Source organism: Narcine bancroftii, chromosome 2, assembly GCF_036971445.1.
Source record: "Narcine bancroftii isolate sNarBan1 chromosome 2, sNarBan1.hap1, whole genome shotgun sequence".
Classification (NCBI taxonomy): Eukaryota; Metazoa; Chordata; class Chondrichthyes; order Torpediniformes; family Narcinidae; genus Narcine; species Narcine bancroftii.
Window position 1 is genome coordinate 108,129,422 of NC_091470.1, and position 72,089 is coordinate 108,201,510.

At 47.2% G+C, this 72,089-nt stretch overlaps 1 protein-coding gene across 1 annotated transcript; it reads left to right on the forward strand.

The window, feature by feature from the left end:
• Positions 1-6,582: 6,582 nt before the first annotated feature.
• Positions 6,583-28,792, forward strand: LOC138754120 (matrix metalloproteinase-21-like). The gene is made up of 6 exons (XM_069917960.1): positions 6,583-7,297; positions 10,503-10,642; positions 11,730-11,871; positions 13,114-13,371; positions 21,968-22,140; positions 26,745-28,792. Exons 1-6 carry the CDS (start codon positions 6,649-6,651, stop codon positions 27,024-27,026), a joined length of 1,644 nt encoding a protein of 547 aa, XP_069774061.1. The 5' UTR covers positions 6,583-6,648; the 3' UTR covers positions 27,027-28,792.
• The last annotated feature ends 43,297 nt before the right edge of the window (positions 28,793-72,089 follow it).

Genomic DNA, 72,089 nt, shown 5'->3' on the forward strand with positions numbered 1-72,089 from the left:
TTGAACCTGGTGGAGCTGAAACATGATGGGCAGAGGCAGTGGACTGGCAGATACCAGGCAGAGAGAGAGGAGAGGGAGAGAGAGGAGAGGGAGAGAGAGGAGAGGGAGAGAGAGGAGAGGGAGAGAGAGGAGAGGGAGAGAGAGGAGAGGGAGAGAGAGGAGAGGGAGAGAGAGGAGAGGGAGAGAGAGGAGAGGGAGAGAGAGGAGAGGGAGAGAGAGGAGAGGGAGAGAGAGGAGAGGGAGAGAGAGGAGAGGGAGAGAGAGGAGAGGGAGAGAGAGGAGAGGGAGAGAGAGGAGAGGGAGAGAGAGGAGAGGGAGAGAGAGGAGAGGGAGAGAGAGGAGAGGGAGAGAGAGGAGAGGGAGAGAGAGGAGAGGGAGAGAGAGGAGAGGGAGAGAGAGGAGAGGGAGAGAGAGGAGAGGGAGAGAGAGGAGAGGGAGAGAGAGGAGAGGGAGAGAGAGGAGAGGGAGAGAGAGGAGAGGGAGAGAGAGGAGAGGGAGAGAGAGGAGAGGGAGAGAGAGGAGAGGGAGAGAGAGGAGAGGGAGAGAGAGGAGAGGGAGAGAGAGGAGAGGGAGAGAGAGGAGAGGGAGAGAGAGGAGAGGGAGAGAGAGGAGAGGGAGAGAGAGGAGAGGGAGAGAGAGGAGAGGGAGAGAGAGGAGAGGGAGAGAGAGGAGAGGGAGAGAGAGGAGAGGGAGAGAGAGGAGAGGGAGAGAGAGGAGAGGGAGAGAGAGGAGAGGGAGAGAGAGGAGAGGGAGAGAGAGGAGAGGGAGAGAGAGGAGAGGGAGAGAGAGGAGAGGGAGAGAGAGGAGAGGGAGAGAGAGGAGAGGGAGAGAGAGGAGAGGGAGAGAGAGGAGAGGGAGAGAGAGGAGAGGGAGAGAGAGGAGAGGGAGAGAGAGGAGAGGGAGAGAGAGGAGAGGGAGAGAGAGGAGAGGGAGAGAGAGGAGAGGGAGAGAGAGGAGAGGGAGAGAGAGGAGAGGGAGAGAGAGGAGAGGGAGAGAGAGGAGAGGGAGAGAGAGGAGAGGGAGAGAGAGGAGAGGGAGAGAGAGGAGAGGGAGAGAGAGGAGAGGGAGAGAGAGGAGAGGGAGAGAGAGGAGAGGGAGAGAGAGGAGAGGGAGAGAGAGGAGAGGGAGAGAGAGGAGAGGGAGAGAGAGGAGAGGGAGAGAGAGGAGAGGGAGAGAGAGGAGAGGGAGAGAGAGGAGAGGGAGAGAGAGGAGAGGGAGAGAGAGGAGAGGGAGAGAGAGGAGAGGGAGAGAGAGGAGAGGGAGAGAGAGGGAGAGGGAGAGAGAGGGAGAGGGAGAGAGAGGGAGAGGGAGAGAGAGGGAGAGGGAGAGAGAGGGAGAGGGAGAGGGAGAGGGAGAGGGAGGGAGAGGGAGAGGGAGAGGGAGAGGGAGAGGGAGAGGGAGAGAGAGGAGAGGGAGAGAGAGGAGAGGGAGAGAGAGGAGAGGGAGAGAGAGGAGAGGGAGAGAGAGGAGAGGGAGAGAGAGGAGAGGGAGAGAGAGGAGAGGGAGAGAGAGGAGAGGGAGAGAGAGGAGAGGGAGAGAGAGGAGAGGGAGAGAGAGGAGAGGGAGAGAGAGGAGAGGGAGAGAGAGGAGAGGGAGAGAGAGGAGAGGGAGAGAGAGGAGAGGGAGAGAGAGGAGAGGGAGAGAGAGGAGAGGGAGAGAGAGGAGAGGGAGAGAGAGGAGAGGGAGAGGAGAGGGAGAGAGAGGAGAGGGAGAGAGAGGAGAGGGAGAGAGAGGAGAGGGAGAGAGAGGAGAGGGAGGGAGAGGAGAGGGAGTGAGAGAGGGAGTGAGAGAGGGAGGGAGGGGGAGGAAGGAGGGAGGGAGAGAAGGAGAGGGGAAGAGGGAGATCTTTCAGGTAGCCAGAATACCTTGATGTAAAGCTACATATTCTACCCGAATGTGGCTGTCGGGAGGCCACCTGAAAGAGCCTGATGTGGCTTGGAGGAGTATTCACCAATCCTCCTCTGGGAGGGATAATCTCCGCATCTGAACAGTCCCCCAAGGCACCTGAATGCAGCTGCCTGAAAGTGGCAGATAAGGGGTAGGCTGATAACAATCAGCCAGCGACCCAAATCACTGTGCCTGACAGCCCCCCTCTCTGCCACCCCGACGTCCTGCACTTACAGGAGCTGGAGTATGCTCCGAGGTGCCTCTCCTGCAGCTGTCCCTTTCAGGTGGACAGCACAGCGCATTCAGGGCTGCCATCGAAAAGATCATTCCATAGGGCTGTATTCGCTTCTATAGGCGCATTCTTGGTGGAGCAAGAGAGGGAGAGGGAAGGGGAGCGATGGAGGGAGAGAAAAAGAGGGAAAGAGCAAGAGAGGGATAGGGAGGGAGGGAGGGGGAGGGAGAGAGAGGGGTGGAGGCAGGGAGGGGAAGGAGAAAGAGAGATATTGAAAGAGAGAAAGAGAAGATAAACCAAGGGGTCAGTTGGAGGAAGATGTGTGTGCAGGAGAGAGTTGGTGATAAGAAGACAAAGGGTGAGAAGTAGAGAAGTTGAGACTGGAAGTATAACAAGAGATCAGAAGGAACAAAATGGGGTTTGAGGGAAGAGCAGAAAGAAGTAATGGATAAATGTAGTGGGAACCAATGAGGAGGAGGGTATGAGAAGGGTGGGGGCTGAGTGAGAAAGGACCAAAGGGGTGAGGGGAAGTAATCACTTGATAATGCATGAAATGTTTCAGTTATGGGGAGAGACTGGATAGGCTTGGAGCAGAGGAGGCTGAGGGGGTGAACCAGGTGGAAGAGTACGTATATGAGGGGGGGGGGTGGTGTCATGCATAGATAGTGAGGAACCATTCCCTAGAGCAGAGGTGGCTGTAAGACAAATAGGTGAGGCGGTCAGGTCTGAAGAAGACTGTTTTCACCAAGAGGACCTTTGCCATGAGAAGGTGGCAGAGAATCTCAACATTCAAGAAATACTTTGAAATGAATAAATGAATGAAATTTATTATAGAATTATATCTGTGCATGTACAGATGCAGGGCAAGTCCTACTTACTGTAGGTTTCAAGGGACATAAAATACATTAAAAACAATCTAAAAAGACTTAACACAAAAAAAAATACATGAATAAATAGAAAAATTATGAAATAAATTATTAAAGTGAACAAACATTAAGCTGCCAAGGCATTGCAGGCTATGGACCAAACACTGGCCAATGGCAACTCATGTAAAAGTCAAATTTTGTAGTCAATTTTTTAATGCTAAACTTATGTGGTCAATTATTACATGGGTGCTACTTTTGACCACAGTACGCATCTATGTATCAATAGACCTACAAGGCTAAAACTTGATGCCAATTTACTATTCAAATCTTCTACTGCACTCTGGTTAGAGCTGTAATTATTACCCAATGATAATGATGCTTCAAATCACGTGATTTAATCTGCACACACGACAAGCAAACACTGTTGTTTTTGTTGCTGCTGGGGTTGTTATAGTCACTGCTTTTGTTAATTTTTCTGGTGTTTTAGCTACAATATTGGGGTCATTAGCATTTGTGAACCTTTATCGATAACTATTTTGAGAATGAAGTAGTAATTAAAGGAAAAGGAGAAAAATCAAAAAGGTTTCCGCTCAGTTGTTAATAATGTAATTCAATGTAGAAAGATTTTACAAAACAAATTTGTTGCTAATATTCATATAATCTAAGAAATATTACATTTAAGCAATTTACAATGATATTTATCACATTATTCTATATTTTTATAACATTTTCAAATATTGATAATTTGTCTTTTTTAATTGTGCATGGATATTCCATCAGGCTTCATGGAGTGCATAAATCAATATCAAAGAAACAATGTGAATGTAAAGACATTTAGGCTGTGTATATGATATTGTAATTTAAAGGTGTAATTTTAATGTTGCTAGTTGTTTATCTCACTACTATTGCCGTAACATTCGGTCATCTACGGGAATTATGCTTTACGAGTTACATTTAGTACAAAAAACATTGACTAAGGATTCTGTATGGTCTCATATGGGAGGATGTCCATGAGGGTGGGGTGGGGGTGACACCATGAGTTTCCGCACTGGGTGACACCAACCCTAGTGACGCCACTTGGCGCGGGGAGCTTTGATAGGCCAGCAGCCGGGACCGGGTGGGAAATTGGCATTTGAGGCATCAGGAGCTCCGTTGGGCAGGCGGTCGGGTCTGAGGTGCGAGCTCGCGACTGAGGAATCGGGAGCTCCGAGCGGCCAGGGCTGAGGTGAGAGACTGGCATCAACTTTTGCACGAGATATATGGAAAATTTCAGATTATTGGGCCAAAAATAGGAGGTAGACTTTTACATGGCATTGACTTTTATGAATATACACAGTTGTACAGATAGGTATTTGATGGCCAGCAAGGGAAATGGCCTGTTTATGTGCTGTATGTCAGATGGACTCTCTTAAAATGATGTCCAGTTTCTGAGATCACCTTTTTACTTGGTGGTGTCTTGATCGGTAGGGTTCAAATCCTACTCCAAAGACTTGAAGGCAAAACTTGGCTGAGGCTCTCTCTGAGGTGGTGCTGTCTTACAGATGGGAGATCCAAAAGTTGTCTCTAGTAAAAGAACAAGGACGTTCATCCAGGCTGTTAGCTCTCCCTCACTAAACTCCAACTTTATGGGCGGAAATAGCCTCCTACATCTCAAACACTGTAAGAGAATGCCACTGCTTGCAGAATTCTTTCAAATTCTCTCTATCTTAGACCTCAAGACCACGCAGCAGAAATAGGCTATTCAGTCTAACCCGCCATTTAATCATGATCTGATCCATTTTCCCCACTCAGCCCCACTGCCAAGCCCTCTGCCCATAATCTTTGATGCTTTGGTTAATCAAGAACTGATCAATCTCGGCCTTTAATTCACCCAGTGACTTGGCCTCCACAACCACCTGTGGCAACAAATTCCACAGATTTACCACCCTCTGGCTTAAGAAATTCCTACGCATTTCTGTTACAAGCAGATGTCCTTCAATCCTGAAGTTGAGCCCTCTTGTCCCACCATGGGTAACAACCTTTCTAAATCTTGTAAAACATGAATATTTGCAGTCACCATGATTGAAGTAAAAACACAATGCTGGAGAAATTCAAACAGAGTACTTTTTACAGCAATGATAAAGATAACTGGGCTTGAGCCCCTTCATCAAGCAAAATGTTGGCGGGTGTCTAAACAATATTGCCTACAAAAATTTCTACATCTCCGTCCGTGCCTTTCGATATTCAAAATGTTTCAATGAGATTTCCCTCCCACCCCCCCCCCCCCCCCCCACCATCCCCATTCTTCTAAATTCTAATGAATACAGGCCAAGAGTTGACAAACCCTCCTCATATGATAATCCTTTTATTCCTGGAATCATCCCAGTGAACCTCCTTTGAACCGTCTACTTTTGCTTGGAGCAAACCAATTGTTTGTTGTTTTCTCAATGATTGGATAATAATAGTGTTTTCTACTGAATTAAAGGAGATTGAATCCAAGGGGTTCAAGAAAAGCTATGCATTGAGAGTCAGGTTTTCGTGATTAACTTCCTTCATTTTGAACACTATTGAATCAGTTAATGAAGATGCACAAAATCTGGAATAAAAATAGAAAATGTGGGAAATGTTTAGCCAGTCAGGCAGCATCTGTCGATGATGAAACAGCTGGCATTTCACCCTTTCTCATTTCTGATGAGTTATGTCAAGTCAAATTCATTGTACTCTGATTGCACAAGTGCAACCTAATGAAACCGCGTTCTCCAGTCCTCGGTGCAAAACATGCTGATACACAACCAGACATAACACGCATGCGGACAGACAATACATATGCAGGACAAGTATTCATCTATACAAATAAATATTGTTTTGTGAACATGAGAGTTTTGGATGGTTAGTGAGAGCAATTTCTTTGGTTGTTCAGCATTCTCAATGCCAGTGGGAAGAAGCTGTCCGTCAACCGACTCTGATACTCTGTACCGCTTCCCTGATGGGTGCTGCTGAGTGCAGGGTGGAAGGGGTCCATAATGATTTTGTACACCCTCTTCAGACAACAATCCCAGTAGATCACATTGATGGGGGGGGAGGGAGACTCCAGTGATCCTCTCTGCCCCTCTTATGCTCCTGTGGACTGACCTCTGATCCATTTATCTGCAGCAACTGTACCACACTGTGAAGCAGCCGGCCAGGATGCCCTCGATAGAGCTCCTGCAGAAGGTTGACGTAATGGTGGCCGGTAGCCTTGCCTGCTTCAGTCTTCTCAGGAAGTGCAGTTGCTGTTGTGTCTTCCTGACAAGTGAGAAGATGTTGAGTGTCCACGATAGGTCACTCGTGAAGTGAACTCTCTCCGCTACAGAATTGTTGATGTGTAGTGGAGGGTGGTCACTTGTGGAGACCATGATGATCTCCTTCGTCTTGTCCACATTAAGATGCAGGTTGTGACTATCACACCATTTCACGAGATTTTTCACTCTTTCTCTGTAGAGCGACTCATCGTTATTGTTGATGAGGCCAGCTACTGTTGTGTCAACAAGTAAGCTTTGACCTGAAACATTAACTGCTTCTCTTTCTGCAGATATAGCTCAACCTGCCAGGATTTTACAGCATTTTCTGTCCTGAAACCAATCATCTCTGAACATTAACCAACATTCTCCTCTGAATTAGAAATTCCTTCTCAGGTACGGATGGATGGAACACATCAACTGGGAGGGTCCAGCGCATCAAGATGTACCCACAGTCTCTGATGAAGACCCTGCTCCTCCTGACTTGTTGAGTATTGTTCGGGAAGATATTGAAGACTTACAGCAGATGGAACCAACTCCAATGCAAGGCAGTGAAAGGCCAGGCTTTATCGAGGCATTGAAGAACTTTCAAGCAACCAATGGACTGTCGGTTACTGGCATTTTAGATACACTCACCAGAGAAGTGATGAATAAACCCAGATGTGGGGTACCAGATCACAGACCCTCACCCCACCTTCTAGTGTCCACTCATGCTACAGTCAGCCCTAGGCAGATGGTTAAGAGCACGGGCAACACCACCGGGAGCAGTCTTGTCCGCAAGAAACGATTCCTGCACCGCCTCTTCCACAGCTCGAAGTCCAAAGGGAGACAGATGGAGGTTGCCGATGGCAACGTCTCTGGCCTGGCCTTTGGCAAGCGGAGGTTGAAGTGGCGTCTGCTGAGCGAGGGCTACAGCACTCAGATGTCGGTGGCGGAGCAGAGAGCGGTCATCAGGCTGGCCTTCCGCGTCTGGAGTGAGGTCACCCCGATCAACTTTGAAGAGGATCTGAGGTCTTCGGTCTCAGCTGTGGACATCACTCTGGCATTTGGAACAGGTAATAGATATCAACAAGTTCTCTCTGCTGTGCAGCTGGAAGCAAACATAAATGGGATGATTACTGTACGTGGCTCAAAGGGCTTTTTCCACCCTGTGAGTCTGTATGACTCTCTGGTTTCCATGCTTAGTAAACACATTGAGTAGAAATCAGTGTTGCTGTGGAAATCTTTTGCTTATCCAAATGTGATCTGAGCAGGAACAGTGATAGGTGAGGGGAGGTTCGCTACAATAAAATATTGGGAAGAACAAAGCTACTGGGTTGGAATGATTGTGAGGGATATGGACCCCTTTGGTCGGCATCGACATGTTGGGTCAAAAAACCTGATTCTGTGCTGCGGAACTCCGCCACATTCTTGTTTTCAGCTGCTTCAGGGATTTGTAGTTGGTAAATTCTGGCATCATCTCGTTCCATGGCATCCATTCCAAGTAAAACCAGATCATTCCAACCAGGGTGTCTGGGGAAAAAGAAATGGTAGCGTGCCAGAGATGCTGTAACATCAGCCCAGTCACCGCTGCAGACCCAGGGAGAGCAGGGAGCAGAGACACAGGGCCCCCCCACCCACTCCAACCCAGTCTGACTGACAGGCTTTAAACGACCTGTTAAAGGAGCAGTTTATTTTATAATTCTGCGACCTCAGTGTCTTGGCCTGAGATGACCGTGCCTATATATGGGAGGGGGGGGTTGCGGACTCCTTCCCAAAGGAGAGGAATGGAGCAAGGCACATGAAAATGGAGAGACCACTCCTTGCTTGAAAGAGAGAAGCAGTGGAGACAACCCATGGGGGATGGAGGGGAACCTGTGAGAGGCTGAAGAACACACAGGGTTGTTGGTGATTTGAGGCGAGGAACCCAGGCTGCGGCCAGCTGGCGTCTGGCTCGACTAGCAGCCTGGGGCTTTTTTCTCTGGAGCGTAGAAGATTGAGGGGGGATTTGATGGAGATGTTCAAGATTTTAAAAAGGGACAGAGTCAACGTGGATAGGCTTTTTAAATTAAGAGTGGGGGATATTCAAACCAGAAGCCATGGTTTGAGATTGCAGGGGGAAAATTATAAGGGGAACATGAGGGGAAATTGCTTCACGCAAAGGGTGGTTGGGATGTGGAATAAGCTTCCAGCAGAGGTGGTTGAAGCAGGGACGTTATTTACATTTAAGGAAAGACTGGATAATTACATGGAGGGGAGAGGATTGGAGGGTGGGGATTTGTTCCGGCATGGACTAGTAGGGCTAAACTGGCCTGTTCTGTGCTGTATATGGTGATATGATATGGTGATATTGACTAGCTAAAGTGATACCAGGTCTTGGAACCAGGATACAAGAGGGCACTGATGGCTTCCTGATCCTGTCAGAGGTTCAAATCTGGAGCTTGAGTGGCCAACGGAGGCAGGGGAGCGCTGGAGGCAAATCCATGGACATCAAATGACTCCCGGGGAGTGGGGGGGGAGCTCTCTTTTGCTTCTCTTTCTCTGGCTGTAAGGGGCACCAGGCAACTTCTGCTGATGGTAAATCTTTGACTGCTTTATGGTAGACTAAAGGAAATTTTGTGGAATATCACATTCTCTGTTTTATGGCAAAGAATCTTGATGATCAACGCAGAGATGAATGTTAGAGCATGTACGTACCTGGTTCCATCACCTTTGCCCTTCTTCTGCTCAATACCTTCTGTCTTTTGGTACTTTCATGTTCGAATATTCTGGCACACAACCACCTGCATCTATTCAATTTAAATTCAAAGTCCTGCATCCTGACCAGGACCAAGCCCTGCTGCTCACCACACCCTTGACCTGCTCACCCCCTCCCCATACTCCCTGAACCCCACTTCGGCTTTTGGTTAAGCAACACGTTAGCTTGAAACCTCTTGGCTTTGTCCATCTCTCTCTCTCTCTCTCTCTCTCTCATACCTTCCTGCCCTATTCCCTTCTGAACTCCTCCAGTTCTGGTCACTTGATCATTTCCGATGTTCACCACTGATCAATGGAGGACGTGTCTGCAGCTTTTAAAAACCCAAGCATTTTATAAAAAAATTACCACACTGCAGAAGCCAATCCCGGCCATTGAAACTCATGCCACCAAATTACTCCTGAGGAAACCCTCGCAGAACTACAAACACCTTACAGACAGGGGTTGAATTTGAACCTGGGTCGCTGGCGCTGTAGTTAAGCGTCACGCCAACCGCTACACTAATTATTGTCACAAAAGCTCTGGAATTCACTCAAAGCTCTTCACTTCTTGGTCTTTCTTTCCTCTGATGAAGCACTTGATAAAACCTTCCTGACTAAGCTTTTGGTGTCATACTGAAGCCTCCTGTGTGTTCGTTTGCTTTCACTCCTGTGAAGCACCCAAGGAATGTTCTGTAACATGGGAGACTCCAGTGTCTGATGTGCAGGAACAGGCCCAAATGTATGTCCATCGCTACACCTTGGATCTGTGGGAAACGAGAGGGGCCAAAAGAGTCATTGTGGAGGAGAACATGTCCTGCCGTGTTTACCAGGATATTTCAGCCATTTTTGAAGCTTTCCCTCAAGAGCGATTAAAGATCAGATTTCAGATTTATTGCCAGTGTACAAACATGCCATTACATGCCCTGATGTTCTTTTTCCTGCTGGCAAGGCAGAATTACCACTTATTGGTCGTGAACAATAAACTGCACATGATGTACACCTGTAAATAAACTGTGCAATACAGAGAGCTCTCCACTGGCCATCGTGTCAGAGGTGCACCAAAGAAGAGGTACAAGGAATGCCTAAAGAAATCTCTTGGTGCCTGCCCCATTGACCCCCGCCAGTGGGCTGATCTCGCCTCCAACCGTGCATCTTGGCGGCGGGCAGCAACCTCCTTTGAAGAAGGCCGCAGAGCCCACCTCACTGACAAAAGAGGAAAAACCCAACACCCAACCCCAACCCACCAATTTTCCCCTGCAACCACTGCAACCGTGTCTGCCTGTCCCGCATCGGACTTGTCAGCCACAAACAAGCCTGCAGCTGACGTGGACATTTACCCCTCCATAAATCTTCATCCGCGAAGCCAAGCCAAAGAAGAAGAAGAAGAAGAAACAGAGATTTTGAAAAAAAAACAGTAAAGTGCAAAAGTAAGAGCCCTGGTTAAGTTTGTCTGATGGTGGAGGAAGTAAAACAGTGGAAATATTGGAGAGTGAGAGAAATGGTTAATTTTTCAAGTGGAGTTTAAACAGCCCTTTGTCTCCTCAGGACGCCATTTTGGCTGTTCCCAGGCTTTTGATGGAGCTGGCCAGGAGGTGGCGCACACATGGCAGAATGGAGCCATCCACTTTGATGACGACGAGCACTTCACAGCGCCCAATACCAACCAGGGACTCAACCTGCTGAGGGTAAGAAAAGGGTGGTTCATTTCCTGAGGCAGAGCACCCAGCCGGGGCGGGGAGGGGGTTGGAAAGGAAGGGCCCGAAGATCCAAGAGTCAAGTGTCACAGTTAGCACAATGTTACTACAGCGCCAGCGACCTGGGTTCGAATCTGGTGCTATCTGTAAGGAGTTTGTACTTGTTCCTCGCATCTGGGTGGGTTTTCTCCGGGGGCTCCGCTTTCCTCCCACCATTCAAAACGTAAGGGGGTTGTAGGTTAATTGAGGTATTTGAGCAGCACTGGGAAAGGCCTGTTACTGTGCTGTATGTCTAAATTAAAATTAAAATCAGAATTAATTTACAAAATTCATTGTTTTGTGGCAGCATCACAGCGCAAACAGTTTTAAATAAGTCTCTTCCTTCGATGAGAGTTCCAGATCCCCATTGCAACGTAAGATCAGAAGAATGCAGAGAAGATTTACTAGGATTTTGCCAGGTCTTCAGGAGTTGAGTTCCAGGGAAAGATTAAACAAGTTGGGACTTTATTCCTTCGAAAGTAGAAGGATGAGGGGAGATTTGATAGAGGTTTACAAAATTATGAGGGGAATAGACAAGAATAAATGAGAGTAGGCTCTTTCCACTTAGATTAGGAGAGATAAATACAAGAGGACATGGGTTTAGGGGGAACTTCTTCATTCAGAAAATGAGCTGCCATCTGACGTGATAAATGTGCGCTCTCTCTTAAGAGTAAATTGGATAGATATATGGATAATTGAGGTCTGGATGGTTAAAGAATGGGTGTAGGTCAGTGGGACTAGAGAAACAAAGTTTTGGCACAGACTAGAAGGGCCAAATAGCCTGCTCTCTGTGCTGTAGTTTTCTATGGTTCTATGGGGATTTGGGTGACAGGGTCCTGTTACTGTTCTGTATGTGTATATAAAAAAAGATTGGGTTGGCAGTGGTGTTATCTTCAGTGTGAAAGTGTCATCTCTGTTACAGTGATAAACAGCAATAGTTTTAGTCCAAGAGCACGGACTACTTGAACAGTGTGCACGCACTGGGAGCAGTCTGCATCTAATTCCTCGTGTGACAATGAATATGGATGTGTTATTTCAGGTGGCTGTGCATGAAGTAGGACATGTCTTAGGCCTGCCTCATACGTACAGCAGAGGGTCAATAATGCAGCCCAACTACAGTGCAGATGGCAGAGACACCGAGCTGGATTTGAGCGACAGAAGAGCGATCCAGCAGCTCTATGGTAAGCAACCTATTTCAGAGGTGGGAACCCTGTGCCCACCATGCCTGGTTCAGTAGATTCCAGATCATGGTTCAATCTCAGCATGCCCTTGAGACGGAACTGGGGAATTTGAATACTTTTTTCTCTTGTGTCGTAATTTAATTTATACATCAAAGAGACTGGACGCAGACTGGCAGATCACTTCGCTGAGCACCTTTGCTTTCTCTGCATCAGTGACAGGGATCTCCTATTGGCCAACGATTTCAATTCTGTGCCCCACTCCTGTTCATGGCTTCATGCACCACCAAGGCCACCTGCAAATTGGAGGAGCAACACCTAACATTCCATCTGGCCACTCTCCAACTGGATGTTGACTGCTCTGGTTTCTGCTAGACCACTCCCCGTTCTTCCTCCATACCCCTCAGTCTCCACCCCCCTTCCCTCTCCATTCACAGAGCCATCCCCCTTTCCCCTGCTTGCTGATGTGCCATCCCTCCCTTATCTACCTTATCTGTAAGGAGCTCTTACATTTTCCCTGTGTCTGCATTGGTTTTCTCCCGGTGGGTGGGGGGCTCCAGTATCCTCGCACCATTCAAAAAACGTACCGGGGATGTGGGTGAATGGGGTCTAAATTGGGCAGCATGGACTCGAGGGGTGAAATGGCCTGTTACCCAGCTGTATGTCTAAATTATTTTTTGATGTTTTGTGTATTACACTGGACCCCAGCAACTGCAGATTCTCTTGTTGACCAGAGTAGTGGTTGTTCCTTGCACAGTTAGTGTAATGGTTAGCACCATGCTATTACAGCACTAGTGGCCTGGGTTTAAATCTGGCACCGTCAGTCAGGAGATTGTATCTTCTCATGGGGTGCTCAGATTTCCTCCCACCGTCCTAAAACGAACGGGGGTTGTAGATCCATTGGCGTACTCTGGGGGCACGGACTCATGGGTTGGAAGACTAATTTTACATTTAAAATAGCACATGGCTTGTTTGGGAAATTTCGATGCTGATTCCCACTTTAGGTCAGTACACCAGGAATAAAGGGTTCTCCCCGTGTCTGCGTGGATTTCCTCCCACCGTTCAAAACCATACCGGGGGGGGTGGGGGGTTGTTTGTCAATTGGGTGTAATTTGGCAGCATGGGTTCGTGGGCCACCTGGCCGCATGTCTAAATTAAAATATCCCACTGTGAGCTGAGCACCTACCTTCTCTGACGCTGGTGACAGTCATCGAAGAGCATAACCACTTCCCTTTCTCTGACCAGGGGTGTGCGAGGGCCCATTCGACACAGTCTTTGACTGGGTGCGTAGGGGGAGAGGTCCGGACGGCAGGCAGGTCATTGCCTTCAATACGTACTTCTTCCGAGACAGCTGGTACTGGATGTACGAGAACCACAACAACCGGACGCGGTATGGAGACCCTCTGCCCATCTGCAGTGGTTGGCGTGGCATACCCAGAGCGGGCATCGACGCCTTCGTGCATGTGTGCACCTGGTCAAAGGATGCTGCATATTTCTTCAAAGGTAGTAGATCTAGTAGTTCATGTCATGGAATCATAGAAAGCAACAGCACAGAACATGCCCTTCGGCCCTTCTAGTCTGTGCTGAACTATTATTCTGCCTAAGCCAGTAGTTCTCAACCTTTTTCTTTCCACTCACATACCACTTCAACTAATCCCTATGCCATTGGTGCTTTGTGATTAGTGAGGGATTACTTAAAATGGTATGAGAGTGGAAAGAAAAAAGTTTGAAAAGCAGTTTTAATTGTACTGAATTGACTCGTTAAGTAACTCCAAAGAAAATGGGCCAATCGCAATTTTTCTCCAGCAAAATATTTCAGTAACAATTGGGTCTAGAGCAGTGATTCTCAACCTTCCCTTCCCATTCACATACTGCTTTAAGCAATCCCTTATTAATCACAGAGCACCAACGGCATAGGGATTATTTAAAGTGGTATGCAAGTGGAAAGAAAAAGGTTGAGAACCACTGGCCTAATCCCATTGACCTACACCCAGACCATTGCCTGTCCACATTTTTCTTAAATGTCAAAAATGAGTCTGCATTCACCACTCCAAGAATGCTAATGTGCCAAAAGCTCTCTTTATGACCCTATCTCACTGTGCCTCTTTCAGGGACTTGAGTATGTGTATTCTCAGATTCCTCTGTTCTACCGCTCTCCACCCTTTATCATAGTTAATGCAACACCTCACATTCCACCTCATTAAATTCCATCTGCCATTTTTCAACCCATTTTTCCAGCTGGTCTAGATCCCTCTGCAAGCTTTGAAAGCCTTCCTCACTGTCCACAACACCTCCAATTTTTGTATCATCTGCGAACTTGCTGATCCAATTTACCACATTATCATCCAGATCATTGATATAGATGACAAACAATTAATTAGGAAGCAAAATCTTCCAAGGCCCTTCACAGAAAGATTATCCATATGACATTCAACAGCAAACCTAGTCAGGAGATAGAATTTTAGTTTGAAGAAGTTAAAACACAAAGCTGGAGAAACTCATCAGGTCAAATAGTGTACTTTAGATAGCAAAGATAATTACAGGTACTCCCTGACTTACTGTCGTAATTGGGACCGAAGGATTAGTTGTATTTGGAAATGGATGCGTTGAAAATTTGCCCGTGTGTGGCTTACCCAAGTCTGAAAGCAAACTTTTTAATCAAATATTTTCTTCATCGTAGACAAGAATAATTTAAAGCTTCTTGAATTTGTCGATCAACCTTGGTAAATCTTTCTACATTCTGGTCCACGCTTATCTTGTTAGTCATCCCTGGGTCTGTGGGCTGGGCGCAGCTATCTTGATTGTGTATGTGCACAGGAATCAAGTTGGCCACACCTAGCCTATGGATCCCGGAATGCTGACGAGTAAGGTAAGTATGCACACTTTGGCTCTTACATACCCTGTATCCCTGTTAGAGTTGGTCAAATACAAAATAACGTGTAAATTTTATACTTTTTCTTTAAATATTTATGTTTAAATATTTATGTGCATATGTGCAAATGGACGCAAGTCACATAGGTTGTTAATTGGGGAGTACCTGCATACATATAACCATTTACAACACAGAAACAGGCCAGTTCAGCCCTACTAGTCCATGCCGAACATCTTCTCCCACTGACCCACATTCAGCCCATAATCTTCCACACCTCTCCAGTCTATACATCTTCCAACCTTTCCTTGAATATTAACATCGATCTCGCTTCTACTGCCACTGCTGGGAGTTAATTCCATACCCCCACCACCTCATGTATCAAGAAATTCCCCCTCGTGTTTCCCCTAAACCTTTCCCCTTTACTCTCAATCCATGCTCTCTTGTTTGAATCTCCCCCACTCTCAATGGAAAAAGCCTGTCCACATAGACTCTATCTTTCCCCCTTATAATTTGGAATACCTCTATCAAATCACCCCTCGACCTTCTACGCTCCAGGAAATAAAGTCCCAGCCTGCTCATCCTTTCCCTGTAAATCACACCCTGAAACCCTGGCAACATTCTCATAAATCTCCTCTGCACTCTCTCTATTCTATTTATATCCTTCCTGTAATTTGGCAACCAAAACTGCACACAATATTCCATATTTGGCCTCACCAATGCCTTTACGATTTCAACATAGCATCCCAACTCCTGTGTTCTATACTCTGATCAATATGTTGCTTAATTGTTGATCAGTGCTCTCAGGGGAGCTGGGTGAATGGGGGGGGGGGGGGTCAGTGAAGCTGAAGAAGGACAGGAGAGTTTCAAACAACTTCTTCCCTCTGGTCACATGGGTCAATTTGAGCATATCTGGTGAAAGTGTTTTGAGAAACTTTCTCCCTTCCTGATGTTGAACTCAAGTTCAATTATTTAACTCCAACGATAAAATCTGATGTCAATTTCAGTGTTTAAAAACCAACTTTTTCAAACTAACCCAAGCAATGTCTCAATATTCTTTGTTCTATGAGATCTTGCTCCTGAACAATTATTACTTGAAAATTTTTAATCCATAATAAAATTTTAAATTTGTTGACCCATTACTCATGAATAACCCAGGTTAAAAAATAGTTTAAAATAGCAATCAAGACATAGAACTATTTTTTTTCATAACTTTATTTATTCATTCAACAAAGTTATTACATAAAATAAGAAAACTACATATTATGAATGATAAAAAAATTTCTTTATATACAAAAAAAAGAAAAGAAAAAAGAAACCCCCCCCCCTTCCCCCTCTCAGCCAACTCTCTTTAGGAGAACCAAAGAAAGAGAAAAGAAAACTGAAATATATTTACTAAAATCTAATAACACATCTCCAAACACTGTAGATAAATCATCATAAAATACCTTATAAAATTCAACCAAAAACCCATCATCACCAGGTGATTTTCCATTCGGCATTTCCAACATAGCCGATTTAATTTCGAAATCAGTAAAAGGAGCCTCCAACTCCAATATGTCTTCTTCTCCTAATACCGGAAATTTCAACACCGATAAAAAGGAGTCAATCGAACCGCTCTCCTGTTTTTCCTCAGAAGCATATAATTTCTTATAAAATGAATAAAACTCATCATTAATCTTACGAGGTTTGTAAGTAATAGTCGAATTTCACCTGACTACATTATTAACCCTTGATACCTGTTCTTTTTTTAACTGCCATGCAAGTACCTCATGTGCTTTCTCACCCCATTCATAATACCATCGTTTAGATCTATTAATCAAGTTTTCAAATTGATAACATTGCAACGTATTGTATTTCAATTTCAATCTAGACAACTCTATCTTCTGATTTTCTGTCACATCTCTCTGAAATTCCTTTTCTAATTCATTAATCTGTTCTCTAATTCAAGACTCTCGGTCAAATAATTATTTTTAACCTTAGAGGTATAATTAATTATTTGACCTCTCAAGTAAGCTTTCATAGCATCACACAATATAAATTTACTCTGAACGGAATTAACATTTTCTTCCAAAAAGAGATTAATTTGTTTCTTAACAAATTCAATAAATTCCACTTTTTTTAACAACATCGTATTGAATCTCCAACGAGAAGCTGCACAAACTTTTTCAGAACTCTCATAAGTAAAATGCAACAAAGAATGATCTGAAATTATCCTACTTTTATATTCTGCTTGGAATATTTTCCCCTGTAAATTTGCCGATACTAAAAAAAATCAATTCTAGAAAAAGATTCATGTCTAAATGAATAAAAAGAAAAATCCTTCTCTGTTGGGTTAAGACGTCGCCAGATATCCACTAAATTAAAATCTTTCATCAAAGCTCGAATTTGAATTGCCATTTTAGATTTTTTAACATTTTTTGGAGATTTATCTAATAAAGGTTCCAAACTCAATTAAAATCTCCTCCAACCACAACATTTTCATTAGCTTGTCCCAAAAGCAAAAATACATCCAAAATAAATGCTTCATCATCAGTGCATAAATGTTAAGTAAAGTCCAAAATTCATTAAAAATCTTACAATTCAACTTAAAAATCCTGCATTCATTTCCATTGATTGTAATTCAAAATTGATTGTAATATCAAAATTGCTACTCCCTTAGCTTTGGAATTAAATGAAGAAAAAACATGTCCAACCCAATCCCTCTTCAATTTCATACTTTCTTTTTCATTCAAATATGTCTCCTGTGAAAAAAGCAATATCAATCTTCATCTTTTTAATGTAAGCAAAACTCACTTACACTTGATTGGATTATTTAATCCCCAAACATTAAAGGTAGCAAATTTCAAATTTGACATATCTAATACAATTGCTAGATACCAAAAATAATCATAAAATTAATAATAACAAAGAAATTTTATATATATATATATATATATATATATAGAACTCTCAAATTAAAATATATAGGCCCTCCAAATAAAAATAATATTCGTTAATAAGAGAGAAAAAAAACAACAAAAAAACTACCAAAAGGTAGTAACTCCCTAAAAAAACTGGGTGTGGATTACCCACTGGTGACTAACAAAGAAGTTAGTGCAATCCCCTCCTCCCCAGCCAGCCAGTCAGAAATATTAACATATTACAAAAAAAATCAGCCTTGAGATTCCAGTCCAGATGGTGAACTCATTTCAAGAGTAGATGAACTCTTTCCATTCACGTTCTTTCCATTTCTGCCACTTTTTCCATTTCCAAGTCCATCAGATTTTCTTTTAGGAGATAATGGTGGACTCTGTCCTCTGACATCCGGTAACGAATGTTCACTCTCAAAGAATTGAAACTGATAATTTCCATAAAACACTTTCAGCACAGCAGGATAACGAAAAGCAAATTTGTTACCTTTACAAATCTTTAACTGGATTAAATTCATATCGGCGTCTGATGATATCTTGACTCAAATCAGGATAGAAGAAAACTCTACTATTCTGAACCATCATTGGAGCTTGTCTTTGCCTTGCATTTTGAACTGTAAGTCGAAGAATTGTCTCTCTATCCAAACAATTCAAACAGTGAACTATCACAGCTCTTGGCGACTGACCAGATAAGGATGGTCTTCTTAAAGCTCTATGTGCTCTTTCCAATACCAATCCGTCAGGAAAGGACTCTTCCCCCAATATCTGGGGATTCAATTTTTAAAAAATTTGACAGGGATCTTGACCTTCTATACCTTCTGGCAAACCCACAATTTTCACATTATTTCTTCTGCTTTGATTTTCCAAATAGTCCATTTTTTTTGTTATCTCTTTTTCCCGGGCTCCTAAATCTTTAACTGATTTTTCCACCTTTACTATTGTTTCTGTATTGGATTGTACCTGTTGTTTACATTCAGAAAAAGCTTCAAATTTTTTGAAGTTTTCCCAGTTTTCTTTAACTTCTGCCTTAACCGCAGTTAAGTCTGAAATTATATCAGTATTCATTTGAACCACCTGGTTCAATTGACCAGAAATAACATCCAAATAAGAAGCAACACCTTCAAACATCATGCAAACAGGCTGAAGTGCAGTTTGAATTGCAGGATCCAGTTCCATAATTTGTAACTCACTTTCTTCCAGCTCTTCTTCCATTTCCTGTACGGTGGTAGAGTAAGGTAAGTCCTCTTCTTGTTGCTCTTCAAAAGGTAGCATTCTAGTCGTTTTGCTGTGAGTTTGGACACCCAACGATGACCCATCCGACTTCCTCAGGAGGTCGTCGCTGCTGTCCACCCACAGACCATTTTTAAAATAAAATTACGGAGTTCTCCATAATTAACAGCACAACCCAAGCGCATAATCGCTGCAGACTGCGTGTCTGCCATCGGAATCTTCTTCCTCCGCGCTTCCGTCTCTTCCATCAGGAGAGTTCTTTGTAGTAAGCCTCCAGGCCCGTACCCAACTTCTCGGGAGCGCGCTCCTTCCTCTTTAGAACGGGTCGAACCAGCGCCATCCTGAGACTGGTGAATAACTGTTACCTTAGCTTTTGTCCCCACCGGCAATTGTTGAACCTTGGGGATCGCTGAAAACGGATCCGAGGCTGTTCCAGGTTGTTTAGACCCCAATTCTTCTGCACTTCGAAACTGTTTTTTCTTTTGTAACTGAGACTTAGTTTTTTTTACATTAGTAGCCATTCTTTGGCTTGGCTTCGCGGACGAAGATTTATGGAGGGGGTAAAAAGTCCACGTCAGCTGCAGGCTCGTTTGTGGCTGACCAGTCCGATGCGGGACAGGCAGACACGATTGCAGCGGTTGCAAGGGAAAATTTGTTGGTTGGGGTTGGGTGTTGGGTTTTTCCTCCTTTGCCTTTTGTCAGTGAGGTGGGCTCTGCGGTCTTCTTCAAAGGAGGCTGCTGCCCGCCAAACTGTGAGGCGCCAAGATGCACGGTTTGAGGCGTTATCAGCCCACTGGCGGTGGTCAATGTGGCAGGCACCAAGAGATTTCTTTAGGCAGTCCTTGTACCTTTTCTTTGGTGCACCTCTGTCACGGTGGCCAGTGGAGAGCTCGCCATATAACACGATCTTGGGAAGGCGATGGTCCTCCATTCTGGAGACGTGACCCATCCAGCGCAGCTGTATCTTCAGCAGCGTGGACTCAATGCTGTCAACCTCTGCCATCTCGAGTACCTCGACGTTAGGGGTGTGAGCGCTCCAATGGATGTTGAGGATGGAGCGGAGACAACGCTGGTGGAAGCGTTCTAGGAGCCGTAGGTGGTGCCGGTAGAGGACCCATGATTCGGAGCCGAACAGGAGTGTGGGTATGACAACGGCTCTGTATACGCTTATCTTTGTGAGGTTTTTCAGTTGGTTGTTTTTCCAGACTCTTTTGTGTAGTCTTCCAAAGGCGCTATTTGCCTTGGCGAGTCTGTTGTCTATCTCATTGTCGATCCTTGCATCTGATGAAATGGTGCAGCCGAGATAGGTAAACTGGTTGACCGTTTTGAGTTTTGTGTGCCCGATGGAGATGTGGGGGGGCTGGTAGTCATGGTGGGGAGCTGGCTGATGGAGGACCTCAGTTTTCTTCAGGCTGACTTCCAGGCCAAACATTTTGGCAGTTTCCGCAAAGCAGGACGTCAAGCGCTGAAGAGCTGGCTCTGAATGGGCAACTAAAGCGGCATCATCTGCAAAGAGTAGTTCACGGACAAGTTTCTCTTGTGTCTTGGTGTGAGCTTGCAGGCGCCTCAGATTGAAGAGACTGCCATCCGTGCGGTACCGGATGTAAACAGCGTCTTCATTGTTGGGGTCTTTCATGGCTTGGTTCAGCATCATGCTGAAGAAGATTGAAAAGAGGGTTGGTGCGAGAACACAGCCTTGCTTCACGCCATTGTTAATGGAGAAAGGTTCAGAGAGCTCATTGCTGTAACTGACCCGACCTTGTTGGTTTTCGTGCAGTTGGATAATCATGTTGAGGAACTTTGGGGGACATCCGATGCGCTCTAGTATTTGCCAAAGCCCTTTCCTGCTCACGGTGTCGAAGGCTTTGGTGAGGTCAACAAAGGTGATGTAGAGTCCTTTGTTTTGTTCTCTGCACTTTTCTTCGAGCTGTCTGAGGCCAAAGACCATGTCAGTGGTTCCTCTGTTTGCGCGAAAGCCGCACTGTGATTCTGGGAGAATATTCTCAGCGACACTAGGTATTATTCTATTTAGTAGAATCCTAGCGAAGATTTTGCCTGCAATGGAGAGCAACGTGATTCCCCTGTAGTTTGAGCAGGATGACCCATCCGACTTCCTCAGGAGGTCGTCGCTGCTGTCCACCCACAGACCATTTTTAAAATAAAATTACGGAGTTCTCCATAATTAACAGCACAACCCAAGCGCATAATCGCTGCAGACTGCGTGTCTGCCATCGGAATCTTCTTCCTCCGCGCTTCCGTCTCTTCCATCGGGAGAGTTCTTTGTAGTAAGCCTCCAGGCCCGTACCCAACTTCTCGGGAGCGCGCTCCTTCCTCTTTAGAACGGGTCGAACCAGCGCCATCCTGAGACTGGTGAATAACTGTTACCTTAGCTTTTGTCCCCACCGGCAATTGTTGAACCTTGGGGATCGCTGAAAACGGATCCGAGGCTGTTCCAGGTTGTTTAGACCCCAATTCTTCTGCACTTCGAAACTGTTTTTTCTTTTGTAACTGAGACTTAGTTTTTTTTTACATTAGTAGCCATAATGGCTCACCAAAATATCAAATTAAAAATTAAAGTTTTAAAATTAAAAATAAAGGGTTAAAAAAAGTCTGACCAGAGAGGGCAGGGATTACATGTCTGATCTCTACGCCATTTTGCCACGCCCCCAAGACATAGAACTATTTTGTAGTTATATTGAGCTATGTTCACCAACTTATTAACACACAAGCACACACACAGATACAGTACAGAGGCAGGTAGGTACAGAAGTGTACTTATACACAAACACAGGGTTATATAGGCCATTCAACCCAATCGCTCCATCCTGGCGTTACATTCATACCAGCCTCCTCCTATGTAGGCTTGTGTAGCACAATCTTCTCATCCAGTTGGCCTCATATGTTTGAAATGCATGCTCACACTCACACGTGTGCAAATGCACACACATGCTCCCGCTCACACGTGCACCAATGCAAACACGTGGTCCCACTCACACGCGCCAATGCACACACATGCAACCACTCACACGCGCGCCAATGCACGCACACATGCTCTCGCACACAAAATATTTTTCTATTTGATCCACAGGAACTGAGTACTGGAGGTATGACAACATAAATGATCGTGCCTACACACAGGGCCCACGTGGTGTCCGTTATCCCAAGCTCATCTCCAGTGGATTCCCTGGCATTTCTGGACCAATTAATGCAGCCTTCTTTGACAGACGTGACCAGTGTGTTTACTTCTTCAAGGACAATATGGTGAGCATTACTTCCCTGCCCTACAATGTTTATCCTTCACTTTCTCGTTATTGTGACTGTTCACCGGGGACTGGAGAACACGGTTTCATCAGGTTGTACTTGTGCAATCGGATGACAACTAAATGAAAAACACTTACAGACATACCACCAGACATAACACACTTACAAGACAAACAATACATACGCAGGACAAATATTGATACATACAAAGAAATATCAAAATTGTTTAGTGAATACGAGAGTCTCGGATGGATAGAGTGAGCAGTTCCTTTGGTCGTTCAGCATTCTCACTGCCCGAGGGAAGAATCTGTTCCACAGCCTGGTGGTGCTGGCTCCGATACTCCCGTATCTCAGATAGACATTGTGTGTGGGGTGGTCAGGATCCTCAATATTTTGCGTGTCCTCTTCAGATAATTCATCTGTTTACCACAATCTCTTAAAATTAGTTACACTGGAACTAGAGGCCAGAGCGTTCCTGCAAACTCCTGCATTACACTGCAGCCTGCAGTCATTTCCGAATCTACTTCTGCTCCAACCAACGATTTGACTCCTAATTACTGGAGTTGAATTCACAATGATGTATTTAGTGCAGTCCACCAAACTACACTGACATTTAAAGATCGAACATTTCCTTTCATCGTCATGTAGTGTGGAATAAGAAGGACACACACAGTCGAGTCGAGGTCGAAGACAGACTTATTGCACTGCCAGCGCTGTTTATATTCACTCCCTGTCTCTGACGATAGGAGTGATGTCATCACAGCACCGGCCTCCGACTGGCCGGCATTCCAGGTTTCCCACCCCACGGGATGACAGCTGTTGGTCCCTGCGGGGCCCTTGTGATCGCCGGCCATTTTGTGAGCCAGGCTGCAACTCAGTTCGTGGGCCGCCACAGTTACGTAATAATACATTAAATACTGCAACTTTTGTCTGCCGTAATGCAAACAGAGAATTGTCACGAGTATTGCCCAATAGCCCAAACAAAAGGGAAAAGGGAAGCAAAAGAGAGTTCATTCAGAGACACCGAGTGTCTGTGGATTCGCCTCCAGAGCTCCTGTGGACTCTGCAGCCGCACAAACTCCACTTCAAACCATCGGCCGCCCGAGCTTCAGATCTGAACGTCCGATACGATCAGGAAGCCTTCAGCGCCTAAGGCTTCTCAGGAGGCCTCAGCATCCTCTGGAATCTTGGTTCCTACACCTGGCTCCCACGAGCCAATCCCCAGCAGCCTGCAGCCTATGCGAGTCCTTCGACCGCAAGTCAACAACAGCCTGTGGGGGTCCTTCAGCCGTTGAGCCACTACTGTGGTAGGCGCCGTCGGGTAGTTGCCTCTGCTCCTCATTTTCAATGGGGGTAAGGGGTGGGGTTGTTTGCCCTGCACTGCTCTACTACTCCCCCAGAGTCTGCAGCCCCTTGTGGTACACTGCCCCTCACGGATGCCACCATTTAAAGTACATTCAAATTGAGGATTATTTATTATCTGATTGTACAAGTACAACCCGACGAATAGCGTTCTCCAGTCCTTGGTGCAAAACACTCAAACACACATGACTGAGCTTTCTGATGTGCAAAATTATTTATGCATATCTGGCCAGCTGGAAATTAATCCATTACAAAGGAAACTGCCATTCCAAGGAAAGGTGTGAATCAAAACTGTGAACCCCTCACCCACACCACCAAACAATAAAAGACAGACATTTGAGCCGAATAATCCAGACCAGCATATCTCAATGTGGACTGTGGATCACTATGGGTTCGTGAGTTTGTTATAAGAGGTCGGCAGTGATGAGATACAGATGACTGTTCTTTAGAATGAGTAATATGAGCAAATGCTGTGAATCTTTAGGCGGTCAGTGCATTGCTATTACAGCAACCTGGGTTGAATCCAATGTAAAACACGAAAATCTGAAGACACTGTGGTTGAAGTAAAAACACATAAACGACATTTTGGGCTTGAGCCCTTCATCAAGGTACAGGAAAATGTCAGCAGGCATCCAAACAGAAGAGTGGGAGTTGGGTGGGGTAGTCGCAAAGGCAGGAAGTGATAGGTGTGCATCTAGGGCACATACTACCCATGGTTTCAGGCATCTGCTGGGGGTCTTGGAACATATCCCCCGCAGATAAGGGGGGGGGAACGGCTGAATGTGTGCAATGTATGTGTATGTATGCCAATAAACTCTCATCTTTGTATTATGTTTATCTCTCACCCTCAGCTTCCATTTACTTATTGACGAGGTAACCTTGTTTGCAGTTTATTTCCATGGTCACCCTGGTTTTACTCAGAGACTGAGTGTGATAGTACAGATCTATCACCAATGTACATAGTGTATATAGTTACTGTATCTAGACTGTGCTTACAGCGATTGGCTGAGAGCTAAGCCACACCTATTGTTTGGGCCTTAAAGGGTTGTGTCCCTAGCCAGGTCGGATCATTCCGGACTGGTCGGCCACCTGTGAAGAGCTCCGGTCTTTTGCTAATAAAAGCCTTGGTTTGGATCAACAAGTCTTTGGTTCTTTCGACGAGCTCTACAATTTTATTAGCAAAAGGAATTTTTTTTGAAAGGGATGGAGCGTTTAACTCGGCCAGAAAAACTTGATATCGACCCACAGTCAGCTACAGCCTTCAAAGCCTTTAAGTTCTGGCTGCTGAACTTTGAAAACTTCCTGAGATTCATTCAGGTAGAGGAGGATAACCAGCGTCTAACAGCATTGCTGTCTATGGTGTCCTTGAGAGTCTACGAGAACATCCAGGATGAGACCACTTACACCGCAGCCATAAAGGTACTGAAGGAACTGTATGATCAACCGGTGAACAGAGTTCATGCCCGGCTCATGCTTGCGTCGAGGAAACAACAGCCCGGTGAGTCCAGCAGGGCATATTTACAAGTACTAAAGGCATTGGGCAAGGACTGTAACTGTGTGGACAAAACTGCTGCCGAGATCACTAGCGACCTCGTCCGGGATGCCTATGTGGCTGGGCTCCGATCGAACGAAGTGAGGCTGCGTTTGCTCGAACAAGGGGTAGAAAAACTAGAGGACGTGGCCCGGATTGCAATCACAATGGAGGATGCAGCCTTAAAGTCCACCGAGCTCTCTAGGGACTGGACCCCTCGTTCTGATGTGAGTAAAGTGCCCTCCTACCCTACCCCTGACGGCCTGTCGGCTGCTGCTACCCTGCCCCGTGCGAACCCGAAATGTTATTTCTGCGGGAGGAACAAGCACAGCAGGTCCCAGTGCCCAGCAAGAAAAGCCAGGTGCCAGAAGTGCCTTAAAAACGGCCACTTTGCTGCAGTCTGTAGGTCTAAAATGGCCGCCAGCAAACACAGTGCCTCGTGTGAAGCTCAACCGCCACTATCCCATTCAAACTCTTCTTCCCCAGAGCTCTCGTCCAATGAGAGCGAGGGCTCCCCTGCACGGCAACGCCTGACGTCACGGAGACGCCGAACCCGGAAGGGGCAACCCACCGTCGCAACCATGGTGATGGCCTGCCTCTCTACCGCCGCTGCTGCCGCCGCCACGGACACCCCCGGGGCCGACGCTACCGCCGCTGCTGCCGCCGCCACGGACACCCCCGGGGCCGACGCTACCGCTGCTGCCGCCGCCGCCACAGACACCCCCGGGGCCGACGCTACCGCCGCTGCTGCCGCCGCCACGGACACCTCCGGGGCCGACGCTACAGCCGCTGCTGCCGCCGCCACGGACACCCCCGGGGCCGACGCTACCGCCGCTGCTGCTGCCGCCACAGACACCCCCGGGGCCGACGCTACCGCCGCCGCAGCCACCCCCGCGGCCAACCAGGTGCTCACCCTAGCGTCCATCGCTGACGACCGCCAGGGCCCGACCACCGATCACGAGCAACTACAAACCCCCCAACTCCTTATGCTCCAGGCCCCGTGCCGCAACAGAAGGACCAACAGCACCCCAATGACTCGGGCCACCCTGCCGACAAAACGACTGGGGAATTGAGCGACGGAGCAGTCGCACCCGATGAGCCCGCGGGTGACACCACTCCAGCGACCCCAATCCCGGCACCACGGCGGTCACGCCGGATGGTCAGACCCCCTGACCGCTACAGTCCTTGACCTACCCCTTTTCATTCTCTCCCTCGTTTTTGTTTTTTTTTTTTCCCGGGTCAATTCTCCAAGAAGGGGTGAATGTGATAGTACAGATCTATCACCAATGTACATAGTGTATATAGTTACTGTATCTAGACTGTGCTTACAGCGATTGGCTGAGAGCTAAGCCACACCTATTGTTTGGGCCTTAAAGGGTTGTGTCCCTAGCCAGGTCGGATCATTCCGGACTGGTCGGCCACCTGTGAAGAGCTCCGGTCTTTTGCTAATAAAAGCCTTGGTTTGGATCAACAAGTCTTTGGTTCTTTCGACGAGCTCTACACTGAGTAAACTAAACTAGTTTACTGAACTAAACAAACTATTCTTACCTTCTTCCCAGTCCTCACAAGAGGTCAAACGCCAGCTCTGTTTCCCTTCCCACAGATGTGGTCGGACCTGCTGAGTACTTCCGGCTTATTGTCTTTCGATTTGTAGGTTAAACATTCCCCTCATCCAGATCTTTGCAAATCTCCATTCTTCTGTTTCCAACAGGTGACAGCATTCAACGTCAACACCAACCTGAGAGTCGTCGGGTTTCCGAAAAAGATCATTGATGTCTTCCCTCCTGTGGACCCAGGAGATCACCCATTAGGTGGCTTGGATGCTGTGTACTTCTCCTACACTCACAGAGCCATCTTCTTCTTCAAAGGTGTTCATTTCTGGAGAGTGATTGGCAGACGTGACAGGGCAAGCAATCCTAGCCTGCCGTACAATGGCCTGTGGCCAAGACGCAACATCAGCGACCAGTGGCTGGATATCTGCAATGTGACATGAGGCAAGAAACCCACCCTTTGCAGGGAGGGCAAGGGGTTCAGAGAAGGAAGGTGTGGAGAAAGAGCCCAACAATAGAGACTGCCTCATTAATATTAGATAGTTTTGCATTCTGAACAACTGTCCCTAGGAGGCCACAGTACATTTAAGTACCATATATACTAGAGTAAAAGTTGACCTCTATTTTTGGCTAAAATATCTGAAATTTTCAATACATCTCCTGTAAAAGTCAAGTTATCTCTCATGTCTCAGCCCCCTGCCCATCGGAGCTACTGACGCCTCGAACGTGGACTCTTGCTTCGGCCCTGGTTGCCCCGCCCATCAGAGCTCCCAACGCTGCCAATGACGTAGACACTTGCCAGGTTCCAATTAGCCCCATGATAGGATGTGTGTTTTGATGCGCAGACTCTACATTGCTTTAATTCATCGTGGTTTTGTCCTTTATTTATTAAGAGATCATTTAGACTTCTGCTACTGATGTGGCATTTTGGATTCTAGTGTGAATTTCAGCCCCTCAAAAGTACAACTGAAAAAAAGTGTTCTTTGGTCGTCAGTGCACAACATGTAGATGCACCATCAGAAACAATTCTCATATAAACAATACATACGCAGGAGAAGTATTTCATCTATGCAAATAAATTATTGTTTCACGAATATGGGAGTCTCAGATGGTTAGTGTGAGCAGTTCCTTTGGTCGTTCAGGGTTCTCACTGCCCGTAGGAAGAAGCTGTTCCTCAGCCTGGTGGTGCTGGCTCTGATACTCCTGTATCTCTTTCCCGACGGGAACAGCTGAAAGATACTGTGTGGAAGGGGGTCCTCAATGATCCTCTTCAGACAACGATCCCAGTATATCACATCGATGGCGGGGGGGGGGGTAAGGGAGATTCCAGTTATCCTCTCTGCCATTATAGTCCTGCGGATTGACCTCTGATACATTTCTCTGCAGCAACCGTACCACACAGTGATGCATCCAGCCAGGATGCTCTGGATAGATTTTCTGCAGAAGGTTGACATAATGGTGGGTGGTAGCCTTGTTTGCTTCCGTATTCTCAGGCAGTGCAGTCACTGTTGCACCTTCCTGACAAGTGAGGAGATGTTGCGCGTCTACAATAGTCAAGTCCAAGGAACTTGGTGCTCTCCACTGCAGAGTTGTGGACATGGAGTGGAGGGTGGTCATTCCTGGTCCTCCCGAACTCCACTGTCATCTCTTTCACCTTGCCCACCTCTAGCACCATTTCACGAGATCTTCCACCTGCTCTCTGTTCAGTGACTCATCACTGTTGCTTGTCATAATTCTTCATCTCCAGCACAATTCTCAGTGTCAGCATTAAAATTTCCTCCTAACCTTTCCTGTCCAAATGGAACCATCTCATCCTGTTCTTGTTCTGTTCCACCCCTCCCTCCCCCAGAGCCCTAGATCATCCCATGGGATGACAGCTTTGAAACAGTCCCTGCTCCTATTCTGGATGTCCTATATTATGACCTCCAGCTATGTTGGAACAGCAAGGTTGCCTCTTTCTGCTGAAGCCTGCTAATTTAAAACATTCCATCCATCCAGACTGCACTTTGCTGCCTGTTTGTAACGACTGCATGGTCGCTGACATTGCACACTGGTCTGTGATGTGTTCAGCTTATGGACTAACAGATATTATTGCTAAGGTGGGGGGGGGAAAGAAATTAATGAAGGCATTTTGTTCAGTTCACCTTGTGAGAATTTGGGGGGACTTCCTTGTTTTAATGGCACAATTATTTTGTTCTTGTTCAGTAGTCCGAGCAATAATGATTCCTACTTTTTAATTATTTGATATTAACAAATAAAATCTAAATAATTCTGTGTGTGAGGTTCCTTTTTAAACACCTTAAAGATTTCCAAGGACTGCAGGCTGAAGTCCCATTTGGAAACCAAGACTTCAGTGCACTGCCAAGAGATGGTGAACAAAAGGTTTACTGAGAAATTGGATTAATTAACAGTGGCCATTTGGCAGCAACTGTTAACAAGAAGCATAGATAGGGTGGATAGCCAGCACCTCCCCCCCCCCCCCCCCCCCCCCAGGGTGATCGTATAATACCAGGGTGCATCTGTAGAAGGCATGGGGAGGAAAGTTTAGGGGAGATGTCAGGGGTATGTTTTTTTTCCTCCTACAGAGTGATGGGCACCTAGAATGTGGTGGAGGAGGCTGGAACAATGGGAACATAAGAGACTCAGACAGGCCCATGGAAGCCAAAGAGGGTTATGGGTGTGCGGTAGGGAAGGTTTTGTCGAGTAGGTTTATCTAGGTTGACAAAAAAAATGACGGCACTGCCAGACCTGCTGTAACGACAGCGCTGCTGCAGACCTGTGGAGAGCAGGGAAGGGAGTTAGAGCCCAATCCAACCACCGACGGCTCTATACAGCCTTTAAATGGCCCGTTAAAGTAGCCGACGGTGGTTTATTTTAAAATCCTGCGACGGTAGGGTCTGGGTCCAAGATGGTAGTGCCTGTGCTTGGCGGAGGCCACAAGGTGTTGCAGACTCTGGGGAAACAGGATTGGCATAGAAAATGTGGAGAACACCCCTGTTTGAGGGGGTGGGGCAAGAAGCAAAGGAGATTACCCTATGGGATAGTGACCAATGCAATGGCAAACCAGTGAGGTGCTCTGAGGCTGAAGAACACACAGGTGGGGGCTGTTGGTGACTGGAGGTGAGAAACCCACACAGGCTGTCGGGTGCTGGTGATTGCAGTCATAGGACTCACACCAGGCTGTGACAGCTGGAGACTTCTCTCTCTGTGACTGCAAGAGGTGCCCAGTAAGTTATGCTAATAGAAAAATTTGCCTGACTTACAGCAGACTAAAACCAATTTCATATAAAATTCCACCTGTTTCATTACATAAAGGAATCTTTCATCTTAAATTCAATATTCAAGATTCCTTTATTGACATGTAATGAAACAGGCATAATTTTAGACAAAATTAGCTTTCATCTGCTGTAAGATTTAGATTGATTAGGTAGACATACATCAAAACAACATTGTGGGCTGAAGGGCCTGGATTGTGTTATAATTTTCTACAATCTAAAACGGGGTAGCCAATCTTTTCATTTTTAATTTAGATACAGCACAGTAACAGGCCATTTCACCCCATAAGTCACAAGTAGGCTACTTGGCCCATTGAGTCTGTTCCGTGACAATCCCAAGCTGAACTATACTCACACCTAGTTCCAATTGCCAGCTTTTTTCATGACCCCACCAATTAGATACTTATCAATCTCCTGCTTTAACTCTTTCAGTGATTGGGCCTCTGCCACCGTACGCGACAGTAAGTTCCACACATCCGCAACCCTCTGACTAAAGAAGTTTTTCCTCATCTGTTTTAAATGAACAACTAATTTTAAGACTGTTCCCTCTTGTCCTTGATTCATCCACCAAGGGAAACATCTACATCCACTGTCAAAACCTTCAAATTTGAAGTTTTTGAGATTCCCTCTCATTCCAATGTTCCTCATACATTAACCCTTGTATTCCAGAAATCATCCTAGTAAATCTCCTCTGCAATCTCGTCAACCACTTCACATCCTCCAAGGACAGCACACAGTACTCCAGTACCCCCATACAGCCTCATCAACACCTCTTTACTCTTGTACACTATTCCTCTTGAAATGAATGCCAACACAGCATTCACTTTCTTCACAACCAATCCCACTTGGTCATTAACTGGAGTTTCCCTGCACGAAGGCACCCTGGTCCCATTTGCACTTCTGAGGTTTGAATTTTCTCTCCAATCTGCCTGTTTATTTCCACTGCCAAAATGTAGAAACTCACATCTCAACATTGTATCTCATCTGCCTTTTTTAGCCTAATTCCACCCCCCCCCCCCCCCTCAGCTGTCTATCCTTCTTGCAACTTTGCAGTTTCTTCAACACTTCCTTCTCTGCCACCTACCTTGGTCTCATCTGCAAATTTAGCCACAAAAACCATTCATTCTATAATCCAAATCATTAATACAAATTGTAAACAGTGGCAGCCCCAAGACTGACCTCTGCAGAACACTGTTTGTTACAGGCGGGCAACATGAACAGGATCCCTTTATTTCAACCCTTTGTTTCCTGCCCATCAGCCAATTTTCTTTCCAATTCAATATCATCCCTGTAATTCCGTGGGCTCTCATCTTATTAAGCAGCTTCACATGCAGCTCCTTATCGAAAGTCTTCTGAAAATCAAAATATACAACTTCCACGACCTCCCCTTTGTCCATCCTACCCAAGATTTCTTCATAAATCTAATAGTTTGGACAGGGAGGATCTACCCTTTTAAAAATAAAAACCATACACCTCTAGGTATTTCATAACCACGACCTTGATTGACTAATCAGCCTATAGTTTTTTGTCTCCTGTCTTTCTTAAAGGGTGCAACCACATTTGCAACCTTCCAGTCCACTGGAATCATGCCAGAGGATATGGACTTCATCACCGATGAGTCCACAATCTCCAAAGCTACCTCTTTTAGAACCCATGGGTGCACCTCATCTGGTCTGGGAGATTTATGAATCTTAAATCCATTCATCTTGCCTAGCACCATTTCTCTAGTAATCCCAACTGCATCCAATTCTATTCCCTGAAACCTGTCATATATATTGCTAACATCTTCCAGTGAAGACAAAATATTGATCAAGTTCCTCTGCCATCTCAGTCCTATGTCTACACATTGTCTTTTACTCTATTTAACTTAGTATCTTTTTTATTTCATTTGCCAATCTCCTTTCATAATTCATCTTTTCTTTCCTAAAGACACTTTGCCTCTTCAGGTTTCTAAAAAGATGCCCCGCCCTATTTTCCCCATTATTTTCCTTCCTCATTTGCCCCTCCCCCCTTGGTCTTCACCTCTTTGTTAGCCACATTGGTGCCATCTTTCCATTGACAAGTTTCCTTTTCCTTGGAATATATCTATCCTGCATATTCTGCTCTGCTGTCCCTCCAACGTTTGCTTTTCCAGTCAACTTGAGCCAGTTCTTTTTTCTTTATCCACTGAAAAGTTGGTACACCCGATAACATCTTTTCAAATTTGAAACTAAATTCAACCACGTTATGCTCACTACTTCCTAGAGACTCTAGGACCTTTAACTCCCTAATGACCTCAGGTTCATTGCACATCACCCAACCCAGAACTGTGGATCCCTGGTGTGATCATCAACAAGCTGTTCAAAAAGGCCACCCCCCAAGCCTTCTACAAACTCTCTGCTGGGATCCAGTAATTTCCTGCCCATCCCAATCCCTTGCCATGTTAAAATCCCCCATAATTATTTTGACATTATCCTTGTAATATGCCCTTTATTTCCAACTGCAACTCAGTCCATTTCCCAGCTGCTGTTTGGGGACTTGTATATAATTGCTAATATGATCTTTTTAACCCTTGTCATTTCTTAATTCAACCCATAATGATTCTATTGCTTCTTTCTATTGATTTAATGTTATTCCTTTTTAGAGCAACCCCTCCACCTCTGCCTACCTTTCCTATCTTTCCTATACACTGTTTACTCTTGGATATTGAGCTCCCAATCACATGCCTCATTGAGCTATGTTTCAGTAATGACCACAATACCATATTTTCTAAGCTGAATCTGTGCAACCAGGCCATCCACTTTCTTTCTAATGCTACATGCATTTAAGTTCAGTGCCCTTAGACCCACTTCTGATATAATTTTTACTGCATTCCCATTGAACATCACTTTCTCCTGCCTGCTCCCCTGCCCTTCCTTTTCATCATTATTGACAGACTCTTCTCTATTTTCTTCTTTCTGTCATAGCTCCCCATCTCCCCACTACCCTAATCACTTCTTGATTTCCACCACTATGCCAAACTAGTTTAAACTCTCCCCAATTGCTACAGCAAACCCATCTGCCAGGATATTGTCCCCTTCCAGCTCAGGTACAGCCCATCCCTTCTGTAGAGGTCTGACCTTCCCTAGAAATCTTAAGTCCTGTTGCAACTCATTCATCAGCCATAACTTCACATTCCTGTCTAGTACATGGCGCAGGCTGCAATCCCAAAATTACCACCCTTGAGGTCCTACCTTTTAACTTCCTAACTCCTCATTCTCTCAAGGACCTCATCTCTACTCCTATCTATGTCATTGGTCCCCTCATGGACCACAACATTCAACTATTCCCCATCCTTTCCAGAATGCTGTGGAGCCAATCCAAGACATTCCTGGCACCTGGGAGGCAACATATCAACCTAGAGACTCAATACATTCCAATAAACTTCTTGTCTGCCCTCCCAACCAGCAAGACCCCTATTTCTAAGACTTTCCTCTTCTCAGCCCTTCCCCTCAGAGCAGTGTCAGAGACTTGACCACCTTGACTTGTCCTTGGTAGATCCTCCACACCAACAGTATCCAAAACAGCATACAAGGGGTACTCTGCATTACCTGTGTCTTCCTCCCAGATAGGCATCTGTGACCTGTCTATTTTTTTTGCCTTTGCCACCACCACCCTCCAACTCCAGCTGCCCAAACTCAGTCTGTAAACAGCTGGAGTCCCATCCTCACTGGCCACAACCAGGACGGCCCCTCCTTTTATGTAACCTTAAGTCTATCAGCACAACTGGTCTGCAGCCCTAGACAATTGTCACAATTTCTCACACCTCTATTCAATTATCCAATCACAGTCTCAACACTTAACAGAATAAGTCACTTAATTGTCCTGAAACCAGCTGATAAAAAGGTAAGCCGCCCAACCTTTTTAACTCCGCCGCTCGACTGACTGAGGTCATGTGCCTGCGCAGTGATCTCCTACCCGACCTTAGCCTTTACAATTTAAAATAAAGATTCAAAAACACTTCACTACTTACAGCTTTCCCTCGCTCCCCTGACTTCCCACCAAGTCCGTGCCACCCAATTAACCTACACTGCTGGTAATGTACTTGTGGCCTGAAATGGCCTGTTACCGCGCTATATGTCTAAATTAAAAATTAAAAGGTTGGCCACCCCTTGTCTAAAATTATTCTTCATCCAGAGGAAGTTGTGCTCATGAATAATTCTGAATGATATTCCACCCATTGGGAAAATGCACCAAGCATCTCTGGGTGGAAGTCTCAAGAACATGTCAGACCTTTACTGATTTCAGATGCACTCTGTTTGTCCACTTCTGGTACAAATCACCACTCCAAACTGCATAACGGAACAAACTCTGAACCTGGCATGAGTTTGTGGCGCTCTCTCTCTCTCTCTCTCTCTCTCTCTCTCTCTCTCTCTCTCTGGACACTGCCTTGACACCTAATCAGGCTGCGGCCTAATTGGGCAGCTTCAAAACTGACAAATCTCGCTTCAAAAATTCCCCAAATGAACTCAACCTTTAAAAAAAATCTCAACAGCATCGTGGGTCTCCATTCAGCATCTCCTGAACAGCACACCTCAGCGGTTCAAGAAGGCAAGCACGCCCCTGCCTTCTCAAAGGCAATTAAAATTGAGAAGTCGTGTGGTAACTCAGCCTGCAAAGCCCGCATTCCTCGATTAATTCTTCCTAATTACATTCTGAACAATGACATGGGTGGGAGGGAATTGGAGGCGATGGGCCTCATGTGGGCAAGTAGGACTAAAGTAACTAGGTGCATTTAGTGCGCCAAAAGACAAACTGGGCTGTTTGAATGAGTGAGGTCCCACTGCATCAACCTTCACACTGTCTCTGCATTTTCTTGACTACTTTGAAGGGTTTTTTTTTGCCATGAACCTAAATTAACATTGGTGCTCATCACAACAGGTTAGTGCTGTGGTGATACACAACTGCATACTGGTTGGTCCATATGTGTGGCTGGCCCGCCTTCCCTCAGTGACTCCACCCCCTGGAATCCCCTAATAAAGGCAGTCCCTCCCTCAGTACGAGCCCTGGGAACAGGCCAGAGCTGGAGCAAGGTTCAAGTCTTATGGTCGTCCTGCAACTCCAGCCTTTTGGTATTATTGATAGTGAATCAAGTGCACCTAAACAGGCAATAGAACCTTTCGCTGAACTGAAAGATCCCACAGAGTTGTGTGCTTAGAGCATGGGGCTTCCTCCCACATCTGTGAGGGTTGGGAGGTTAACATCATCCATCGTGTCATTATATTCCTCATTTTAAGGACAGCTTTAAACCTAAAGACATGGCCATTGATTTTTCTAATTCCAGGTAAACCGCAACCCAAGTTAGTTCCACTGTTTCCATTTCTTCTTTACCCACTTTTCTTGTACTTGTTTTCCTTTCCTCCAAACACCCCCTCCCCTTTCCTAGTGGACTCTCCTTCCACCTCCAGCTCCACTTCCCATTTTGGCCTTCTCTACATCAGAGAGACTGGACGCAGAATGGGAGGTCACTTCGCTGAGCGCCTTTGCTTTGTCTGCATCAGTGACAGGGACCTCCCAGCAACCAACTACTTCAGTTCTGCGCCCCACTCCAGTGCTGACATGTCTGTCCATGGCCTCATGCACCGTCACACCAAGGCCACCCGTAAATCAGAGGAGCCGCACCTAATTCTTTTGTCTTGAAACTCTCCCTTAACACCGACCTCTCCGGTTTCTACTAACTCTTCTCCCTCTCTTCCCCATCCCTCTGTCTTCTTTCCTCCAGCTCTCCACCCCTTCCCTCTCCATTCACAGAGCCATCTTCCCTCCCCCTGGTTACTGCTGCACCCTCCCTCCCTTATCCATTAATGGCCTCCTGTTTGTGGGACTGTACCCCTCCCCCACACCATTTTGTTCGGGCACCTGCCGACAATTTGCTGATACCTTGATGAAGGGCTCAAGCCCAAAACATTAGTTATGGATCTTTATCTCTGCTATATAAAGTACTCTGAGTTTCCCCAGCATTGTGTTTTTACCTTCACCTCTCACCTTCTGCCCTGCACCCTGTCACCCCTGGGATCTTTGGCCTTTGTGTACATAATATCACCCCTTTCCTATTTGTCCTGATAAGTGGTTCAGACTCCAAACGCTGACTGACTGTATCAACCCATGGATGGTGTCCGACCCATTGAGTTCCTCCCAAAATTCTTTGTTTGCTCAGATTCCAACAGCCACAGCTTTTGGGTTAATTGGTTTGACTAAATTGAATGGAAATGCAAATTGTTCAGGGGATGCAGAGAGATACAGAAGGTTAAATGAGTGGGCAAGGGTCTGGCAGATGGAGAACAATGTTGGCAAAATGGAAGATCAGATTAATATTTAAATGGCAAGCGATTGCAGCATTCTGCCGTGCATAAGGACTTGGGAGGGCTTGTGCATGAATCACAAAAGATTGGTTTGCACATGCAGCAGGCTATCAAGGAGGCAAATGGAATGTTGGCCTTCGTTACTAGAGGGGATGAATTTAAGAGCAGGGAGGTTCTGCTGCGACTGTACCAGGTCCTGGTGAGGCTGCACCTGGAGAACCACGTGCAGTTCTGATCTCCTTACTTGAGGAATTATGTACTGGCTTTGGAGGCGGTGCAGAGGAGGCTCACCAGGTTGATTCTGGAGATGAAGGGGTTGGCCTATGTGGAGAGATTGAGTCGTCTGGGACTGAACTCACTGGAGTTCAGAAGAATGATAGGGGATCTTATAGAAAAATATAAAATTATGAAAGGCATCGATAAGATAAAGGTAGTTAAGTTGTTTCCATGGGTGGGGGAGGCTAGAACTAAGGGACATAGCCTCAAGATCCAGGAGAGTAGATTTAGGATGGAGATGAGGAGGAAGTCTTTCCCAGGGGGAAGTGAATCTATAGAATTTGCTGCCCATTGAAGCAGTGGAGGTGACCTCAGTTAATATATTTAAGACACAGATGGATAGACTTTTACAGAGTAGGAAAATTATGGGATGTGTGGTAAAGGCAGGTCAGTGGAGATGAGCCCATCATCAGATCAGCCATGATCACATTGAACGGCGGAGCAAGCTCGATGGGCCGGATGGCCAACTCCTGCTCCTATTTCTTATGTTCTTATGAATGGGATGCTCGAAGCACCATAAAAATGTGAGGAATTTTCTCATCTAACCTATGAGGTTACTCAGTCAACACAGGCTCCTGAATCTTGATATTTGCCACCAATCTGGTAGTGAAAAGGTATCCTCTTGAGATAACCCTCGCTGTTCAGTTAGTACCATTTCCTGAGGACAATATCCTGAATCTTGCAAATGAATTCCATAAGTCTAACTTTCCCCAAACTCACGCAAGACGACATCAGTTAAGCAGCTCTCTGAACCTGCATCTGAAGCTTTAAAAGACAACCCCCCCCCCCCCCCAACTCAATTTCCAGTTGCATTCTCCTTCCGCTCACCCACAAAAGGAAATGCAAATTTGAGAAACACCAATTACTGGAATCACTGAGATAAAAAGAAAAATGATGGACTAAGGTTTCATTCTGACTGTTTCAGTTTCATGAGTAAATTGAGTAGCATTTTGTTCATTTCAGACCTCCTGGCAGCAGGTCAGGTTCGATTCCTATTCTGAGGAGCCTGCACCCAGCTCGAGGCTGTCGATCTATGGAGGGCAGGCAAGGTCATGCATCTTTGCGAAAGCAATATGGATTTTTTTCTTCAAGAAAGGATTATTAATTATGAAATTCCTCAAGTGAAACTGAAGGCCTATGTAACTTTATCCTGGCACACAGTGATCAGACCGGAGATGTGAAATCCCATCTCCCGTAATAAAAGACTATTAGGGTGAGAGGAAGAAGGCAGAGAGTGAGAGAGAGAGAGACAGACAGACAGAAAGAGAAAGATAGGGATGGACACAGATACATAGAGAGGCAAAGAGAGATAGGGAAAGAGGGAGTGAGAGAGGCAGAGACAGAAAGAGAGGGACAGGGAGAGTGAGAAAGGGGCAGAGGGAGACCTAGAGAAAAGCAGAGAGAGAGAAATACAGAGAGAGGGGGGAGGGGGAGGGGGGAGGGGGAAAGAGGGAGTGAGAGAAGCAGAGAGAGAGGATCGGGGAGTGAGTGAGAGAGAGAAAGGTTCAGGGTGAGTGAGAGGCAAGGAGAGAGGGAAAGAAAGAGAGAGAGAAGGGGGTGGGGGTGGGCAGAGAGAAACCTAGAGAGAGGCAGAGAGAGAAAGAGAGAATGTGAGAGAGAGAGACTCATAGTCACACAATGTGGAAACAAGCCCTTAGGCCTAACTTTCTCATGCTGACCAAAACCTCCCACCCACACTGGTCCAACCTGTCTGCATTTGGCCTAGATTCCTCTAAACCCATCCTATTCATGTATCTGACCAATTTTTTCCTTAAATATTACAGTAGTACTTTCCTCAACCATCTTCTCTGGTGGTCCATTCTGTACACCCACCACTGTGTTGGAGACTGCGCAGAAGGAATATAAGGTGTTGTACCTCCAGGTTTGTGGGTGGCCTCCATTTGGGAGTACATGAGGCCATGGATAAACACGTCAGTGTGGTGGTGGTGGTGTGTGGAATTAAAATGAGGCCAATAGTTAGCCAAATGGTTGGCTACTGGGAGGCCCTTGTCATTGCCCAATGGTTGGTCACTGGGAGGTCCTTGTCATTGCAGCAGACAGAGTGGAGGTTCTCAATGGAGTGATCTCCCAGTCTCCGTCCAGTTTCTGAAATGTAGAGGCGGTCACAACAGGCATATCAGAATGCAGTAGACAACCCCTGTAGGCTCACAAGTGATGTGTTACTTCACTTAGAAGGACTGTTTGGGGGGCCCCGAATGGTGGTTAGAGAGGAGATATGGGTGGAAATGTAGCAGTTTTTGTGGACGTAGGGTTAAGTACCATGGTGGGGGGGGGGGGGGGGGGGCACGGTGGTGGAGTGATTGGTGGAAAGGGATGAGTGGATGCGGGAGTCAAGCCCCCACAGAAAGCTGGGGGTGGGGGGAGAGGGGAAGATATGTCTGGTCATGGGATCCTGATAAGGTGGCAGAGACTGCAGAGAATAATATATTGGGTGCAGAGGCTGTCGTGAAATAAATTAAACAGCTGGCCTGTATAACCAGATTATGTTAACATCCTTTGCTCCTCTCCTTCCCCCATCTGCCTTCAGTTTGGAACAGACCTCATTTCTGGATGGGATATGCACCATCTGTCAGTCAAAGGGCAGCTACACGACAGAACGGTGTCCTGTTCCCTGTATGGGTTGCAACCAGCCGAGGCCTCCTCCAGTGACTGGAGCCATTTGGCTCTCTCTTTTGTTCAGCTCTCTTAATTGGTTTTCTGCAAAATGGCCATATTAAAGAAAGAGTCAATTCATATTGGTCCTGAATGTGTCTTTCAGGTCGGCACGTCTCCCCCTCTCTGACCCCTCCCAGAATTCAAACGGTGGGCTGAAGTGAAGCAGAAACATTCTGCTTTCAATTCACGGGAGAAAAAAAAATTATTGCTGACTTCTCAATGCCCAAATCCCTGTTCTTGCCTCAGATCGAGGAATCCTCTGGTTCACTGGATTGATGTCCTTGATCTAAATTTCACGCTTGTATCTCTGGAGCAATGAGAAGCAAGTTACCCAAAATTAAGAGGGCTTGTTCCCTTGTCACAGTCTGAGACCAGACATTCTCAGGCGTAGTCAGGCTATTAGGGCTTCTCATTGAAACACATGGTGTTAGGGAATGCTGTTAGTGTAGAGGTTAGCATGATGCTTTTACAGCGCCAGCAACCTGGGTTCAAATCTGGCGCTGTCAGTAAAGCAACTGTACGTTCTCCCCATGACCTCCCACTGTCCAAATTGTACAGGGGTTGATAGGTTAATTGGGCAGCATGGGTTTTAATGGCAGCAATTGGCTTCTACAATGTTGCAAATAAATACAAAAAAAAAGGAACGGGCACGTTTACCCTCGCACCCATGTGACCATAGGAGCAGGTCAGAGGCTGGGAATCGCATAGAGAGTAACTCACCCCCTAACTCTGGAAAGCCTGCCCCTCATCTCACATGGCTCAAGCCAGGAATGTGATGGAGCTCTCTCCACCTGCCTGAACGAATGCACTTAAACAACTCTCAAGAGGCTTAACATCATTCAGAAGCCCACTGATAGGCACCCCATCTACTCACTCCACCACAGTAGCGTCATTGACAAGAAGCACAACGGCAGTGGTTTCCAAACTTTAAGTAATCCCTATGCTCTGTGATTAGTAAGGGATTACTTAAGGTGGGAAGTGAGTGGGGAAAAACGGTTGAGAACCACTGCACTACAGCAACTGCTTTGTCAGTACCTTCCAAACCCACCACTTCTGTCAGCGAGAATGTGCTGTTACTGATGAACCCGTGGTAAAAATATTTGTTGAGTATATATTTAAAATTAAGTCAAACATTTTCCTGTGTCAGAGACAAATGCACAGGAGAAAGAAACAAGATGGAAACTTAATTTATAATCAGACCATTCCAGGTTAGCAGAGCTCGATTGGATGAAAGATCATTCGGCTGAAAAGTTAACCCCATTTCTCCCTCCACTGTCCTGCAAAATGCTTCCAGCATTCTTGCCCAGTCAGTGATCGCCGTTGATTCTGCCAGTGGCCACTGGAGGGAGGTGGTGGGACAACTCAGGGAGAGGGGAGTGACTTTGGCCCAGGGAGATGGGGGAGATTTTGAGGAGGGAGAATGAGAGAGAGAGAGAGAGAGAGAGAGAGAACATGATTGGGGGAAACAGAGACTGGAGAGATCAAGAAAACAGAGAGAGGAGAAAATGGAAATAGCCCACTATATCGGCCACGCACACTCACCATTGCCAGTCCCATTTTATTCTCTGCCCACTCCTTCCAGCTTTTGCCACTGGCCACAAATCTGGGGGGGTGGGGGAGTTGGGGGTGGGCGGCAGGTAATTTACATAGAATTTAGAAAATAGAACACTGCAGCGCAGTTGTGCTGACCTGTAAATACCTACCAAAAAAAAACAACCAAAACCTCCCTCTACCTCACTGTCTGTCAGGAGTCTGTACATTCTCTCCATGTTTATGTGGGTTTTCTCCAGGGTTTCCGGTTTCCTCCCACTGTTTAAAACATACTGGCGATGTAGGTTAATGGGGTGTAATTTTAATGACGTAGACTCATGGGCTGAAATGACCTGTAACTGTGCTGTATGTCTAAATTTTAAAAAAGCCCCAGTTCTGCTAAACTTGCCTCACAAGACATATTTTCCAATCCAGGTAACACACTGGAAATTACAGTAGCCAAGTCACATACCTCCCTGCGTGTCTTCGGGGTGGGGTGGGGGGGGAAGCTGGAGCACCCAGGGGGAAATCCCACATTGTTCTCCCTCTGAGCAAACTCCACACAGATAGCACCAGAGGCCAGGATTGAACCCTGGTCTCCAGTCCAATAAGTTAGTGATTCTGTTATAGCGAGTGACGAAGGCGATATCAAGAGATAATAAAGAGCAGCAAGGGTTGGCTATTTGGACCCTCGTCTGGTCCATCATCAATGATATCATTGCTGGTCGTCTACCTCAACACTATATTCCCACCTATACTTGCAATTCCCTTAATTCCTTTACTATCCATGATCAATTAATTCATCAGTTAGTAGGAGACTCTTTTGCACTCTGTGCAAGAGAATTCCAAAAAATCACTACCCTTTAAGTGAGGACATTTTCCAGCTCTCAGTGGTAAGTGGCCTACACCTTATTTTGAGGTGTTGCCACCCAGTTCTCACCACCAATAGCTTGCATCCATCCTGTACACCACTCTGTCCATCTTAACTGGCTTTTCTCTCATTCTTCTAAGCTTAGTCTGTTCAATCTCCCTGCATGTGAACAAGCCCATTGTACCAGGCACAAGACTGATGAATCTTCACTGCACTCCATCTTACACAGTGAATGGTGGGGACATGGCCAGCGTTGTAGAACAGAGGAATCTAGGGGTATAGTTTCCTGTCAAGGAGATGACAAAGGCATTTGACATGGTTGCTTTGCTTGTTCAGTGTACTGATTAGGAGTGGGGACATCATGCCACAACTCAATGAGACTCTTGGAGCTCTGTGTGAAGTTCTGGCCAGCCAGCCATAGGAAGGATGTCATTAAGCCAGTTTGCGTAGCAGTTAGTGCAATGCCATTACAGAGCCAGCGACCAGGATTCTAATCCAGCGCTGTCTATACGGAGTTTGTACATTCTCCCCATGACTACATGAGTTTCCTTTGGGTGCTCCAGTTTTTTCCCACCCTTCAAAACATACAGCGGGGGGGAGGGGGGGTTACATTTTTTTTTAAATTTAGACAACAGCACGATAACAGGCCATTGCTGGGTCTGTGTCGCCCAATTTACTCCCCAATAATCTACACCCCCGGTACATTTTTGAAAGGTGGGTGGAAACCAGAGCCCCCATAGAAAACCCATGCAGACATGGGGAGAACATACAAACTCCTTACAGACAACGCGGGATTCAAACCCATGTCCGGTCCTGATTGCTGGCACTGTAAAGGCGTTGTGCTAACCATGCCGTCCTTAATTGGGTGTAATTGGGCGGCACGGGATCATGGACCAGAACAACCTGTTACTGTGCTGTATGTCTAAATTTAAGATTTAAATTTAAAAGATTCACCAGAATGATACGGGAACTGGAGGGATAAGGAGAGATTGAATAGACTGGGACATTTTTACCTGGAGCGTGAGAGACGGGTCCATGAAAATATAGTGTTACACAAAACCATGAGAAGGGTAGAGAAGTTGAATAGTCACAGCCATTTACCCAGGGTAAGGGAATCTAAAACTCGAGGCCATGGGTTTAAGCTGAGAGGGGAAATATTTAAAAGAGGCCTCCGGGGTAATTTTTTCACATAGAGGTTGATGACCATGGAACTAGCTGAAGGAAGTAACTCTTGGGCTATTTACATTATTACACCCTTTGTGGCGTTAGTTACTATCTCACTCCACACGAGGAAGGTCATGTTAAAAGGCTATCACATCATGTTTCGAGGCAATTCCTGTATTTTCTCACCTAATTCATTAAGCATATTTGTTAAATTTATTCTTTTGCATAAGCTTTAATTCTGTATGACTGTAATATTACTGAGGAGGCTTTCACTGTCCTTTACTCCATGAGCAGCCCTGAGCACTGAGCACTGTTCTAAAATGTACAACAATACTACCCACACATGCTCCACTGACCTGGTTTACTGAACCCTTTTCTATTGAAGCTCCTAATCAAGTAAGGACTCAGCCAGCATTCCTAGTAAGAAAGGATCTCCCTGCCAGAGCCATGGATTTGTCGGGGCTCCCACCCATACAGACAGGCTTGAGGTTTAAGGTGAAAGGGGAATGATTAAAAGTGATGTGAGGGGGACTTTTTGTTACTCAGTGGGCATGTGGTTAGTGCTAGTGGTGGGAACAATTTTAACATTTAAACTACATTCAGAACAATAGGAAAGGGTAGAAGGACATGGGCCAAACACAGGCAAATGAGACTAACTCATGTAGATCTCTTGGTTAGCCTGGACAAGATGGGCTGAAGAGTTTGTTTCTGTGCTATGAAACTCAATGACTTTCTGATAATCAATATTCACAACTACTTCCAGACTTTAAGACCCTGAATGCAAACTCCCAAACTGTGCCAGTGACGTTGGAACTGCTGTTGTCTGCTCTGGGCATTGAGTTTCAATGTTATACAGCCTCTGTGTGGGCTCACAGCCATTGACGGCCCCACAGTATAACCCAGACTGAAGGTTTGTGACTTGACTATTCAGCAGGGGGAACAACACTGGGCATTCGTGCGTATTTCATGGATTTTGGGCTGCTGATCACGAAAATCACCTTAAAACCTTCCCTATCACATACCCTTTTTTTAGATATAACCAATTTTTGTGATTTCCCCATCATATTTTAAGTCTACTAGGACATTATCCACTAAGCAAACTGTTTTGGTCTGTCCAAGTATGCCTGGGCATGCACTCAGTGCAAGTGCCATGCAAATGTTGTCTTAAGCCTGGGCATATTTAGTCAGGATAGATACAGGCAGGCTATAAAAGCAGCTCACATGTACAGATGCTGTGCATTACATTTGTATGTAGATTGAACACACGTTGATGCACACGTTCTTCAAGCAATAGCATAGTGAGTGTACTTAACATAGCATTTATCGTTTTCAGGAAGATTCAATACAGCAGGAATGTCTCATCAATCTCACAACTGCTGAGATGTACTCAGTTACATTAGTTTCCCCAACTTCCTACTTGATACAGCAAATCTGAAATTTCCTTTGTGTTCAGCTTGAAGTTGTCTATTATAATCCCCAATTTTTTTTTTTCCAGGAAGCAAACCTTTTGAGAAAAAAAAATTGCTGACAGTCTAATTCATAATAACCTCGAAACAAGGCTGATGGCGATATGGTTCCCTTTTCTGCAGTCGAGGTACTGTTGCTGGAGACGAAAGGTGCACTGCAATGCTTGGCATGCATTAGTTTCATTTGGCATCTGTCACTGCAAGGGAATGTCTGGAAGCAACATCCCAGGACCTTAGCACTGTGTGAAGCTTACTTAATAATTCCACTGCAAAATAACCAATATATCTTCACCCACAGTACTTTGATGTAGTCACAAGCCATTCCAAGATGAATTGGAAACTTACTGCTCGAATAGACTCATTGGATTGAACAGCCACTTTCTTTGTCCTATCAACACTTCACAGACAGCAATTCACGGTCTGCTCCTGGCGGGCATCTGAACGTCAGCCAGGCAGCAAGGCTGTGTTCTATTCGTAACAGCAGGGAGACTTCGAGACCTTCACTCAGACAGTAACTATCTGCTCAACATCTGTAGCACTCTAAACATGGTATCATCAATCATGTCAAAATCAGGCATGCTACCATTAATACAGCAGTAAATGCACACACATGACCCCAGAGGGTACATACAGGAGATTACTGTAATGGTCATTGAGGACAAAGGTCTATGTTTACATAGAGGGATTCTTGATGGAGTTACATGTTACAATGCAATGTGACTCAGTACATCAGAGCAAGGAAGGGTGCATGGGTGGGTGTGCCATGCTTTCAGGGGGGGGGCAGTCTTTTTAGAATTGGTCTCTGCGTCTGGCTGACAGGCTGCCATCGTAAACCTGCATTCCAAATACGAACATGGCAGAGAAATTCACAGACTGCCTCTGGCAAGCATCTGAGCAGGCAAGGCTGTGTACTATACGTCACAGCAGGGAGACTTCCAGACCTTAACTCAGACAGAAAATCAGGGACAAACTGCTCTCCCCTTTCGAATAGCCAAGACTTTGCTGGCATTGGGCGTGGCCAAGGTGATTAACAGCTTACCCCAATCTAGTGGAGCGTGAACGATATGAAGGATTGTTGAGAGAGACGGAGAAGCAGAATGAACCTCTCGGACAAGGACCTCTCAGACACGTGACTGGTGTCGGAACCAAATGACGGGGCTATAATCAACTTCTTGGTTTCCAAGACATCCTTTCCTGGCAGCCTTCTCCTCTCCCCCTCCCCCTTCCCTGCAGTCTAACACCTGCTTCCTCTGAGAATACAGTTCCATTACTGATGCATTAACCCATAACCTCTTCTATCTGCAGTCCTCAGCCCTGTCCATTTATTGTTCAGACTCTTAAAGGCAGGAGAAGGTCATTCATCATTACTGCTCAACGTGTGATTTTATTCAAGGGGGAGAAATGTGTTAAAGGGCTCTTATTGAGAGAAAGATACAGTTCCCCGACAACAACTGCTCTAAAAGTACCATCATGAAAAGGAGATATTCCTGTCAATACCAGGAGTTTGTTGGCTCTTAGACTGTACTCGCTGGTGTACAGAAGGCTGAGGGGGGAATTAAATGTTGAAAGGCCTGGATACCCCAGTAATCTGTCAGAGAAGAGTCAAGATCTACTCAGCACAGAGGTGGGTGAAGGCCACAGAGTTCCATGTCATAGAAATCATTATCTAAGTTTGTCACTGAAAGGGTGTCACTGTGGCTTCAATACTGGCCTCTTTTACTGTCGGTGTGGAGTTGGCATGTTCTCTCTGTGATCTCATGGGGTTTCTCTGTAAGTGCCTGATTCTTCTTGCAAAGGTTCCAAAGGCAACAAGGTTAAAAGGTTAATACAAAAATAAAAAGCAGGAGAAACTCAGCAGGTCCAACAGTGTACCTCATATAGCAAAAATAAAGATGCAGAACCAACATTTCGGGCTTGAGCCCTTCATCAAGGTACAAGCAAAATGTAGGCAGGCACCTGAATAAAATGTGGGGGAAGGGGAAGAAGGAGGAGCACAGTCCCACAGGCAGGAGGTAATAGGTGGATAAGGGAGGGAGGGCCCACCAGCAAACAGGGGGAGGGGGATGGCTCTGTGAATGGAGAGGGAAGGGGTGGAGAGCTGGAGGAAAGGAGACAGAGGGATGGGGAAGTGGAGAATGGGGATTGGTCTCGCAGAAACCAGAGAAGTCGATATTAATGCCATCCAGTTGAGGAGAGCCCAGATGGAAAATTAGGATTTGCTCCTCCATTTTATGATGGGGGGAGGTTCTTGGGTTGTTTAAAATATTAATTAATTGGTTTGTTCAAAGGTTAACTGGTCACCAGAGTGTGTGAGCAGAGAAGCTGGAGTGGGAGAGAGGGTAGAGAAAGGGTTTGGGGTGGATAGACAAAGGAAAATGAGTGGGGGTAAATGGGATTGCTCTGAGTGTCCGCACTAACTCAGTGGGCTGAATGGCCTTCTGTGATATATGTAAAGCAGACAAAGTGGTGGCTTGGAGGTGTATTTGGGTTCACCTCAGGGACAGGATAAACTGAACACAGCATGGCCATTTCAAACAAATCCTGGCACTCCTTCCTATGCATGAGGCATTAAGACAACCCCCATCCCTGCTCCTTACCAACCCCCCCCATCTTGTTTCCCCCCCCCTACCCCGCACACCTCGCTGCAGTGCTGCGTTAGGAAGAGATGGTCACGCTGTAGCCTCCCTCTGTCTTCATCAATCAAGATGTAATTGTAAGTTTGGTTTGGGGGGTGGGGGGAAGGGGCGTTGCTGGGAGACTGGAGATGCAGTAGGTCAACGACAAAGAAAACCTTTTTTGCCAAATTGCACCATGTGCATCATGTTTGGCCATCATGCTTTGATGAAGCAATTATTCCTATTTCCAATTCTATTCATCTCATGAAATGTCCCTGCTGTAGCGTCAGGCAAGTGGCTGCAGCCCTCTCCACAGACAGTCCATGCAAGCTAGGGGAAGGCGGGACACGCCACACTTTTCTTTATAGGAGAGCAGAATAACACTGTCAATCAAATCGTCCTACTCCCCAGGGTGAGCAGACGTGGGTCCATTAGTGGCCTGGGTTAGCAGCGCTGATCTGGAATTGCTTATTTGGCTTAAAGTTGCGAAGCACAATGTCTTTAAGATGTCATCAATCACCAGCCAGCCTGCCTGCTATAAAACGTTGAGTCACTGTCCCCCTGCAGATCTGCGTTATAAAAACACTGTGCAATGCAATAGGCAGATCTGCAGCCAAGGTATCATTAAAATCCATATTCATTAAGAAGAGTCAAAGGTTTATTATCTCAGACTAAAGCCATTTCACAAATTACATTAGCAATGCAGTATGGCTGTGTCATCTTTTCCCCCTTGTGAGATTTTTAAAAATTTAAATTTAATTTAGACATACAGCTCAGTAACAGGCCCTTTCCACCCATAAGCCCGTGCCACCCAATTACACCCAAATGACATTGTTTTAAAGTTAAAAAAAATTTAACATATTTAAATTTTAAAAAATTATATTTAGACATTTCGGCCCACAAGTCCATGCTGTCCAATTTATATCCTATTATCCCCTACACCCCAGGTATGTTTTGAGCAGCAGGAGGAAACCAGATTCAAACCCTGCACCCGATTGCTGGCACTGCAACAGTGTCGCGCTAACTGCTACGCCAACCGCCCCGCCCTTTGTGATCTATCAGACGTCTACGAAAGATGCCTGTACTTGGCGGGTGCGAGTCTTGTGGCACCTACTCCACTTTCCTGATGGCGGCAACGAGAACAGAGCATGTGCAGCTGTGGATCCTTGATGATTGCCCTCCAACGGCAGCGATCCCTGTAGATATTCTCGATGGTGGGGAGTGTTTTACCTGTGATGTCCCTGGCTGTATCTGCCGGGCAAAACACTATAAAGGACCCCCATCACCCTGGTCACAACCTCTTCCCATTACCACCACCAGGCTTGAAAATTAGCATCCACAGGTTCAAGGACTGTTTCTTTCCAACTGATACCAGACTCTTGAACCTCCCCTTGCTACAGTAATTTTAAACTGTTCTGATACCACAAAAGAACTGTCTGTGCTATTGCACGTCACTTTTTTGCACTGATTATTGTGAATATTTAGGTAATGCAATTATTCTTTCTTTTTATTTAGTTCAGTGCAGCAGCAGCGATCATCAGGTCTCGGTGCCACAAGACTCACACCACCAGGTTCAGGAACAGCTGCTGCCCCTCCACCATCGTGCTCCTCAACATCAAATTCAATCAGGGGCTCATTTAAGGATTCTGACTTTGCACATTTATTTATTCTTGAATATTTATTTTCTGCATTGCAGAATTTCTTTGCACTTACATTCCTCTCTTTGGTATTGTCACCTTTTATTGAGTAGAAATTCTGCTTGGTCCTCAGGATGAAGATTCTCCGGGTTGTATGTGATGTCTTGAATATACCCTGACAATAAATCTGAACTTTGAACTTCAATTAATTGACTCTCTTAGTTTTTCTTTATAAATATCTGTTGGCATCATGAAGGAAGGCCGTCAGCACCTCTACTTCCTCAGGAGGTTGCAGAGGTTCGGTCAACCGTGGCAAATTTCAACAGATGGGTCATGGAAAGCATTCTGACCGGCTGCATCACAGCCTGGTCTGGGGGACATTAGTGTATGAATACACCCCTGAGCGTAAAGCCCTCCAAAAGGTAGTGGACGCAGCCCAGGATATCACAGGTAAAACCTTCCCCACCATCGAGAACGCCTACCGGGAACCCTGCTGTCGGAGAACAGCAGCAATCTGCAAGGATCCACACCATCCAGCACACACTCTGCTCTCGCTGCTTTCATCAGGAAAGAGGTATTGGTGCTGCAAGACATGTATGCACCAGGTTCAGGGACAGTTGCTACCCCTCCACCACCAGACACCTCAACAATAAACTCAATCAGGGACTCATTTAAGGACATTTCCTTGTGCACTTTATTGATTTTTTTCTCAGTATTGCACAATTTGTTCACATTTTTAAATTTGTTTACATATGTACATTAAGTACTTTTTTTTGTACTACAGTAAATGGAAAAAGAATCTCAGGGTTGTATGTGATGTCATGGTAAGTACTCTGACAATCAATCTGAAGCTGTTTGGTTGGAGCAAGTAAGAATTTTGGCACATACTGTATGTATATTGCACAATGTGCGTGACAATAAATTCATTACCACTTTAATGCATTTGACTGCTAAATGGAAAGTTGCAGGTATCCAGTGGATTGAAATCAAACCAATACAAGGACACGGCAGCAGAGGTCCCATTGTGTAGAGACAACTCCACTCCAGTGCCTGAATCAAACTAGTTCAGACTGTGAAGGTGAGGCTCTGCCAGATGCTGTGGGAATGCAACACTTTTCGTTGACTCTTGCCTCTGTGTGCAGTGTGATATTGGCCACAAGGTGGCCCTATTGCCTGCTCATTCCTTTGGCCCATTCTATTGGAGGCGTTAGCTGTCCAAGGACATTTCAATGAAATTCTACTCTTCAGAAGATTTTCCCCCCACCCAGGAGTGGGAACTTTTCAATTCAGAGGCAAGAAAATGGCCGCTGCTCGCACACAAAGGTGAATCAGACTTAAATGGTCTGAAAGGCACCCTCTTGCAGGAGAATGCCAAACATTTGAAAGATATTTCACACAAAGCACAATTTAAATCAGTTCAGAGTCAAAGTACTTGGAACAAAAGAACAGCCCAACTCAGTGTCCCGTTTTTCTGGGACTGGTTTTATGGCCAACCACCACTTGGTTCTACTGGTGTTAGTACTGTAGTTTATCCATGGATCTAGTAGTGTGGAGAGCATACTGTGTGGTTGCATCAGTGTTCATATGGAGTTGCCAATGCACAGGACAGAAAAAACTCCAGAGTTGTTAAATTCAGCCATCAAAATCACAGGCACCAGTCTTCACTGCATTGAGGACATCTTCAAAAGGATTTGTCTGAAGAAAGTGGCCTCTATCCTCAAAGTCCCCAACCCAGGCCATGCCCTCTTCACACTGCTACCATCAGGAAGGAGGTACAGGAGCCTGAAGACGAGCACCCAGTGGCACAAGGACAGCTTCTTCACCTCCGCCATCAGATTCCTGAATGGACAATAAACCATAGACATGACCTCACTTAATCCTATTTTCTTACACTATTCATTTACTTTTGAAATGTAATTTTTCAGCAATGTTTGCTCTCTAAGGCTGCCACCATACAACAAATTTCATGTCGTGTTCATGACAATAAATTTTAATTTGGACTGCATACAATGGAACCGTGAGCAAATAGATGGAGAGGGCAGATCGTGGGATCCCGAGCAAAGATAATGGAAGCAACTATGGATGGAGTGTCGAAAATGATCCCAGCCCGAAACGTTGACTGCTTCTTTCTCTCCAAGGATGCTGCCTGGCCTGCTGAGTCTCTCCAGCTTCTCTTTGCTGGGAAGATCAGACCCACTCACAGATTCTTTTGTCCTGTTATTAATGATCCTCTCTGTAAGTTGCTGATGCAATGTAACCAACATCAATTACTTTCCATTCTGCATGTCTTTTCTGACACCATCATTTGTCTCCCTGATCGACCCCCTATTCCATTTAGAAGGACAAGGTCAACCAAAGGAACTGCTCACACTTACCCTCCGATACTCTCATAATCACGAATCAATTTATTGTACATATGAATACTTATCCTTCATGTATATTGTTTGTCTATATTTGTGTTATGTTGGTGCAGTGCACCAAATGACTCAAAGACTTGTTGACTCAAACCAAGGCTTTTATTAACAAAAGACTGGAGCGTAGTACATCAAGGTCGACCAGTCCAGATTGACCTGGATATGGCTAGGTGCAGCCCTTTATGACCTGGCCAGTAGGTGTGGCTACAGCTCTCAGCCAATCATTATCACTATATGCAAATATATACAGTGGTGATAGGATCCCATATTATCACAGTTGGGTAGCGTGTCTGCGTGTTTTGCACTGAGGACCGGAGAATGCTGTTTCATCGGGTTGTACTTGTACAATGAACTTGACTTGACTACTCCTGGCAGCATACAGAATGGAATATGGAAGAGGGGAGAGAGGGGAAGAGGGGCAAGAAGAGAAAGGAGAGTGGGGAGAAAGGGGAGTGGTGAAGGGAGAGAGGGGAGTGGAGAGAGGAGAGAGAGACAGATATTTCCAGGAGTGGTCCTCTCTACCTCTGTCCTTCTGACTGTCCAATGCTCCCTCAGTACTGCCTTTCCTATAGAACACTGCTCCCTTCCATAATGTGCTTCCATTTGCCTGCATTTGGCACACATCCTTGAAAACGCTCCAATCTATATATGCAGGAGTTCCAGATGCCGACCACCTTGTGGGAGAGAAGATTAAATAAAGTTCCTTTTATGGGGCATGTTGGTCTTGTGGCCAAGTTATTAGACAAGCATCTAAAAGCCTAGACCAAAAGACATGAGTTGAGATCCACTGGTATCTTAGGAGTTTAGGCAAATATATAACTAAATCTGGAATTGGAGTCATGGTACAAGTCATAGACATACATCATGGAAACAGGCCCTTTGGCCCATATTGCCCATGCTGACCAAAATGCCACACCCACCTGTCTTCATTTGACCCATATCCCTCTCAATCAATGGTTTTCAAATTTTTTCTTTCCACTCATATCCCACCTTATGTTATCAGTGTTCTGTGATTAGTGAGGGATTGCTTAAGGTGGGATATGAGAGGAAAAGAAAGGTTGAGAACCATTGCTCTAGTCCCAATTGTTACTGAAATATTTTGCTTGAGAAAAATTGTCATTGTCCCATTTCCTTTGGAGTTATGAAAACCGTGCACATAACGAGTCAATTAGGGACAATTAAAACAGTAGTTTTCAAACTTTTTCTTCCCACTCATATCCCACTTAAGTAATCCCTTACTAATCACAGAGAACCTATAGTATAGGGAATACTTAAGATGGGATGTGAGTGGAAAGAAAAAGTTTGAAAAACACTGATCTAAGATATTGATATAGATGACAAACATTAATGGCCCAGCACACCACTAACCACAGGCCTCCAGTCCAAAAAACAACCTACCATCATCACCCTCTGCTTTCTTTCACGAAGCCAATTTTCTATTCATTTGGCTATATCACCTTGGATCCCTGTGATCTTACCTTCCACAGCAGCCTATCATGCAGAACGTTATCGAATGCCTTGCAGAAATCCATAATCTTCAACATCTACAGCTCTGTCCTTCTCAATCTTCTTGGTTACATCTTCAAAAAGCTCAATGAGGTTTGTGGGTACTAACAGAACCGAGCTGACTATCACTATTCAGCCCTTGCTCATCGAAGTAGATATACACCTTCTCCCTCAGAATACTCTGCAGTAACTTACTGACCATAGATGTTAGACTCACTGGGTTGGAGTTCCCAGGCTTTTACCTTCTTGAATTGAGGCACAACATTTGCCTCCCTCTAGTCTTCCCAGTTAGGAAGGAAATTTGCAGCCTTAACAGGGTCTCACTTTAATGCAATACACAAGCATGCTGGAAAAAGTCAGCAGGTAACGCAGCATCCAATGTTTCGGGTCTGGGCCCTTCGTCAAGGTATTTATTGTCTAAGGTTCAGACCCAGCAACATAGTTTACTCTTTACTGTCTCTTCAATTACATTAGAACATAAGAAATAGGAGCAGGAGTCGGCCATCTGGCCCATTGAGCCAGCTCCACCATTCAATGAGATCATGGCTGATCTGATGATCAGCTCATCTCCACTTACCTGTCTTTTCCCTATATCGCTTAATTTTCCCACTCTGTAAAAATCCATCCAACTTTGTTTTAAATATATTTACTGAGGTCGCCTCCACTGCTTCAATGTCAGCAAATTCCATAGATTCACCCACCCTCTGGCAAAAGCAGTTCTTCCTCATCTCCGTCCTAAATCTATTGCCCTGAATCCTGAGGCAATGCCCCCTAGTTCTAGTCTCCCCCACCGATGGAAACAACTTACCTATTTCTATCTTATTTTTGTCTTTCATAAGGGGCAGTCCAGAGGGCATTGAGGCTGGGAGCCGCCAATACGAGGGGCCCTGTGGAGAAGGTCCACAGTCTAGAGTCATCCCATTATAAGACATTGAGGAGTTCAGACTGAAGGGAGATCTCCACCACCAGAGGTGGGGAAGTAATGACAAGGTGCCACAGTGCCGGTAACGGGGTCAGATTTCTGAATTGACAGAGTACATACATGGCATCACATATAACCCCAAGATTCCTTTCTCCTGTGGGCATGGCAGAATTACCACTAATTGGTAGTGCAAAAAATAAACTGTAAATGGCATATACATGTAAACTAATAAAGAACTTAAACAGATAACAAATGTAAACAAACTGGCTGTACAATACAGAGAGAGCAAAAGATAATCAATAAAGCGCAAAAGTGCGAGTCCTTAAATGAGTCCCTGATTGAGTTTGTTGTTGAGGGGTCTGACGGTGGAGGGGAGCAGCTGTTCCTGAACCTGGTGGTGCAAGTCTTGTGGCCCCCATACCTCTTTCCTGATTGAAAGATCAAATATAACAATGTACATAGATGAGAATGTATAGAAAAGACTGACATTATGAGTGTAAAGAGACTTGAACGGTTTTCTTCTTTGTAAATTAATTTATTGTGAATAAAGTATATTTTTGGTATTAAAATAAAGTTCAGAGGCAATGGACAAAAATCTCCTGCATGGCCAATGTCAGCACTAGTCACACGACTGATTAAATAACCTTCACACCCCACCACGCCATCCTGCTGAGAATGCAGCTGGCTGTATCAGCTTTAAAAATAGTGTGCATTGGTTTTCCTGTTCCTGGGCTTCAATGCCTCAGCATCGCCCAGGGGTGTGCCCTCATTTCAACCCGATGGCTCTAATGGTCATGAGCGAAGAGCAATAATTTCATCTCTTTCTTGAAAGGCTGCCAGGAAGCAATGGTCTCCTGTCAGCTTCCCAGATATGAATGGGATTCTTTGAGGTTCAATAATTGGCTCCAATATTTTATTGAGACTAAATGAGATCAGACCTATAACTGGATATGCAGCTGGTCAATTAAAGAGGGGATTTGTATTAGCTGTAGTGCAGGAGGTTAATTAAACAGCTCCTGTCTGGATTAAATGGCGTGGGTGTAAGGCTGCAATATTTAACAAAGCGAGATGCGACGATTTCCAAGGAGACAGCATAAAGCAGGTCAAATTGAGGCTTGTGACAAGTAAAGGAAGAAAGTACAGTCAGGTATGAACAGATAGGATAAAGTGAATGCTTTGAGGAATACAGGGGATGTAGGAGCAGGCTCGAGAGGAAAATCAGGAGGGCAAAGAGCTCAGCGGGTCAAACAGTGCACTTTATGTGACAAAGATAAAGATACATAACCAACGTTTCGGGCTGAGCCCTTGATCAAGGTGTTTTTTTTAATAGTAATGTGCTGGAATCAGAAGCTGGCGGGTGTGGGAGGTAAGACAAAGGAAATCCTGTGTTCATTACGTCTGGGGACAGAGGGGGTCAGGGCAGATGAGCAGAAAATAGAGGAGATGCGGGTGAGGGCTGAGTTGATGGTGGTGGAGGGGAAGCCGTGTTTGTGGAAGAAGGCGGACATTTCAGATGATCTCGACTGGAAGGCCTCATCTTGGGTGGTGGAGATGGAGAAATTGCAAGAAGGGAATAGAATCTTACATCGATGAAGGGCTCAAGTCTGGTTATGGTTCACCATCTTTGCTATATACAATGCACTTTTCACCTGCTGAGTTTCTCCAGCAATGATTTTTGTTCACATAATTTTTAATTTTAACTGTACAGCACTGAAACAGGACCTTTCATCCCACATGCCCGTGCTGACCAATTACACCCAATTAACCTACAATCCCTGGTACGTTTTGAAGGATGGGAGGAAACCAGAGTGCCTGGAGAAAACCCATACGTACAAGGTCCTTACAGGCAGAACCAGATTTGAACTCTGGTCACACTAACCACCACGCTAAGCGTCCGCCAGCTCTGAAATAAAGGCCAGACCAAAGAGACCCAACAAGTGTATTAAAGGCAAAAGAGTGATTAGAGGGAGAATAGGTCCCCTTGCCTCTGTCAAAGGCTATGCAGAAAATACACTGAATAAGTTACCAGGACTGGAAGGCTTGAATTATCAGGAGAAGTTGGATAGACTTGAAATGTTCTTCCTTTGAAGTGTTGGAGGTTGAGGGGCGAACCTTATGATGGTACACAAAATCATGAGGGACATCAATAGGTGACTATTCATTGAATTTTCCCCCAGAGTACAAGAATCTAAAATTGTAGGAGAAAGGTTTAAGGTGAAGGGGGAAAGATTTAAAGAGATGAGGAGCAACTTTTATCTGCAGAGGATGGGTGGGTATGGAGGATGAGGAAGCGGTACAAAAGTTGTTCAACAGGAAAGTCTGCAGTTGCTGGAGGTGTAGTCCAATGCATAAAAAGTGCTGGAGAAACTCAGCAGGTCATGCAGCATCTATATGAAATAAAGGGTAACCAATGTTTCAGGCCTGAGTTATTCCTTGAGCATAGGAGGCCATCCTCCCTCCTCTCCTTCTCATTCAGGTGCCTGGTTTTTTTTTTTGTCATTCCTTGACGAAGGGTTGATTAACCTTCCCTTCCCATAGGCCTGCGGAGCTTCTCCACTACTTCTGGGTATTGCAATTTTCAAAAATATTTTGACAGTTCCATAGATAGGAAAGGTTTGAAGCAGAGGTTTCCACTCACATCCCACCTTAAGTAATCTCTATGCCATAGGTGCTCTGTGATTAGTAAGGCATTGCTTAAGGTAGGATGTGCGTGGAAAGAAAAAGGTTGAAAACCACTGTTTTAACCGTCCCTAATTTATTCGTTATGTACACGGTTTCATATCTCCAAAGGAAATGGGCCAATGACAATTTTTTTCAAGCAAACCATTTCAGTAATAATTGGGTCTAGAGCACTTATGGCACCAGGATTACTTAAGGATTGGAAGGAAAACTTTGAAAACCACTCATTTAGAGGGATATGGTTCAAATGCAGACAAAGGAGACAAGCATAGATGGACAATTTTGGCTAAAGTAGGAATCCTGGAGAACTCAGCTGGTCTTGCAGCATCCATGGGAGGTAAAGATATATAATACTGACTTTTTTGGCCTGAGTCCTTCTTCCAGGAATAAGCAAAGAACAGAGAGGCATAAGAATAAAGAGTCTGAAAACTGGTCAGGGGGAGGAGTCCAGATCAACAAAAGGTGTTAATTGGATATGATAAGAGGAAAGGTGAGAACTGATTTTGGGTCCGTGAAAGGAGACGGAGTGGGGGGGGGGGGGAGAGAGAGAGAGTGAGTGAAAGAGAGAAAGAGAGAGAGAAAGATGGGGAAAGATGACAGGAGGAAGACGTGTGTTGTACAAGCATGCTTTTCTTTTTAATATCAACCTGAAGACACAGTCACAAATGATCTCATGATTCACTGCGAAAATTCTCATGTTTACACCGGCTTTTCACGATTTTACTTCTGGCTTTTCACGATTTTACTTCAAATTATTATTTTAATTTCTCACGATATAAATAAGGCCCATCAAATATACACAGGCGGTCAGAGCAATGACATCAATCCTCTTCCTGATTTTACTTCCCTGTAAATCGACACCATCTCTCACATTAAACATCCTCCGCCCACCCAACCTGAGTGAGAGGTATCTTGCACTCATGGATCAACCCTGCCCACATGCCTTTGGAAGGAAACCGAAGCTCCCGGAAGAAAATGAGCAAGCTCAACCAAGATCAGGATGGAAACCGGGTGGCTGGAGCTGTGATGGGGCAGGTACAGGACCAGGGAGGATGTAGTGGTGACAGGAATAGATAGAAAGGAATAAAGATATTTAATTGGAAATGTTAAATCAGTTTAATTTTCGAGTTTGCTATGGAGCCACAGGCAGAGTTAACTGAGGCTGATCCGAGCTGACACTTCACCAATACAAAAAAAACAGGCTACGCTGAAAGCATGTTGAATTCCGAGGAGAGGTCCTGCGGCTCACTGCTGCAAATCCACCCCATCCCAACCCCATCCAAGCTAACTGTTCATTTTCGCCCACTGATGCTGCTCGCCCCTCTGAGATCTCCCAGTAGAATTTTTTTTTAAATTCCTCTATTCATTTCTAATGGGCAGATGGACCGAAGTAAAGGTTCGATTCTGCATTACATGAATTAAAAATAAATAAATTAGCACACACCTCGCCGAAGCAGGCCACTTGGCCCATCTACTCCATGCCGATCACCAAGCATCCCGTTGCGTTAACTGAAGATGCTGGAACCTTGAGCAAATAATTGCTGGAGGAACTCTGCATCCATGGGTATTAATCATGAATTCTCTGACTAGATACCTTTGCCATTCAGGTGGCCTCGAGGGGATACACCCCCCCCCCACCTCCCCTCCACTTCTGTTATTTGAGGGATTTCCCCACAGGTTTCAGCCCTTCAGTGCCCAGTAATGGGAGCACTCTAGATTGTGGAAGCCCATGCGAAAGCATAGAGAGCATTCCAGGTCAGTATTGAATTGGAGATGCTACGGCAGTCACACCAGACAGAGCAAAACATCAGAAATGACAACACGGTTCAGCAAATAGTAGGATATGTGATCGAAATGATCTAAGAATAGGGTTCTCAGTGAGGCCCCCTTATGGATTAGGGATAGAGGGGGTTTCACAGTATCAGTAAAGTGGCTGAAGGCCTGTAATTTTGACTGAAACACGAAAGCCTGCAGACACTGTGATTGTCATAAAAACACACAGTAAATGCTGGAGGAACTCAGCAGGTCTTGCAGCTTCCATAGGAGGTAAAGATATATTATCAATGTTTTGGGCCTGAGCCCTTCTTCAAGGAATAAGCAGAGAACAGGAAGGTGTCAGAATAAAGAGACTGAAGACTGGCTGCGGGAGGAGTCCAGGCCAACAAAAGGTGTAAATTGGCTATGATAAGAGGAAAGATGAGAATTGATTTTGGCTCTGTAAAAAGAGACCTATGGAAAAGGGGACCACAGGGGGAAAAAGAAGGAGGGGGTTGTATGGAAGCGAATGAGACCATGGACAGACATGTCAGCAAGGGACTAGAATGGGGAATTGAAATGGGTGGCCACTGGGAGATCCACACTGTTGCAGTGGACAGAACTGAGGTGCTTGGGAAAAGGATCTCCCAGTCTGCGCCCAGTCTCTCCAAGGAGGAGGAGACTACAACGGGGGCACCAGATGCCACAGATAGCCCCAGCAGATGCACAAGTGAAATGTTGCTTCACTTGGAAGGACTGATTGGGACCCCGAATGATTGTGAGGAAGAAGGTGTGGGTGCAGTCACAGGGGTAGGTGCCAAGGGGACAATACTGGAGGGAGAAAGGAGTGGATGAGGGAGTCCTGGAGGAAGCAGTCCCTGCGGAAGGTGCAGAGAGGAGGAGAGGGGAATATGTGTCTATTCAAGGAGGGACCAGTCCCTCTGGAAGACGGATAGATAAAATTCTGGGATACACCAGGAAGTGTAGCTATCATGGAAAACTTTAGTGAAACAAGAAGATCTGCATATGCTAGAGAAACTCAGCAGGTCTCGCAGCGTCAATAGGAGGTAAAGATATACAATCAACTGAGCCCTTCTTCACCTCAGACCTAAAACATTGGTTATATATCTTTACCTCCTGCCCACCTGCTGAGTTGCTCCAGCATATTTTTTTTTTGCATTTTTGGAAAGTGTTAGGTCTGGGCAAGGTTCTGGAGAAAATGGACTTTGAGTCCACAGGGAGATTGGGAAACATAAGTTGGAACATTAAAACTGCCAGAGCAGGAGAGATGGACGGATGAGGGAGGCAAACAGTACTCAGGGCTAACTCAGAAACAATAGCACTCACATTGCTCATCTTTGACTTCAATCGCAACATCTTCCTCTCACGAGGGAACAGAAGTCACTTCAGAGACCAGTTCACAACAGATGCAAGATGAGTTCAGATAGAGAGAGAGAGAGAGAGAGAGATGGGGGAGGAGGGGCGGGAGGGGGAGGGGAGAGAGGAAGAGAGTGATACAGGGGGAGCAGGTGTAAGATGAAAAGTCAATGCTGAGACCAGCAGGCAGGGAACTAACCTGTGAGATAATTTAGATAGATTTCAGATTGATTGTCAGAGTACATACATGGCATCACATAAAATCCTGAGATTCTTTTTCCTGCAGGAAAGGCAGAATTACCACTTATTGAAAGTGCAAAAAAAAAACTGAACACAGCATATACTTGTAAAGAAATATAAACAAACTTGCAATACAGAGAGAAAAAAAATCAATAAAGTGCAAAAGTAACTGTCTTTAAATGAGCTCCTGATTGAGTTTGTCATTGAGGAGTCTGATGGTGGAGGGGTAGCAGCTGTTCCTGAACCTGGTTGTGCAGGAGATCTTTAATTAAAACAAAACAATAAATGCTAACAGTTGCTCTCAGCATTTCATGTCCCAGAACCTGTTTTCAGAATTTCTTCAATAGGGGGGAAAAAAAACTAAAGCGGCAGTATTTTTTTCCAAATTACTTTGCGCTCGATAATGTAATTTATGATTCTGTAGAAATTCATTTGAGAGAATTACAACCCGAATGTGGACGCCACTTGTGTGGATTTTGGGAGATTTATAACTGGCAATTGATTTGTGGTACTAGCCAGGAAGGTGAGGCAGGGGCGAGGGTTGGGGTGGGGGAGGGGGGAGGTGTGAGCACAATCTAGTCTTTTCTCAGTGGAAATGCACTGCGCTGTGGGGAACAAAAAGACGTGCAGCCTCCATCAAACATAGGAGCAGAATTAGGTCATTCGGCCCATTGGATCTGCCCCGCTATTCCATCATGACTGATTTACTATCCCATTTAACCTTATCTCCTGCCTTCTCCCCTTAACCCAGTGGTTCTCAACCTTTTGTTTCCAACTCACTAACCACAGAGTACTGCCGTACCCCTTGATTGCCTTCAGAGATGGGAGCTAAATTTTAAATGAACTCATCTCATGTTTCATGTTGATCTTGTTTCTAGTGGCCCGACGCTACTGTGGAATCCAGCCAAGAGAACTAGAAGCTGCGGCTGCTGACAGGCCCGGTTGGCGAGCCCCATGCGATGAAGCCTACACCAGTTTCAAAGGCAGGCACGACCAAAAGCTGGTGGAAGGCCGTGAACAGCGTTACAGAGTAGCAGCCACAGTTATTACAACAAACGACTTCCAGTGCCCCCATTGTACTAGACTTTGCACTTCCAGACTGGGTCTGCAAAGGCACCTACGTGTCAACAGATGAATTGCACAATGTGTCCTCTTCGAACTGAAGGACAAGCAATAGTAGCCTGAAGTCTCCAGTGGGCAGCATGGGGGTTGGGGGGGGGAGGGGTACAGTGTGGACATCTAATACCCTCGATGCAGGTGGAAAGCAATAAACATTGTCCACGCATCCCGCATGTAAACTGTTCTCCCTTCTGCCATCTGGCAGGAGGTACCGAAGCACTTGGGCCCTTACGTCCAGAGTGGGAAACAGCTTTATCCTTGAAGCCATCAGGCTCCTTAACTCCTAGTACAGATGTGGATAGTGTACCTTGGGCTTTCAGTGTATATGTCTTAATACCTTAATATTTTAATGTGTTAACTGCTTTTCTAACATATCTATGTAAATATGTTCCATGGTCCTGGAGAAACACCATCTTGTCCTGTGTGAGCGTGGTATGATTAATAAATAAAGTTGGCATATCATGTACAACCTTATTTTCCCACTCACATACCACCTTAAGTGATCCCTCACTAACCACACAGCACCTATGCCAGCAGTTCTCAACCTTCATAATTCCCCCAAAGGATGCCATGGATGCTTTGTGGTTAGTAAGGGATCACTTAAAGTGGTATGTGGGTGGTTGAGAACCACTGCTATGGAGAAGGTTTTGTGAGCAGTCTGACATCATTAGAATAATACAGCACAGTAAAGGCCATTCGGCCCTTGATGTTGTACCAACCCATATATTCTTTCCTTTAAACAAAGCACTAAACCCTACCTATCCCGTAACCCTCTATTTTTTTCATCCATGCCTCAGTCCAAGAGTCTCCTAAATGCCCCCAATGTTTCAGCTTCCACCACCATCCCCAGCACACCACCCACAACTCTCTATGCAAAAAAACTTACCCCTGATGTCTCCCCTAAACTTCCCTCCCTTCACTTTGCTGATGCTGCCCTAGGAAACAGGTGCTGGCCGTCCTCCCTAGCTATGCCTCTCATAATCTCGTAGACCTCTATCAAGACTCCTCTCATCCTTCCAGGCTCCAAAGAGAAAAGTCCCAGCTCTGCCGCCCTTGCCTCCTCAGACTCGTTTCCCCAATCCAGGCAACATCCTGATAAATCTCCTCTGCACCCTCTCCGGAGCTTCCACATCCTTCCTGCAACGAGGCGACCAGAACTGAACTCAACTCTCCAAGTGCAGTCGCACCAAAGTGGAAAGATTGGAGGGGGCCGACGCAGGAAATGGCCGTCGAACACGGCAAGCACACGGGACGAGACGCTCGATCCCAGAGGCCGCAGGCATAGCGGTAGAATCGTCCGATCACCGCCAGCGGATCGCAGGGGATGCAACCCAAGGCCCACACATCCGGGGACAACCAATCGACAGGCGACCCCGCTCAAGCCACACCCCGGTGGTGACACTGCCTATAAAGGGCAGAGCTGCAGCCCAATAAAGTGAGTGTCCATTATTGTCCCTTCCTGTGAGTGTTTACTCCAGCTATAACCATTATACCTCGAGCTATAACCGCATAGAAGAGCGTAACAGAATTATAATGTAAAGAAATATCAATTAGTAGCAAGTAAGTGGAGCTTAATAACTGTTGTGACTTGCATCGAATTATTCGTCCAATCCTCAATTACAGCACAAGATGTAGGACTCTTGCAATTTAACCCAGGGAGTCGTTTATGGTAATAGTCGATGTGTAATTTGTATCCGAATAATTATGCAGGATTGAAGAGCAGCCGCCGGATGGTTCCTCCGAGGAGGAGGCGGGGATGGGGTGTGGGCGTGAATTACTTATGGGATGGGTTTGTCACCTCCTCGCCTCCACAGGTGACTGCAGTTCACACCGCACTGCAGATGCTCCGAGTGACCTTGCAAAGCGGACGAAGATCTCGCCAGGAATGAATATTCCTCTTCCGAAGAACAACCGCCTCCCCAGTCCGTAACTTGAAACACGGCGCGGGTCAGTACAGAGAGGCGATCATCCCATTTCCAATCGAAATCCGCCGCGATTGGGATGTCTACGCACCCCCCCCCCCCCCCCTCACCCATTCTTCCCTCCTCCTCCTCCTTTCCAACCTGGCTGCCCAGCGAGGGCATGGAGGTTTGAGACCTCGAGGAGCTGAATAAAGCGAGCAGCATCTGTGGAGAAATTTCCAGGGGTTTGGACAAAATTGGAATAGGCAGGGATCGAAAATGTGAGGGAGAGGGAATCGTTCCCGTGTCATGGGAGGGGAGCAAGAAAAGATCAGCCGATATAAATATACAAATTTCCGGTGGGTTTCTGGAACTCGCCCTGAAAAGGTGGTGATGACCACCATGAAGCCCACCACCGACCCCCGATTAACTCCCCTAATACTTTTCCCACATTTTCACCAAATCAGATCACATGCACAATCTGGTTTTTTTTTACAGCGAATGATTTAACCATCAACGCCACACCCACCCACTCACACTCACTGACTCCCACCCACTTACCCACACATACCCACCCACTCACACTCACTGACTCCCACCCACTTACCCACACATACCCACCCACTCACACTCACTGACTATCAACCACACATACCCACCCACTCACACTCACCAACTCCCACCCACTCACCCACACATACACATCCACTCACACTCACTGACTCCCACACACTCACCCACACATACCCACCCACTCACACTCACTGACTCCCACCCACTCACCCACACATACCCACCCACTCACACTCACCAACTCCCACCCACTCACCCACACATACCCACCCACTCACACTCACTGACTCCCACCCACTCACCCACACATACCCACCCACTCACACTCACTGACTCCCACCCACTCACCCACACATACCCACCCACTCACACTCACCAACTCCCACCCACTCACCCACACATACCCATCCACTCACACTCACTGACTCCCACCCACTCATCCACACATACCCACCCACTCACACTCACCAACTCCCATCCACTCACCCACACATACCCACCCACTCACACTCACCAACTCCCACCCACTCACCCACACATACCCACCCACTCACACTCACCAACTCCCACCCACTCACCCACACATACACATCCACTCACACTCACTGACTCCCACCCACTCACCCACACATACCCACCCACTCACACTCACTGACTCCCACCCACTCACCCACACATACCCACCCACTCACACTCACCAACTCCCACCCACTCACCCACACATACCCACCCACTCACACTCACTGACTCCCACCCACTCACCCACACATACCCACCCACTCACACTCACTGACTCCCACCCACTCACCCACACATACCCACCCACTCACACTCACCAACTCCCACCCACTCACCCACACATACCCATCCACTCACACTCACCAACTCCCACCCACTCACCCACACATACCCACCCACTCACACTCACCAACTCCCACCCACTCACACTCATTGACTCCCACCCACTCACACTCACCGACTCCCACCCACACATACCAACCCACTCACACTCACCAACTCCCACCCACTCACCCACACATACCCACCCACTCACACTCACCAACTCCCACCCACTCACCCACACATACCCACCCACTCACACTCACCAACTCCCACCCAATCACCCACACATACCCACCCACTCACACTCACTGACTCCCACCCACTCATCCACACATACCCACCCACTCACACTCACCAACTCCCACCCACTCACCCACACATACACATCCACTCACACTCACTGACTCCCACCCACTCATCCACACATACCCACCCACTCACACTCACTGACTCCCACCCACTCACCCACACATACCCACCCACTAACACTCACCAACTCCCACCCACTCACCCACACATACCCACCCACTCACACTCACTGACTCCCACCCACTCATCCACACATACCCACCCACTCACGCTCACTGACTCCCACCCACTCATCCACACATACCCACCCACTCACGCTCACTGACTCCCACACACTCATCCACACATACCCACCCACTCACGCTCACTCACTCCCACCCACTCACCCACACATACCCACCCACTCACACTCACTGACTCCCACCCACTCACCCACACATACCCACCCACTCACACTCACCAACTCCCACACACTCACCCACACATACCCAACCACTCACCCACACATACCCACCCACTCACACTCATCAACTCCCACCCACTCACCCACACATACCCACCCACTCACACTCACTGACTCCCACCCACTCACACTCACCGACTCCCACCCACTCACCCACACATACCCACCCACTCACACTCACCAACTCCCACCCACTCACCCACACATACCCACCCACTCACACTCACCAACTCCCACCCACTCACCCACACATACCCACCCATCACACTCACTGACTCCCACCCACTCACCCACACATACCCACCCACTCACACTCACTGACTCCCACCCACTCACCCACACATAGACATCCACTCACACCCACTGACTCCCACCCACTCACCCACACATACCCACCCACTCACACTCACCAACTCCCACCCACTCACCCACACATACCCACCCACTCACACTCACCAACTCCCACCCACTCACCCACACATTCCCACCCACTCACACTCACTGATTCCCACCCACTCACCCACAAATACCCACCCACTCACACTCACCAACTCCCACCCACTCACCCACACATACCCACCTACTCACACTCACTGACTCCCACCCACTCACCCACACATACCCACCCACTCACACTCACTGACTCCCACACACTCACCCACACATACCCACCCACTCACACTCACCAACTCCCACCCACTCACCCACACATACCCACCCACTCACACTCACCAACTCCCACCCACTCACCCACACATACCAACCCACTCACACTCAACAACTCCCACCCACTCACCCACACATACCCACCCACTCACACTCACCAACTCCCACCCACTCACCCACACATACCCACCCACCCACACTCACTGATTCCCACCCACTCACCCACACATACCCACCCACTCACACTCAGTGACTCCCACCCACTCACCCACACATATCCATCCACTCACACTCACCGACTCCCACCCACTCACCCACACATACACATCAACTTACACTCACTGACTCCCACCCACTCACCCACACATACCCACCCACTCACACTCACTGATTCCCACCCACTCACCCACACATACCCACCCACTCACACTCAGTGACTCCCACCCAGTCACCCACACATATCCATCCACTCACACTCACCGACTCCCACCCACTCACCCACACATACACATCCACTCACACTCACTGACTCCCACCCACTCACCCACACATACCCACCCACTCACACTCACCGACACCCACCCACTCACCCACACATACCCACCCACTCACACTCACCAATTCCCACCCACACACCCACACATACCCACCCACTCACACTCACTGACTCCCACCCACTCACCCACACATACCCACCCACTCACACTCACCAACTCCCACCCACACACCCACACATACCCACCCACTCACACTCACCAACTCCCACTCACTCACCCACACATACCCACCCACTCACACTCACCAACTCCCACCCACTCACCCACACATACCCACCCACTCACACTCACCAACTCCCACCCACACACCCACACATACCCACCCACTCACACTCACTGATTCCCACCCACTCACCCACACATACCCACCCACTCACACTCACTGACTCCCACCCACTCACCCACACATACCCACCCACTCACACTCACTGACTCCCACCCACCAACCACACATACCCATCCACTCACACTCACCAACTCCCACCCACTCACCCACACATACCCACCCACTCACAATCACTGACTCCCACCCACTCACCCACACATACCCACCCACTCACACTCACCAACTCCCACCCACTCACCCACACATACCCACCCACTCACACTCACCAACTCCCACCCACTCACCCACACATACCCACCCACTCACACTCACTGACTCCCACCCACTCACCCACACATACCCACCCACTCACACTTACCAACTCCCACCCACTCACCCACACATACCCACCCACGCACACTCACCAACTCCCACCCACACACCCACACATACCCACCCACTCACACTCACCAACTCCCACTCACTCACCCACACATACCCACCCACTCACACTCACCAACTCCCACCCACTCACCCACACATACCCTCCCACTCACACTCACTGACTCCCACCCACTCACACTCAACGACTCCCACCCACTCACCCACACATACCCACCCACTCACACTCACCAACTCCCACCCACTCACCCACACATACCCACCCACTCACACTCACCAACTCCCACCCACTCACCCACACATACCCACCCACTCACACTCACCTACTCCCACCCACTCACCCACACATACCCACCGACTCACACTCACTGACTCCCACCCACTCACACTCACCGACTCCCACCCACTCACCCACACATACCAACCCACTCACACTCACCAACTCCCACCCACTCACCCACACATACACATCCACTCACACTCACTGACTCCCACCCACTCATCCACACATACCCACCCACACACACTCACTGACTCCCACCCACTCACCCACACATACCCACCCACTCACACTCACCAACTCCCACCCACTCACCCACACATACACACCCACTCACACTCACTGACTCCCACCCACTCATCCACACATACCCACCCACTCACGCTCACTGACTCCCACCCACTCACCCACACATACCCACCCACTCACACTCACTGACTCCCACCCACTCACCCACACATACCCACCCACTCACACTCACCAACTCCCACCCACTCACCCACACATACCCACCCACTCACACTCACCGACTCCCACCCACTCACCCACACATACCCACCCACTCACACTCACTGACTCCCACCCACTCACCCACACATACCCACCACCTCACACTCACTGACTCCCACCCACTCACCCACACATACACATCCACTCACACCCACTGACTCCCACCCACTCACCCACACATACCCACCCACTCACACTCACCAACTCCCACCCACTCACCCACACATACCCACCCACTCACACTCACCAACTCCCACCCACTCACCCACACATTCCCACCCACTCACACTCACTGATTCCCACCCACTCACCCACAAATACCCACCCACTCACACTCACCAACTCCCACCCACTCACCCACACATACCCACCCACTCACACTCACTGACTCCCACCCACTCACCCACACATGCCCACCCACTCACACTCACTGACTCCCACACACTCACCCACACATACCCACCCACTAACACTCACCAACTCCCACCCACTCACCCACACATACCCACCCACTCACACTCACCAACTCCCACCCACTCACCCACACATACCAACCCACTCACACTCACCAACTCCCACCCACTCACCCACACATACCCACCCACTCACACTCACCAACTCCCACCCACTCACCCACACATACCCACCCACTCACACTCACTGATTCCCACCCACTCACCCACACATACCCACCCACTCACACTCAGTGACTCCCACCCACTCACCCACACATATCCATCCACTCACACTCACCAACTCCCACCCACACACCCACACATACACATCCACTTACACTCACTGACTCCCACCCACTCACCCACACATACCCACCCACTCACACTCACCGACACCCACCCACTCACCCACACATACCCACCCACTCACACTCACCAACTCCCACCCACACACCCACACAAACCCACCCACTCACACTCACTGACTCCCACCCACTCACCCACACATACCCACCCACTCACACTCACCAACTCCCACCCACTCACCCACACATACCCACCCACTCACACTCACCAACTCCCACCCACTCACCCACACATACCCACCCACTCACACTCACCAACTCCCACCCACACACCCACACATACCCACCCACTCACACTCACTGACTCCCACCCACTCACCCACACATACCCACCCACTCACCCACACATACCCACCCACTCACACTCACTGACTCCCACCCACCAACCACACATACCCATCCACTCACACTCACCAACTCCCACCCACTCACCCACACATACCCACCCACTCACAATCACTGACTCCCACCCACTCACCCACACATACCAACCCACTCACACTCACCAACTCCCACCCACTCACCCACACATACCCACCCACTCACACTCACCAACTCCCACCCACTCACCCACACATACCCACCCACTCACACTCACTGACTCCCACCCACTCACCCACACATACCCACCCACTCACACTCACCACCTCCCACCCACTCACCCACACATACCCACCCACTCACACTCACCAACTCCCACCCACACACCCACACATACCCACCCACTCACACTCACCAACTCCCACTCAATCACCCACACATACCCACCCACTCACACTCACCAACTCCCACCCACTCACCCACACATACCCTCCCACTCACACTCACTGACTCCCACCCACTCACACACACCGACTCCCACCCACTCACCCACACATACCCACCCACTCACACTCACCAACTCCCACCCACTCACCCACACATACACATCCACTCACACTCACTGACTCCCACCCACTCACCCACACATACCCACCCACTCACACTCACCGACACCCACCCACTCACCCACACATACCCACCCACTCACACTCACCAATTCCCACCCACACACCCACACATACCCACCCACTCACACTCACTGACTCCCACCCACTCACCCACACATACCCACCCACTCACACTCACCAACTCCCACCCACACACCCACACATACCCACCCACTCACACTCACCAACTCCCACTCACTCACCCACACATACCCACCCACTCACACTCACCAACTCCCACCCACTCACCCACACATACCCACCCACTCACACTCACCAACTCCCACCCACACACCCACACATACCCACCCACTCACACTCACTGATTCCCACCCACTCACCCACACATACCCACCCACTCACACTCACTGACTCCCACCCACTCACCCACACATACCCACCCACTCACACTCACTGACTCCCACCCACCAACCACACATACCCATCCACTCACACTCACCAACTCCCACCCACTCACCCACACATACCCACCCACTAACAATCACTGACTCCCACCCACTCACCCACACATACCCACCCACTCACACTCACCAACTCCCACCCACTCACCCACACATACCCACCCACTCACACTCACCAACTCCCACCCACTCACCCACACATACCCACCCACTCACACTCACTGACTCCCACCCACTCACCCATACATACCCACCCACTCACACTTACCAACTCCCACCCACTCACCCACACATACCCACCCACGCACACTCACCAACTCCCACCCACACACCCACACATACCCACCCACTCACACTCACCAACTCCCACTCACTCACCCACACATACCCACCCACTCACACTCACCAACTCCCACCCACTCACCCACACATACCCTCCCACTCACACTCACTGACTCCCACCCACTCACACTCAACGACTCCCACCCACTCACCCACACATACCCACCCACTCACACTCACCAACTCCCACCCACTCACCCACACATACCCACCCACTCACACTCACCAACTCCCACCCACTCACCCACACATACCCACCCACTCACACTCACCTACTCCCACCCACTCACCCACACATACCCACCGACTCACACTCACTGACTCCCACCCACTCACACTCACCGACTCCCACCCACTCACCCACACATACCAACCCACTCACACTCACCAACTCCCACCCACTCACCCACACATACACATCCACTCACACTCACTGACTCCCACCCACTCATCCACACATACCCACCCACACACACTCACTGACTCCCACCCACTCACCCACACATACCCACCCACTCACACTCACCAACTCCCACCCACTCACCCACACATACACACCCACTCACACTCACTGACTCCCACCCACTCATCCACACATACCCACCCACTCACGCTCACTGACTCCCACCCACTCACCCACACATACCCACCCACTCACACTCACTGACTCCCACCCACTCACCCACACATACCCACCCACTCACACTCACCAACTCCCACCCACTCACCCACACATACCCACCCACTCACACTCACCGACTCCCACCCACTCACCCACACATACCCACCCACTCACACTCACTGACTCCCACCCACTCACCCACACATACCCACCACCTCACACTCACTGACTCCCACCCACTCACCCACACATACACATCCACTCACACCCACTGACTCCCACCCACTCACCCACACATACCCACCCACTCACACTCACCAACTCCCACCCACTCACCCACACATACCCACCCACTCACACTCACCAACTCCCACCCACTCACCCACACATTCCCACCCACTCACACTCACTGATTCCCACCCACTCACCCACAAATACCCACCCACTCACACTCACCAACTCCCACCCACTCACCCACACATACCCACCCACTCACACTCACTGACTCCCACCCACTCACCCACACATGCCCACCCACTCACACTCACTGACTCCCACACACTCACCCACACATACCCACCCACTCACACTCACCAACTCCCACCCACTCACCCACACATACCCACCCACTCACACTCACCAACTCCCACCCACTCACCCACACATACCAACCCACTCACACTCACCAACTCCCACCCACTCACCCACACATACCCACCCACTCACACTCACCAACTCCCACCCACTCACCCACACATACCCACCCACTCACACTCACTGATTCCCACCCACTCACCCACACATACCCACCCACTCACACTCAGTGACTCCCACCCACTCACCCACACATATCCATCCACTCACACTCACCAACTCCCACCCACACACCCACACATACACATCCACTTACACTCACTGACTCCCACCCACTCACCCACACATACCCACCCACTCACACTCACCGACACCCACCCACTCACCCACACATACCCACCCACTCACACTCACCAACTCCCACCCACACACCCACACATACCCACCCACTCACACTCACTGACTCCCACCCACTCACCCACACATACCCACCCACTCACACTCACCAACTCCCACCCACTCACCCACACATACCCACCCACTCACACTCACCAACTCCCACCCACTCACCCACACATACCCACCCACTCACACTCACCAACTCCCACCCACACACCCACACATACCCACCCACTCACACTCACTGACTCCCACCCACTCACCCACACATACCCACCCACTCACCCACACATACCCACCCACTCACACTCACTGACTCCCACCCACCAACCACACATACCCATCCACTCACACTCACCAACTCCCACCCACTCACCCACACATACCCACCCACTCACAATCACTGACTCCCACCCACTCACCCACACATACCAACCCACTCACACTCACCAACTCCCACCCACTCACCCACACATACCCACCCACTCACACTCACCAACTCCCACCCACTCACCCACACATACCCACCCACTCACACTCACTGACTCCCACCCACTCACCCACACATACCCACCCACTCACACTCACCACCTCCCACCCACTCACCCACACATACCCACCCACTCACACTCACCAACTCCCACCCA

Bases quoted from the DNA above. Each gene is read 5' to 3' on its own strand.
- LOC138754120 (XM_069917960.1), top strand. From the start codon at position 6,649: ATGGAACACATCAACTGGGAGGGTCCAGCGCATCAAGATGTACCCACA. The intron at 10,643-11,729 runs GTAAGAAAAGGG...GTGTTATTTCAG, and splicing joins AGGGACTCAACCTGCTGAGG to GTGGCTGTGCATGAAGTAGG. The intron at 13,372-21,967 runs GTAGTAGATCTA...TTTGATCCACAG, and splicing joins TGCTGCATATTTCTTCAAAG to GAACTGAGTACTGGAGGTAT.